Source organism: Capra hircus, chromosome 5 (genome assembly GCF_001704415.2).
Source record: "Capra hircus breed San Clemente chromosome 5, ASM170441v1, whole genome shotgun sequence".
In the NCBI taxonomy this organism is placed as follows: Eukaryota; Metazoa; Chordata; class Mammalia; order Artiodactyla; family Bovidae; genus Capra; species Capra hircus.
This window is the reverse complement of record NC_030812.1, coordinates 20224911-20296999: the sequence shown is the minus strand read 5'-3', so window position 1 is coordinate 20296999 and position 72089 is coordinate 20224911. Positions and strand designations below refer to the sequence as shown.

Genomic DNA, 72089 nt, shown 5'->3' with positions numbered 1-72089 from the left:
GAGGAAGTCTACAATGGTTAATGTTTTATATCAACTTGGCTAGGCTATGATAACCAGATATTTGGTCAAACACCAACCAAATATCTCTGTGAAGACTTTTTAAAGATGAGATTAACACTTAATTAGTAAACTTTGAATGAAGCAGTTTATCCTTTATAATATGGGTGGGCCTCATCCAATCAGTTGGTCTTACAAGAAACTGGATTGAGGTTTCCTGAGAACAAGGCAATTCTATCTCTAGGCTGCCTTCAGACTCAAGCTGTAACACACGCATACATTCACACATGCACACCCGCAGACACACAGACACACACTCACACTGCACACACACATATCCTACTGATTGTCTAGAGAACCTTAAAAGAGTCTGATTAAAAATATCTGAAAAAGGTAGTACGAAACCCGGGAAAGATTACCTTCCAAGCCACTGATGAAGTTTCAAGAAGTGTTAGGTGTTCAGCAATGCCAAATGCTACAGAAAGCCTTACATTTTGCAACAGAGAAGAGACCAATGAATAATAATCTTTCATCAATAGTAACTTGAACAAGAGGAGTTTCAGTGGCATGCAGGAACAAAACTGTAATGGGCTAAAGAGTGGGTGATCTTGAGGACTGGAAATATTAGCTTAGACAACCCTGTTAATACATTTGATAATGTCAGATATCATTATATATCTTCTCTTTCCACTCTCACTGCCAATCTCCAAGTTAAAGCCCTTCTCCCACTTTGTAGTCTACCCCCTTAACTCTTTTGCTTTAAATAACAGCTTCATTAATATATTATTCACATACCATAAAATTCACTTTTTAAATATACAAGTCAGTTGAGTTAGTATATTTACTGAGTTGTGCAACAACCCCTTAATTGTTTATCACTTTTCTGCTGAGTTTCCCTTTCTACTTTCCTCCGTTCATGGTTTCCATATTGATCTTCTTAAAGCACGGAATAATTAGGTCTCTCCTGGTGCAGAAACCTGTAGCAGTCTCTGCTTACTCAATTATCTATTATTTTTCAGTCTGGATTCAAGGCCTTCCAGACCTGAACTCTCTTCACATATTTTCCACTTCCACAAAGCTAGATGATTTTTATTTTTTTCAATTTCTGAAAAGCCACTTAGCTCTCCAGCACACACTGTTCCCTTAAACTGGAACACTCTTCTCCCACCAGTTTAGCATCACATATTATTCCTACTCATTGTTCATAATCTCATATGTCATCAATCTCAAAATGTGCCTAACAGAAATCATAGTAATGGTGCTTTGCAAAGACAAACATTTAAACCTTTCTCATAAAAGGCCCAATCTGAGCAGTCTCTAGATTGGGAATGGTGACTTTCTAGCTTCAAGTTTCACTAACAGTAGGGTGTGACCCACATCCTCAGAGACCAAAATAGACTCATTGACAGAAGGAACATCCTAAGCGGTAAGAAGGAGAAAAGAGGAGAGACAAAAGAGACATTCTGGCTCTCTTTTAAATTAATCACCTATATAAATTCTATATAATATTGCAACTTCCAACTTATTGATCAGCATGTATTTAGGGAAATGGCACCATGTAGCTGAAAGGATGTTGGTAAATGTGAACTTCCTTCTTGACCATAAACATTCTAAAAGAAGAGATTGGACACTGAAGCAGGCAGCTTGTAGTCTCTGTCACAACCCATGTTCTATGCTTTTAGACATTTTTTGTCCTGATATTGCAGCTATTTGGGTAATAACTCTGGATAACAGTATTATCCCTCTTCAGATCACAAAGTCTGTGAAGGCAGAGATTGAATTAACCTTTGTATATACTTCAGTGTTTAACTTTTTTTTCACATCAAAGTGTGTGGATGTTTAGATGACAAGTCATAACTTACTCTCCTGAATTTAGGACCAGTTATGGCAGAGACACAAGGGTAATATAAAAATAACTGGGAGAGTTGGACAAGAGTATGAAAACCTAGCTTGGACTGAAGGCCACAGTTGTTTTCCTATAAATACTTCATAATTTTACCTCAGGCAAGGAAACCACACAACTACAGCTCTACACAATTAGCTCTTGTTTCATTGCTTTGTGTGTGGGGAATAGGAAGAGAGAGGTCTTATGTTCCTTAAGGAAGACTTGTTGAAGAGATGGGTTTAGATCATGAAAGAGAGACACAGAGAACAAGTGAGATAAGACTTAACTCATTCTACAAGCCAGGTACGTTATTGATTTGTCTGTGGTATGGTCAAGTAAGGGCTGGAAGAAAGATGCAAAGGTGTTGTTTTTCAGTATTTGTTTATCTGGGTAATGGAATGAACTCTATAGAAGCAACAGTGGGTAATTAGTGCTTCTCTTAACAAAGTGTGTATTACATACACATTTATTATAGTCACTGACCTGGGAACTTCAATAACTTTATCTAATGACTTCTCACATGCTGTGCAGTAATTACAATAAGAGTTTATCATCATATGGATAATCAACTCTCCAAATTCAGGTCTGATGATCTTTTCTGCTGATTTCTTAAAGAAATTGGAAAAAGGGAGCATTAATTGCTTTTATTTAGAAGTGTTATAGCTTATCGACAACTTGTCAAAGAAAGTCAAGTATTTACTTTGCATAGTAAATACACTTTTTCTTTTGAATTTCATTGTTACTAATAGGGAGTGTTTGACTATGAATGACCAGATAGCAAAATAGAAATTTGTAGAAAGTGTAGTAGAACTATGGAATATCAGATGATATAATCAGTTCTTTCTTAACACTTTTTAAATGTTTAAGCATGTTACTTAATGTAGGGCTAATGAATTCTCTGTGTATGTGTGAGATGAAGAATATACTTCCAATGCTGAAAGTTCATAGCTTCCATCTATCTACTTGTCTATTCATAAATAAGAATGACAAGTACAGAAAAGAGAAAATAAGCCTGTTTCCATTTTAAATTTTAAATTTATTTCTGCTTTAGAGCATGTAAGTAAGGAAAAGAGTGAAGAAGTTTGAATGAAAATCATAAAATTTTAATGCCTTGAGAAATACTATTTACAGTGATAAAGAAACTTTAAGTACCATACTAAAAATATGGAGGCCAGGAGAGGCAGATACCTATGCATATTCAAGCGAGTATTGCAGCCATAAATTTTAACATAGATGCTAACATTTGATGAGTGCCTAGAAGTCCTATTATTCTAGGTTACCCCAAGCATGTTAATGGGATGTTGTTGATTTAACACATATTGCTTGAGGCTTTTTCTCTGAGCCAGTCCTTGGTTTTGAGTTGAAAAAGACAGGCTTTCATGGAGACTGTCATTAGTGATGGCATGTACAAATATGGAAAGTTACCAAGACTTGATAGATACTAAAAAAAAAAGCAAAACAAAAACACAAAACAAGAAACCAATACTTTCTAGCAAAGCTTTATTCCTTACAGAATCGACTTTTAAATTTTTTATTTTATATTAAAGTATAGTTGATTTACAAGGTTGTGTTAGTTTCAGGTGCATAGCAAAGTGATTCAGTTACACATATACATGTATGTGTGTGTGTGTGTTAGTCACTAAGTCGTGTCTGACTCTTTGCAATCCCATGGACTATAGCCCGCCAGTCTCCTCTGTCCATGGAATTCTCCAGGCAAGAATACTGGTGAGGGGTGCCATTTCCTTCTCCAGGGGATCTTCCCCACCCAGGGATCGAACCCCGGTCTCCTGCATTACAGACAGATTCTTTACCCTCTGAGCCACCAGGGAAGCCCGTAGTAGTAGTAGTAGTAGTAAGTAGTAGTGTTAGTCACTCAGTCATGACCGATTCTTTGTGACCCCATGGACTGTAGCCCACCAGGCTCCTCTGTCCATGGAATTCTTCAGGCAAGAATACTGAAGTGGATTGACATTCCCATTCAAAGGGGATCTTCCTGACCTAGGGATCGAACCCGGGTCTCTTGCATTGTTGGCAGATTCTTTACCGTCTGAGCCACCAGGGAAGGAAGCACATACATATATTTATTCTTTTCCCATATATATTATTACAGAATATTGAACAGAATCTATTTTTTTATATGAGAGTTTAAAGGCAAACTGGAAAATTATCTCGTAATTCATTAAACCCTACGAAACCTACATATACATTGCCTATAAAATAGATTTAGTTATGATTTTATAAATCATAACTCATCATGTTCCCACTCTTAATGAGATAATTCAAGAGTGTATAGGATATTTTTTATTGATTTTTCCCCTGACTTTCTAGGTTCATCATAGTGGAACTGCTCAAATCAGCCCTTACCCAATTAGACTTTCTTAATTCTTGAGTCAATTCTGAACAAGATAAAAGGAAATTAGCAACCAGATGATACAGTCTGGGATTGGTCTTTCTTCAGTAAAACTGATATCTTGGGTAAATTCTAGTTACCTACAGAGTTTCTTATTTAGCTTTGCAAATACTGAAGGAGCTTCTCTTTGTCCTTTTCTCTCTCATTCCTTCCTTCACCAATCTGTTGGACACATCTATTTGACTATTACTTTTTCTTCAGTGTTTCTACCTGATCCTTCAGTGATATGTTAGGAATAGAACTCTGTCCTAAAACCATGTAACTAGAAGAAGCTGTCACTCCCAGGAACTCAGTCATATTTCCATTATCTAGTGCCTGACTAAGGTCCTCGTTGAAAAAATCACCAGTGATTTTGAGTGTTAGCTCTAATATGAAAAGTCAACTTTAACTGATTGATTAATCTTTCTTTCATGCACCAAAACCTGCCTAGACTAGATCTGAACTTTCATCCCTTTGGACCTTGCTCATCATCATAACACCTTACCCTTAGGCAAGCCAGCTAAGGGAGGACACATTTATTCTAGATAGTAAACAAACCCAATAATCTTTCCCTTTCACCCTACTGCTCATGTTACTGGGACTTGACATATCTAAATGTGCTCACAACTATGATCATAGCTAAAGAAATCTTCCACTTTATATTGCATACCCTCTCTAAAAATACAGAATTAATGTACACAAGGAAGAATAAAAATAGTCACGCTGGTACAAAATATGTTTACTGACATTGAGCAGCAAATAGCACGACTCAGAGTTGTTATTCTTTTCAGACACACTGCGTGAGTTAAGCAAATTTCATCTAGTTCTGCAGCATTAGTCAGACCTCCAAGCTTAAAATGTTGCATTGTTTAATATTTTCCATTACTGTGACGGTAAACACAGTCATTAATCCAATATCATGGCAACAGTAATGTTTTGTTGTAAAGAAGTTGATCACCAAGACTGTCATAAATACACTAGTGCATAGGAAATTTTGATATACAGTGTTTGGGAGAATGGATAATTAATGTTCTTGAAGCATATTTGACTAGATGTTTATTTTGTAAACCACCATAACCATTTAAATAAGAAGCTTAGAATGATGGCAAAATATTTTTGAAATAGTCCCAAAACCCTTAAATATAATTCAAATTTATATTCCAGCAATCATAAGAATCAAATCATTTTCTCCAATAAAACAATATTTTATCCAGCAAAGAAAATAGTGTTATAGACTCATTTTTTAAGAGGGACATATTTAAGTATAAGCCAAATATATAAGCCAATTCTTCTTTTTATTTATTTTTTTAAATTAATTTTTTTTTTAAATTTTAAAATCTTTAATTCTTACATGCGTTCCCAAACATGAACTCCACTCCCACCTCCCTCCCACAGCATCTCTCTGGGTCATCCCCATGCACCAGCCCCACGCATGCTGCACCCTGCGTCAGACATAGACTGGCGATTCAATTCTTACATGATAGTATATATGTTAGAATGCCATTCTCCCAAATCATCCCACCATCTCCCTCTCCCTCTCCCTCTGAGTCCAAAAGTCCGTTATACACATCTGTGTCCTTTTTCCTGTCTTGCATACAGGGTCGTCATTGCCATCTTCCTAAATTCCATATATATGTGTTAGTATACTGTATTGGTGTTTTTCTTTCTGGCTTACTTCACTCTGTATAATTGGCTCCAGTTTCATCCATCTCATCAGAACTGATTCAAATGAATTCTTTTTAACGGCTGAGTAATACTCCATTGTGTATATGTACCACAGCTTTCTTATCCATTCATCTGCTGATGGACATCTAGGTTGTTTCCATGTCCTGGCTATTATAAACAGTGCTGCGATGAACATTGAGGTACATGTGTCTCTTTCAATTCTGGTTTCCTCGGTGTGTATGCCCAGCAGTGGGATTGCTGGGTCATAAGGTAGTTCTATTTGCAATTTTTTAAGGCATCTCCACACTGTTCTCCATAGTGGCTGTACTAGTTTGCATTCCCACCAACAGTGTAGGAGGGTTCCCTTTTCTCCACACCCTCTCCAGCATTTATTGCTTGCAGATTTTTGGATTGCAGCCATTCTGACTGGTGTGAAGTGGTACCTCATTGTGGTTTTGATTTGCATTTCTCTAATAATGAGTGATGTTGAGCATCTTTTCATGTGTTTGTTAGCCATCCATATGTCTTCTTTGGAGAAATGTCTATTTAGTTCTTTGGCCCATTTTTTGATTGGGTCGTTTATTTTTCTGGAATTGAGCTGCATAAGTTGCTTGTATATTTTTGAGATTAGTTGTTTGTCAGTTGCTTCATTTGCTATTATTTTCTCCCATTCAGAAGGCTGTCTTTTCACCTTGCTTATATTTTCCTTTGTTGTGCAGAAGCTTTTAACTTTAATTAGATCCCATTTGTTTATTTTTGCTTTTATTTCCAGAATTCTGGAAGGTGGATCATAGAGGATCCTGCTGTGATTTATGTCTGAGAGTGTTTTGCCTATGTTCTCCTCTAGGAGTTTTATAGTTTCTGATCTTACATTTAGATCTTTAAAAGTAAAAGAAAGCAAAAAAAAATAGTTGCTTTCTTACAAACTTCTCATAAGCTAGGTACTCTAGAAACAGTAATTATTATTAATTCTTTAAGTGATTTTATGTGGCATAAGTTCAGTTCATAATATGGTTATTTGTACTTTTGATGATTCCTAGGTTTTCCTGTTCAGTCTCTAAGTCATGTCGAATTCTTTGCAACCACATGGACTACAACATGCCAGGCTTCCCTGTCCTTCACCATCTCCTGGAACTTGCTCAAACTCATGCCCATTGAGGCAGTGATGCCATCCAACCATCTCATCCTCCATCACCCCCTTCTCTACCTTCCCTCAATCTTTCTTAGCATTTATTAAAGAATAAAAAATGAAACCGAATGATACATAATTCCACATACTAAATTTTTTATCATTGTCATTTAAAAATATATTTTGGAGGAAACACAAACATGAAACATGCCATATATATATATATATATGTATATATAATATATATTTGAAATAGCATAGAGAGATAGATGTTAAATTATGAAAGATTTGCTCTATCTGTACAAAATTTCCTTTTTTCTTGCTGTGTTGCAAAGACTTATTCACTAAAGTGAGCCAGTAGAGAATTATCTGATGAACACAGGAAGAATAAACAATTTCAGGAAACTGTTTAATGTGTCAGTTTGTCTGACTCCATAAACTGAAGAAAGAAAACAAGTTCTCAGTCCCACTTACAACTGAAATGTTTAAAAAATGTTGAATCATCCTAATGGAAACTATGAGACTGAATTGGTACACATATGACTAAAATTCTTCAATATGAAAGAAGTACTTTCTTAAGCTACATACTTTTAATAAATATCTTATTAATAAATATCAAAGTTAGACTAGAGAGCTGATTGTTTAGAATATGCAGCAGAAATTGTGGCTTAAGCCTGAGTCATCTAAGTTTCTTGGCTTTTTGATATAACTTAGATTATATGTCTTATTGTGATAGATGATTAATTTGGAGAAGCTCTTAACAATATTCACTTAAGATAACTTGTATTTAAAGCCTTAAGGCTTTGAGGAAATAAAATTTGCTATCTTCATTATATAAAATTCACTTGGTTTTTTGATACACAATGTATATATGAAAAGGCCATGCTTCCCAATCAATTATAACTGTGATAAATATTGACAATTGAAGGCAAGGAACAAACTCAAGGTAATAACAAGGAACCACTCTCCTTTCCTCACTGAATGATTTCTGGTTTGTGTCTTTGTCTCAACCCAGCTCAGAGGTCACAGACTGTGTAGCCATATGTAAATAACTTCATCCCAAACTCCTCCTAGTCCTAAAGTAAAGATTTTGTCTATGTAGCATCTAAGATCCCTTTCAATATAACACTGAATTATTATGTTATATCCTTGTGGTATCCAAAGAAATATGTCATGGGTTCCATCCCTAGGAACCATACCTATGGAATACGTTCCATACCTATTTTGGGACTTACCTGGTGGCTCAGACAGTAAAGAATCTGCCTGTAATGTGGGAGACCGGGGTTGTATCCATGAGTCGGAAAGATCCCCTGGAGAATGAAACGGCAACCCACTCCAGTATTCTTGCCTGGGAAATCCCAGGGACAGAGGAGCCTGATGGGCTACTGACCATGGGGTCACAAAGAGTTGGACACAGCTGAGCAACAAACACTTTCACTTTCACATTGAATTAGCAGCAGCAAAGAAGATTAATTTTTCAAACATGTTGTGAAATTGTGCTAAAATTAAAATGTGCTGAAAAGAGGAAAAGCAGATATAAAGGGAGAATCAAATGGGAGATATCCCTATCAAAGCAACTAGAACAAACAGAATAGAAAGCATACAATGAGCAATTTGTTGCAAAGCAAATTTTGGTTATGTGAAAGGGAAGTTTATCATCTGTTAAAAAAAGATAAAAGAAATATAGAATCCCTAAGAATAAGACATAAACTGGTATATGTTTTAAACATAAAATAATATGTAATTATCACTGTGCATCCAGCCTGTTCCAGCTCATTAAAGTACTTAGAACAAAAATCAATGTCTAAAAAATGTTCAGGGGAAAAATATTAAATACATTCTTAACAAGGATAGCTTTCACATTAAAAGAAAACAAAAAGACATTTTGAAATATAAAAGAATTTAACATATACAGTATTACTTATAAAAATCTACCTGCAAATGCAATGCAGTCAAATAAATAATGAATCAAAATTAAAAACAATGGATCAATAAATCAAGGAGTGAAAGGATTAGAAGAGAATTCTGAATCTAGGTAAATATATCATTAAATCTTAACATTTATAAAAACTGGCTGCAAATGGAATGTTTTAATTATAGAAACAAAAGTTAATACATTTGAAAAAGAGCAGGCAAAAATATGCCAGAGTGTGCCAAAAATTGGGAAACCTGGACAGACAGGGAAGGTTATTGTTGTTTGACTCTTTGCAACCCCATGGATTGCAGCCCGCCAGGCTCCTCTGTCTATGGGATTTCCCAAGCAAGAATACTGAAATGGGTTGCCATTTCCTCCTCCAGGGGTTCTTCTTTACCTAGGGATCAAACTTGCATCCCCTGAATTGGCAGTTGGATTTCTTTACCACATAGCCACCTGGGTTGGGGAAGGATATAATAGTCCTTAATCTTCCACACCAGAGAGTAAAAGGATATTTACTTTCTGTAGCTAACAACTAGAAACGCTTAGGCAATATAATTTAAAGATATAGAGATAATCACATTTAGAAAAGAACAATTCTGCTTTATTGACTATGTCAAAGCCTTTGTGTGGATCACAATAAACTGTGGAAAATTCTGAAAGAGATGGGAATACCAGACAATCTGACCTGCCTCTTGAGAAATCTGTATGCAGGTCAGGAAGCAACAGTTAGAACTGGACATGGAACAACAGACTGGTTCCAAATAGGAAAAGGAGTACGTCAAGGCTGTATATTGTCACCCTGCTTACTTAACTTCTGTGCAGAGTACATGATGAGAAACGCTGGATTGGAAGAAACACAAGCTGGAATCAAGATTGCTTGGAGAAATATCAGTAACCTCAGATATGCAGATGACACCACCCTTATGGCAGAAAGTGAAGAAGAACTAAAAAGTCTCTTGATGAAAGTAAAAGAGGAGAGTGAAAAAGTTGGCTTAAAGCTCAACATTCAGAAAACGAAGATCATGGCATCCGGTCCCATCACTTCATGAGAAATAGATGGGGAAACAGTGGAAACAGTGTCAGACTTTATTTTTTGGGCTCCAAAATCACTGCAGATGGTGATTGCAGCCATGAAATTAAAAGACGCTTACTCCTTGGAAGAAAAGTTATGACCAACCTAGATAGCATATTCAAAAGCAGAGACATTACTTTGCCGACTAAGGTCTGTCTAGTCAAGGCTATGGTTTTTCCTGTGGTCATGTATGAATGTGAGAGTAGGACTGTGAAGAAGGCTGAGCACCAAAGAATTGATGCTGTTGAACTGTGGTGTTAGAGAAGACTCTTGAGAGTCCCTTGGACTGCAAGCAGATCCAACCAGTTCATTCTGAAGGAGATCAACCCTGGGATTTCTTTGGAAGGAATGATGCTAAAGCTGAAGCTCCAGTACTTTGGCCACCTCATGCGAAGAGTTGACTCATTGGAAAAGACTCTGATGCTGGGAGGGATTGAGGGCAGGAGAAAAAGGGGATGACAGAGGATGAGATGGCTGGATGGCATCACTGACTCAATGGACATGATTCTGAGTAAACTCCAGGTGTTGGTGATGGACAGGGAGGCCTGGCATGCTGCAATTCGTGGGGCCGCAAAGAGTCGGACACGACTGAGTGACCTAACTGAACTGAACTTTGAAGTTAGCAAAGATAAAAGACAAAAGAATAGCAAACAATTAAAGGATGAGTGAGTGAGTGAGTGAGTGAGTGAAGTTGCTCTCATGTCCAACTCTTTGCAATCCCATGGACTGTAGCCTACCAGGCTTCTCTGTCCATGGGATTTTCCAGGCAAGAATACTGGAGTGGGTTGCCATTTCCTTCTCCAGGGGATCTTCCCGACCCAGGGATCAAACCCAGGTCTCCTGCAATGCAGGCAGATGCTTTACCCTCTGCGCCACCAGGGAAGCTAAATATAGGATACACACATTATCTAAAATAAAGGATACACACATTAAATCACATGAAAAAAACAGACTTAAATATTTGAAGCAAAACAAAACATCTGATAAGAATTGCAAATGAAAATTTCACCAAACTGAGACAGAGTGCATCCTGAAAACTTCTAAAGGAAATAAAATAAGCTGTAAAAGAATAATAATTAGGTCAACCACATTTTTATCAGTAAAAATGGATGCCAAAAAACTGAAATGTCTTCAAAATTTATAGGGAAGTAGTTTGTAATCGAAAATTCTATACTCTTGTGGTAGATTGTGCAGTGGCTGAAAAATGTTCACTTTCTCCTTGTATCAGGATTATACATCCTTATCAACCTACCTGTGATTTTTCTGAGCATATGTCGCCATGGCACTGACCTCAGATTTTGAACAGGTAAATGTGCTTTGGCAATTGAGATGTGAATGAACATGATATACATTTGCCATATTTGAGTTGGACTCTTTAAATATTACTGCTTGATTTGGTTTGACATCACTCTCTCATCCCTGCCCTCTCTGTGAGAATGAACATCTTAAACAGGGGCTACTCTATCAGCCTGAGGCTCTGAATGATAAGATATTGAGCTGCTGAGCCACGTTGAACACGCTGGGTCAAGCAGAGCTGAAGCTGATCTACAGCCCTCATACAATGTGAGCCAGAAATAAATTTATGCTGTTGTAAGTTACTGAGACTTCGAGACTGCTTATCACCAGAGCGAAACTGAAAATACAGACATTCAAACGACCCTTCCCCTGTGAGGGAGAAGTTTATTGTGTTCTCAGCATTCATTTCCCCTTTGTTCTAATATTACCAAAGAGACTTCCATCTGGGATCTACTCCTTTTACAAGCACCGTTCAAATGATTTGGGTGAGTCTATGCACAAGTCCCAGCTCCACGAGGTGTGGATACTGTTCTTTGTCCATACTGACTTGATCAGAAGTTGGTACATGCCCCTCTTCAGCCATGAGACATGTTTATTAACTTTTACCTATTGGCATGCTTACTGCTGAGGAAAGCTTTCTCTGCACTTAAGCCTGGACAGCTGTTAAGTCCAGATCTTTCAGTGGCCATCATGAAAAGATAGATTGTTTCTAAAAGGCTAAATATGAAAGTGAAGACTGAGCTATATGACATTATTTAGACCTTGAACACAACCATTGTATTCCTGGAATTTCCTTCAATTAATACATAGTTCTCCTTTATATTTTAGACAATTTGAGTTAATTTGAATCATAGCCAAAATAGTGTGTATTACTCTAGCTCCCATTTACCTTTTTTCTTTAAATTTGTTGAAGTTCTCAAGTAAAACAAGTAAATCAAGAAATAGCAAAGCCTTGAATTAAAAAAAAAAAAACATAAAACTCTATGAAGTTTAAGGGAACAGATGTGTATTTTATGAACTTACTGGTCACATGATAGGAAAATACTGACTTCAAGACTCCAAGAAGGATTTCTGCAAAATTGTGTCCCAAGCAACAGAGAAAATTATTAAGAAGCTGGAAGACATTAGTAACAGAGTAAAGAGTGTGCATGCTTTGTTTCTCTTCTATTCTCTCAGTAAGAAAAAAGAAAGGCAGTAAGAAATATACAGCTCTACATAAATAACTATACAAGGAAGTCATTATTTTTAGTTGATGCAAACTAGAAAAGACATCATTTGGGGAAGTTGGTGGAATACAGGACAATATTTGTGAATGTGTTTGAAAGTTAGCTAAATTTTCAACTAGCACAACAGGAAATAGATAGATAAGGTTCAAAGGCATGATAAGTCAATAAAAATAAAACTCCATCTAAAACTATCCTCCATAGGTTTGGATTCCTCATTATAACTAAAGTCATAAATGGTTAAAGGGATTGCCTCTTACAAAAATGAGAGTGATAGGAAGGAGAAGGGAAGCACTTTCATCACAGGCAATCTTGTACAAACTTGTGCAACTGGATTTCCTACTTGTTTTGTGTATTATTTTTTATAAGTAAATGAGTTAAACTTAGCAAATTGAAAGAGAAAGTTTAAACTAAAATAAAATTTAAACTACATGATGCATGCAAGAATTTACAATGAAAAGTCTACCTAGCATAAAATATAGGAACAAAAAATAAGACTCTGAACTCTAAAAATACATTAATAGGACACCCAACTTTAAAAATGTACAAAAGATTTGAAAAGACATTTAACCAAAGATATAAAAATAATAAACACATGAAAAAATGCTCATCATTATTCCTCATTCGGAAAATTGAAATTAAAACAAGATACACTGAGGGGTGGCAGTGAGGAGATACCCTTCGTCCAAGGTAAGGAGCAGCAGCTGTGCTTTGCTGGAGCAGCTGTGAAGAGATACCCCACACCCAAGGTAAGAGAAACCCAAGTAAGATGGTAGGTGTTGTGAGAGGCATCAGAGGGCAGACACACTGAAATCATAATCACAGAAAACTAGTCAATCTAATCACACTAGGACGACAGCCTTGTCTAACTCAATGAAACCAAACCATGCCCATGGGGCCAACCAAGATGAGTGGGTCATGTGGAGAGGTCTGACAGAATGTGCTCCACTGGAGAAGGGAATGGCAAACCACTTCAGTATTCTTGCCTTGAGATCCCAATGAACAGTTTGAAAAGGCAAAATGATAGGATACTGAAAGAGGAACTCCCCAGGTCGGTAGGTGCCCACTATGCTACCGGAGATCAGTGGAGAAATGACTCCAGAAAGAAGGAAAGGATGGAGCAAAAGCAAAAACAATACCCAGCTGTGGATGTGACTGGTGATAGAAGCAAGGTCTGATGCTGTAAAGAGTAATATTGCATAGGAACCTGGAATGTTAGGTTCATGAATCAAGTTAAATTGGAAGTGGTCAAACAGGAGATGGCAAGAGTGAACGTCGACATTCTAGGAATCAGTGAACTAAAATGGACTGGAATGGGTAAATCTAACTCAGATGACCATTATATCTACTACTGTGTGCAGGAATGCTTTAGAAGACATGGAATAGCCATCACGGTCAACAAAAGAGTCTGAAATGCAGTACTTGGATGCAATCTCAAAAATGACAGAATGATTTCTGTTCATTTCTAAGGCAAACCATTCAATATCACAGTAATCCAAGTCTATGTCCCAACCAGTAACGCTGAAGAAGCTGAAGTTGAACGGTTCTATGAAGACCTACAAGACCTTTTAGAACTAACACCCAAAAAAGATGTCCTTTTCATTATAGGGGACTGGAAGGCAAAAGTAGGAAGTCAAGAAGCACCTGGAGTAACAGGCAAATTTGGCCTTGGAATACGGAATTAAGCAGGGCAAAGACAATAGAGTTTGCCAAGAGAAGGCACTGGTCATAGCAAACACCCTCTTCCAACAACACAAGAGAAGACTCTACACATGGACATCACCAGATGGTCAACACCGAAATCAGATTGATTATATTCTTTGCAGCCAAAGTGGGAAAACTCTATACAGTCAACAAAAACAAGACTGGGATCTGACTGTGGCTCAGATCATGAGCTCCTTATTGCCAAATTCAGACTTAAATTGAAGAAAGCAGGGAAAACCGCTAGACCATTCAGGTATGACCTAAATCAAATCCCTCTGATTATACAGTGGAAGTGACAAATAGATTTAACGGACTAGATCTGAGGAGTGCCTGATGAACTATGGATGGAGGTTCAGGAATCAAGACCATCCCCATGGAAAAGAAATGCAAAAAAGCAAAGTGGCTGTCTGGGGAGGCCTTACAAATAGCTGTGAAAAGAAGAGAAGCAAAAAGCAAAGTAGAAAAGGAAAGATATAAGCATCTGAATGCAGAGTTTCAAAGAATAGCAAGAAGAGCTAAGAAATCCTTCCTCAGTGATCAATGCAAAAAATAGAGGAAAACAACAGAATGGGAAAGACTAGGGATCTCTTCAAGAAAATTAGAGACACCAAGGGAACATTTCATGGAAAGATGGGCTCGATAAAGGACAGAAATAGTATGGACCTAAAGAAGCAGAAGATATTAAGAGATGGCAAGAATACACAGAAGAACTGTACAAAAAAGATCTTCAAGACCAAGATAATCACTATGGTGTGATCACTCATCTAGAGCCAGACATCCTGGAATGCGAAGTCAAGTGGGCCTTAGAAAGCATCACTACGAATAAAGCTAGTGGAGGTGATGGAATTCCAGTTGAGCTGTTTCAAATCCCAAAAGATGATGCTGTGAAAGTGCTGCACTTAATATGCCAGGAAAATTGGAAAACTCAGCAGTGGCCAGAGGACTGGAAAAAGTCAGTGTTCATTACAATCCCAAAGAAAGGTAATGCCAAAGAATGCTCAAACTACCACATAATTGCACTCATCTCACATGCTAGTAAAGTAATGCTCAAAATTCTCCAAGCCAGGCTTCAGCAATACATGAACCATGCACTTCCAGATGTTCAAGATGGTTTTAGAAAAGGCAGAGGAACCAGAGATCAAATTGCCAACACCACTAGATCATGGAAAAAGCAACAGAGTTCCAGAAAAATATCTATTTCTGCTTTATTGACTATGCCAAAGCTTTAGACTGTATGGATCACAATCAACTGTGGAAAATTCTGAAAGAGATGGGAATACCAGATCACCTGACCTGCCTCTTGAGAAATCTGTATGCAGGTCAGGAAGCAACAGTTAGAACTGGACATGGAACAACAGACTGGTTCCAAATAGGAAAAGGAGTATGTCAAGGCTGTATATTGTCACCCTGCTTACTTAACTTCTATGCAGAGTACATCATGAAAAACTCTGGGCTGGAAGAAGCACAAGCTGGAATCAAAATTGCTGAGAGAAATATCAAGAACCTCAGATATGCAGATGACACCACCCTTGTGGCAGAATGTGAAGAAGAACTAAAAAGCCTCTTGATGAAAGTGAAAGTGGAGAGTGAAAAGTTGCCTTAAAGCTCAATGTTCAGAAAACTAAGATCATGGCATCCGGTCCCATCACTTCATGGGAAATAGAGTGGGAAACAGTGGGAAAAGTGTCAGACTTTATTTTTGGGGCTTCAACATCACTGCAGATGGTGATTGCAGCCATGAAATTAAAAGACGCTTACTCCTTGGAAGAAAAGTTATGACCAAACTAGATAGCATATTGAAAAGCAGAGACGTTACTTTGCCAACAAAGGTCTGTCTAGTCAAAGCTATGGTTTTTCCAGTGGTTATATATGGATGTGAGATTTGGACTGTGAAGAAAGTTTTGATTCGGTTCGGTTCAGTCGTTCAGTCGTGTCCGAATCTTTGCGACTCCATGAATCGCAGCACGCCAGGCCTCCCTGTCCATCACCATCTCCCGGAGTTCACTCAGACTCACGTCCATCGAGTCTGTGATGCCATCCAGCCATCTCATCCTGGGTCGTCCCCTTCTCCTCCTGCCCCGAATCCCTCCCAGCTTCAGAGTCTTTTCCGATGAGTCAACTCTTCGCATGAGGTGGCCAAAGTCCTGGAGTTTCACCTTTAGCATCATTCCTTCCAAAGAAATCCCAGGGTTGATCTCCTTCAGAATGGATTGATTGGATCTCCTTGCAGTCCAAGGGACTCTCAAGAGTCTTCTCCAACTCCACAGTTCAAAAGCATCAATTCCTCGGCGCTCAGCCTTTCTTACAGTCCAACTCTCATATCCATTCATGACCACAGGAAAAGCCATAGCCTTGATTAGACGGACCTTAGTCGGCAAAGTAATGTCTCTGCTTTTTAATATGCTGTCTAGGTTGGTCATAACTTTTCTTCCAAGGAGTAAACGTCTTTTAATTCATGGCTGCAGTCACCATCTGCAGTGATGTTGAAGCCCCAAAAATAAAGTCTGACACTTTTCCCACTGTTTCCCACTCTATTTCCCATGAATTGATGGGACCGGATGCCATGATCTTAGTTTTCTGAACATTGAGCTTTAAGGCAACTTTTCACTCTCCACTTTCACTTTCATCAAGAGGCTCTTTAGTTCTTCCTAACTTTCTGCCACAAGGGTGGTGTCATCTGCATATCTGAGGTTCTTGATATTTCTCCCGGCAATCTTGATTCCAGCTTGTGCTTCTTCCAGCCCAGAGTTTTTCATGATGTACTCTGCATAGAAGTTAAGTAAGCAGGGTGACAATATACAGCCTTGACGTACTCCTTTTCCTATTTGGAACCAGTCTGTTGTTCCATGTCCAGTTCTAACTGTTGCTTCCTGACATGCATACAGATTTCTCAAGAGGCAGGTCAGGTGGTCTGGTATTCCCCTCTTTTTCAGAATTTTCCAGTTTATTGTGATCCACACAATCGAAGGCTTTAGTATAGTCAATGAAGCAGAAATAGATGTTTTTCTGGAACTCTCTTGCTTTTTCCATGATCCAGCTGATGTTGGCAATTTGATCTCTGGTTCCTCTGCCTTTTCTAAAACCAGCATGAACATCAGGGAGTTCACGGTTCATGTATTGCTGAAGCCTGGCTTGGAGAATTTTGAGCATTACTTTACTAGTGTGTGAGATGAGTGCAATTGTGCAGTAGTTTGAGCATTCTTTGGCATTGCCTTTCTTTGGGATTGGAATGAAAACTGACCTTTCCCAGTCCTGTGGCCACTGCTGAGTTTTCCACATTTGCTGGCATATTGAGTGTAGCACTTTCACAGCACCATCTTTCAGTATTTGAAACAGCTCAACTGGAATTCCATCACCTCCACTAGCTTTTTTTTGTAGTGATGCTTTCTAAGGCCCACTTGACTTCACATTCCAAGATGTCTGGCTCTAGATTAGTGATCACATCATCATGATTATCTGGATCGTGAAGATCTTTTTTGTACAGTTCCTCCATGTATTCTTGCCTAGCACCAAAGAATTGATGCTTTTGAACTGTGGTGTTGGAGAAGACTCTTGAGAGTCCTTTGGACTGCAAGGAGATCCAACCAGTCCATTCAGAAGGAGATCAACCCTGGGATTTCTTTGGAAGGAATGATGCTAAAGCTGAAACTCCAGTACTTGGTCACCTCATGCGAAGAGTTGACTCATTGGAAAAGATTCTGATGCTGGGAGGGATTGGGGGCAGGAGAAAAAGGGATGACAGAGGATGAGATGGCTGGATGACATCACTGACTCGATGGACGTAATTCTGAGTGAACTCCAGGAGATGGTGATGGATAGGAAGGCCTGGCATGCTGCGATTCATGGGGTCGCATGAGTCAGACGCGACTGAGTGACTGAATTGAACTGAACTGACACTGTGGTGTTGTATCTTACGGTGGAATCTAAGGACACTGTGAGGCAGCTAGAACTCTTAAATCCGGATGAGAATGCAAAGTACTGCAAACATCTTAAACAGTTTGATAGTTTCTTAAAAAGTTAAACACTTACCTGCCTATAAGATCACTATAACCCAGTCATTCCACTTTTAGATATTTACCCAAGGGGATGAAAAAGTATATGCCCACACAAAAGACTTGTGTAATAATGTACTTACAACTTTATATGTAATAGTCAAAAACTGAAACAGGACTTGCAGAATGACAGACTTGTGAACCTTTTCCTTGGCGAAATAACTGTGATTATAAAAATGATAAAGGCCCCAAACCCTTAGTCATTTAAACTCACTGGAAACTCTCCTAAGGATATACAGCAAATATATAATTATTTATGCAATGAGCATTTGTGACACTTGAGTTATGCCCCGTTTCCTCTTTTTCCACTCCCAGCTCAGCGTAATAGAAAATTCACTCCATCAGGTGCAGCCAAGATGATGCGGCTAAGCTTGCTCCAGATCTTCATGAGAAACTATGGTGTCTCCTCAGGAAGAGAAGGCTGCAAGCATTTCTCATCCTTCCAAGTTCTGTCTTGCATCTGGCAGAAGCTGAATTCCGAACAAATGCAACCAAGAAACAGGGCTCCCTTCCCTCATTCAGTCCTCACTCTCAGCATTGAGGCTCTACCAAGGAAGGCAGACTGAGAATAATGGGACCCCATGTGTTAATAAATGTAGTCCTTTCCCCAGCTTGCTCATGGGACAGAGATTCCATGATGGTAAGAGGAAAGCTGAGAAACCAGAGGCTACCATCCTCACCCAGCACCCTACTTATAAAGTAAAGGAGTCACCACATGAGAATAGTCCACCATCATCTCTCACGGTTCTGGGAAAATGACTCAGAGATTTTGCCCATGGGGAGAGGCAGACCATAAAACCAGAAGACTCCAAAGACCTCTTCAGGTGAGCTGACTTGACTGGGAGTAGAGTAAGAGAAAATTCAAGTCTAATGGCACCTGTGAAATTAATGGGAATTTGGAATTCTAGTATGTACAGGAGATTGGAGACTCTAAGAGAGCAACCGAGTAAAACATAGGGCAGTTGATTTATCAGGAAAAGAAACAGCTAAAATGACCTCTTCTCTTTTCAGAACAAACCTCAAAACTGCCTTGAAAACCTACTCCTGAAAAGGGGCCTGTTCCTGATTGGGTCAGACCATGGAGCAATTTATACTGCAAGGCAATGTCAAAAAGTTAGAACAATCAGCTGGCAATTAGGAAGCCTAGCCAACTGAGTGTAATATCAAAAGAGGCAGATAGCTTAACACAAAGAACTGGAGAAGACTCAAAGAGAGCTCTGTTAAGACACTGTCATTTTTGACTTTGCACACATCCAAGGCAGCACTCTCTAAGAGGTGATATCAGAGGTATCACATTGCAGGGAAATGGACTTCACTAAAACAATCCAGTCCAAACACTAATCAAATGAACAAGCAAGCAAAGCAACAAGATGTCCTGAACAAGGGAGATTAGCATCCAGAGTTACTACAACATATTATCTGAACAGCCAGTTTTCAACAAAATAGTACGAGGCACACAAAGAAATGGGAAAATGAGATCCATACACAGGAGAAAAAACAAGCAAGTAACAGAAAATGTCTATAAGAGGGCCAGGTGTCTGACTTAGCGGATAGTCTTCAAGGCAACTATAAACATATTTTAAAAAAAACTAAAGGAAATCACTCCTTAAGAAGTGAAGGAAAGAGTTCCATTTCTGGTTGACAGTCTCTGAGGACATACTTCCTAGTGAAACTGATGAGAAACATGAAAGGACAAACACTTAAAGAGATTATGTTGAATGAAAAATGCCAGACAAAATTAAGTACATGCTATAACAGAAAATGTAAACATTATATTGAGAAAGTCAGATGAGTGGTTGCCTGGCTATGCAGGGGGGTGGTGGAGGAAGGGTGCTGAAACTTTTGGGGGTGATTAATGTGTAAATTCTTTTTATGGTGGTGATCCTTTCATAAATTATATATATATATAAAAGTTTACAGTTTAAATATTGATAGTGTTTTTCTTTTTTTTTTCTTTTAAATTGTTCTTTTTATTTATTTTTTTTTTCAAATGCAAAGTTTGATTTTAATCATTTTGTTAGTATTTGAAATTTAAATAAGTGATGCAAATTCCACATTTTCAGAACCATTATCTCTTAGCACACTTTCATTGGATAAATATTGATAGTGTTTTTCATGTAAATTCTTCATAAAGCTCTCTAAAAATGTTGCACAAAAGTATAATAGGAAAAAGCTAACAGAAAGAATGTGGGGAATCACAATTCCATGGAGGTTTATCCTTTAACTCAGGAAATATCTTTAAATGCTTCCTTCCCCAAAAATGCACTTCAATGTCTCATTATAAAGACTATTAATTTTTTTCAAATTATATAGAATTAACACCAAAACAACACAAAATTCACCCTGCAGGCAGACAGAAACAGGATGAAGTCCTCTACCAATCCTCATACTCCTTTGCAATTTGAAGGTTATTCTAAATGCAGAATGGTTTGATTACTTGAACATCTGCAAAGAGATAGCTTGTTCCTTTCTCAGATTACTGTTTATCAAACTTCAGTGTGTATATGAATTACTGTGCTTATTTTATATACAAAATACAATGACATATATGAAATATATTGACAATCTCGGGAGGTTGCAAGTGCAATTTGGTTAAGGTGTGATTTTTGCCTTCCAAGTATGAATGCAATCAAAATCAAAGCCAAAGGCATTCAATCAAAGCATTACTGTATCACAATGGATATATCATCAGAATTACAAGGGTACATAGTAAGGAAGCTTTATTCCCTCAGTAAGTCATCATTTATATGAAAAATAACAGCAGGAAATACAAAGAAGTAGCAGATAAATACAGAAGCGGAAGGTGTTTTTTAGTCCTTCATGACTATTTAAATCTTGAGGCATGGTCAGAGAAATTCAATGTGCAGTAAAGTAAGCGATATAACTCCTATTTTCAAAAACCTCTTTTTTGTTGTAGTACCATTAGTAATATGAAATATGTTAATCACTTAAACATATAATTTGCCATTAAACACCTTAATTTGGAAGACATGTTTGACTATACTCGAGAACTAGTCACCAGCAAAACCCATTAAAAATTTTCAGTAAATACAAATAGAATATGGGTAATAAAATAAAGTCTAACCTTTTGTTTTTTTGTGCTCCATCTAGTTTTGCATGCTCACAGGTTGCCATGGGCAGAGGTCCTGAACCAACCCTTCAGACTCGAGTTTCTGGTGGCTGCACTGATGCTTCATCTCCTGCCATGTGCAAAACTGCTGGGCACAGCACTCAATTCTGCAGACAGTGGAGCCAAGTGGGCTGTGCACAGTGGCAGTATAAACAGCAGGTCTGAGCCTTCCGTCTGACCCCAGAACACCCCTTCCCTGCCCTGCCCATCAGGAGAGTGTGTTCTAGAGCTCAGCTCAGATCTCTTACTTCTTTGACTGAAGAATATAGCTTTCCTTTGCATCCAAGCCTAACTTGGTCTTATTTTACTCGCTCCAAAAACACAGGGCAGGAAAGCCCTTGTTGGGGCCTGACCCAGTGCCAGTAACTCTACTACTTATATTAACTTATGGTGTGTGTGCATGCTCAGTTGTGTCCAACTCTTTGTCATCCCATGGACTGTAACCCACCAGGCTCCTCTGTCCATGGGATTTCCCAGGCAAGATACTGGAATGCGTTGCCATTTTTTCTCCAGGGGATCTTCCCAACCCAGGGACTGAGCCTGTGTCTCCTGCATCAGCAGGTAGATTTTTTGCCACTGTAGCATTTGCAGTCATTAACATTGATTTTTGGAATGAAGATCATATCAGACTATTAACAATCAACTACTGCTCTATAAAAAGCTCCTGTAAGCCTCAGTTGTATACCAAAAGCATAGCACTTTATTATTTTGCAGTAACATGTAAGTTGGCTGGTGGTTCCTCTGATATTTCACCCAGGTTCTCTTAAATAAAACTGCATTCAGATGGAGGGTTACCTGTGGCTAATATGAAAGATGATCTAACAATTTTTAAGCAGTCAGTGATGACTTTTGGATGGGTTACTTTTTAATTCTTCTGTATGTAGCCTTTCATCTGACAGCATTCTTAACTGGCCCCTAAATGGTGATTCTCAGGGCAGCTGAGAGTGGTAGCTGCAAACACGTTTAAGGGCTAGGTTCAGGAATCATTTTCTATTGGTCAAAGCAGGTCACGAGATTAGCTCATGTTCAAGGGTATGAAACTGCTGAGGGAAATGCCTTTAAGATCCTTAGAACAATTTTGGCAGACTGACAAGGTCTGCCAAATGAGGCATGAATTTAAATCACTAAGAGGTCTTTAAAATTGCATAGGCACAGCCTTGGTGAGATCTTTGTCTGCTGAGGTTATTTTATGTTGAAGATTTTTTACTACTGGGCAGAATGGAAACAGCCAGTTCCAACCCAGTATGCTCTCTAGGCCTTCTATATTTTTTCTAAATTTTAATCGCAAATCATTTCCTTTCTTAGCTCCTTTCCTTCCAATATCTTATATGCAGCTAAATACACACACTAAAAACCTATCTGCATTCTCAACTTTCTGTCCATAGATGTCCTCGATCATAGCCTGTTCATTATGTTGGTTTTCTATCCTCAGTTCCAGAAGTCAGTATTTTTGTTAACTGTTCTTCCATAACATCACATGGATTACCCGTTCTGTAGCCTCCAACAGTACCTTTTCCAGCCATCTTCCCTGTCTTTGCTTATATGTTTCTCATTGCTTTTCCAAGTTATCTTGTTCCCAGTCCTAAAATCAATGGCACAATTATTTCAAGATTTTTGTCATAGTAGCTCCCAACTTCCAGGTACATAACTATTAACTATTGGTATAAAACAAAGCACACCAAAACTCAGAGGCATAAGCTATAAATATTTATCATTTATTATCAGTCTCTGGGTTGGCAAGTAACCTCTATGCTGACTTACTTGGGTAACCTCGATGGATGCTGGAAGATAAACTGGCTATGTAGGGGAGAAAAAATAATTTTCCACCAATCCTTCTGAGTTATCACTGAGTCTGTAACAAAAGACAGATTAACAAGAGAAAAAATGGATATAAGATTATGAAAATGTATACATCATGAATACATGGAGGGACCCAGAAAAAAATGAATAATTTAAAGAGGTAGCTTAGAATTTAGGCTTGCAAATTTCTGCTTTATTGACTATGCCAAAGCCTTTGAGTGTGTGGATCACAATAAACTGTGGAAAATTCTGAAAGAGATGGGAATACCAGGCAACCTGACCTGCCTCCTGAGAAATCTGTATGCAGGTCAGGAAGCAACAGTTAGAACTGGACATGGAACAACAGACTAGTTCCAAATAGGAAAAGGAGGACGTCATGGTTGTATATTGTCACCCTGCTTATTTAACTTCTACACAGAGTACATCATGAGAAACGCTAGACTGAAGAAACACAAGCTGGAAACAAGATTGCCTGGAGAAATCTCAATAATCTCAGATATGCAGATGACACCACCCTTATGGCAGAAAGTGAAGAGGACCGAAAAAGCCTCTTGATGAAAGTGAAAAAGTAGAGCGAAAAAGTTGGCTTAAAGCTCAACATTCAGAAAACGAAGATCATGGCATCTGGTCCCAACATTTCATGGGAAATAGATGGGGAAACAGTAGAAACAGTGTCAGACTTTATTTTCTGGGGCTCCAAAATCATTGCAGATGGTGATTGCAGCAATGAAATTAAAAGACGCTTACTCCTTGGAAGAAAACTTATGACCAACCTAGATAGTATATTCAAAAGCAGAGACATTGCTTTGCCAACTAAGGTCCGTCTAGTCAAGGCTATGGTTTTTCCTGTGGTCATGTATGGATGTGAGAGCTGGACGGTGAAGAAGGCTGAGCGCCAAAGAATTGATGCTTTTGAACTGTGGTGTTGGAGAAGACTCTTGAGAGTCCCTTGGACTGCAGGGAGATCCAACCAGTCCATTCTGAAGGAGATCAACCCTGGGATATCTTTGGAAGGAATGATGCTAAAGCTGAAGCTCCAGTACTTTGATCACCTCATGCGAGGAGTTGACTCATTGGAAAAGACTCTGATGCTGGGAGGGATTGGGGGCAGGAGGAGAAGGGGATGACAGAGGATGAGATGGCTGGATGGCATCACTGACTTGATGGACTTGAGTCTTAGTGAACTCCGGGAGATGGTGATGGACAGGGAGGCCTGGCATGCTGCGATTCATGGGGTCGCAAAGAGTTGGACACGACTAAGTGACTGAACTGAACTGAACTGAACTGAACTGATCATTAACTCTTGTCCATGACTAAATGAACTTGAGTTACGGCCATGAGTTACATGAGTAATGGCCATGGCACCACCGACGCAATGGACATGAGTTTGAGTAGACTCCAGGAGTTAGTAATGGTCAGGGAAACCTGGTGTGCAGCAGTCCATAGGGTCACAAACAGTCAGACAAGACTGACCGACTGAATTGACTGATCATTTTAAGAGAGAAAGGAAAGGAGACAGGTAGTCCTATTCATTCAGTCAGTCATTTCAGTCACTCAGCCGTGTCTGACTCTTTGCAACCCCATGATCGCAGCACGCCAGGCCTCCCTGTCCATCACCAACTCCCGGAGTTCACTCAGACTCACATCCATCGAGTCAGTGATGCCATCCTGCCATCTCATCTTCTGTCGTCCCCTTCTTCTCCTGCCCCAAATCCCTACCAGCATCAAAGTCTTTTCCAATGAGTCAACTCTTCACATGAGGTGGCCAAAGTACTGGAGCTTCAGCTTTAGCATCATTTCTTCCAAAGAAATCCCAGGGTTGATGTCCTTCAGAATGGACTGGTTGGATCTCCTTGCAGTCCAAAGGACTCTCAAGAGTCTTCTCCAACACCACAGTTCAACAGCATCAATTCTTCGGCGCTCAGCCTTCTTCACAGTCCAACTCACACATCCATACATGACTACTGGAAAACCATAGCCTTGACTAGACGGACCTTAGTCAGCAAAGTAATGTCTCTGCTTTTGAATATGCTATCTAGGCTGGTCATAACTTGTTTTCCAAGGAGACAATGTCTTCTTCACGACCTGGATAATCACGATGGTGTGATCACTCGTCTAGAGCCAGATATCCTGAAATGTGAAGTCAAGTGGGCCTAAAAAGCGTCACTATGAACAAAGTTAGTAGAGGTGATGGAATTCCAGTTGAGCTGGTTCCAATCCTGAATGATGATGCTGTGAAAGTGCTGCACTCAATATGCCAGCAAATGTGGAAAACTCAGCAGTGGCCACAGGACTGGAAAAGGTCAGTTTTCATTCCAATCCCAAAGAAAGGCAATGCCAAAGAATGCTCAAACTACCACACAATTGCACTCATCTCACACGCTAGTAAAGTAATGCTCAAAATTCTCTGAGCCAGGCTTCAGCAATACGTGAACTGTGAACTCCCTGATGTTCAGGCTGGTTTTAGAAAAGGCAGAGGAACCAGAGATCAAATTGCCAACATCTGCTGGATCATGGAAAAAGCAAGAGAGTTCCAGAAAAACATCTATTTCTGCTTTATTGACTATGCCAAAGCTTTTGACTGTGTGGATCACAATAAACTGTGGAAAATTCTAACAGAGATGGGAATACCAGACCACCTGACCTGCCTCTTGAGAAATCTGTATGCAGGTCAGGAAACAACAGTTAGAACTGGACATGGAACAACAGACTGGTTCCAAATAGGAAAAGGAGGACGTCAAGGCTGTATATTGTCACCCTGTTTATTTAACTTCTATGCAGAGTACATCATGAGAAACACTAGACTGGAAGAAACACAAGCTGGAATCAAGATTGCCAGGAGAAATATCAATAACCTCAGATATGCAGATGACACCAGCCTTATAGCAGAAAGTGAAGAGGAACTAAAAGCCTCTTGATGGAAGTGAAAGAGGAGAGTGAAAAAGATGGCTTAAAGTTCAACATTCAGAAAACGAAGATCATGGCATCCGGTGCCATCACTTCCCTGATGGGGAAACAGTGGAAACAGTAGTTCTCTTAGGGGAGAGTAAATGACTTTTTGGAAATATAAACAGACCCTTAAAAAAACAGATGAAAGATATGATAGTTTGTGACAGTTTTCCTAGGTGTGGTGCAGACTTCTAGTCTCCGCTTATGTGATTAGGAGCAATCTCTCCTGGTTGATGAAACTCCCAGAGAGGGCATTTATGACAACTGAACTCCTTTTAAAACATGTGTTTAGACAAATAAAAGGAGTTTGGAATAAGTCTATCTCTGAATGTGCTATTTTTCAAGTGCCTGGATTTCAAATTAATCACTACACCAAAGTGTGTATTTGCAGGTGGCTTTTTTGGCTACCCTTCATTTGTAAGGTATAAGATGGCCTCACTCAGTCTAAAAGTTGGTGCTGTCTCTCATTGGTGACAACTTACTTCTCCCAGTTGTCTCTTGCTTTTCATTGGGCTAGACTATTGCCCTTACACGATGATCTTAGAACAGCAATTTAATAGAGAAAAGGCAAATACTACAAATCTTCTTGAGGCCATAGCTGCTGAATTCACACAACATAATTTCCAGCACATTTTATTGGTTAAAGGGTGCCACAAGGCCAGCCAATGATCAAGACATGAAAAACTATACTTCACCTCTTGATACTAGTTGCTACATAGAATTTATGGTCTTATTTAATCTATCATACAGATGAATAAAATAAGTGTTTAGAAGCATAACATTCTCATTGTTTAATTTTTAAATTGTAAATACTAAAAAAGAAAAGATAAGGATAATTTTGTATTTATCTATGACAAATCTAGGTAGTGTATTAAAAGGAGAAACATCACTTTCTCAACAAATGTCCATACAGTCAAAGCTATGGTTTTCCCAGTGGTCTTGCACGGATGTGAGAATTGGACCATAAAGAAGGCTAAGCACCAAAGATTTGATGCTTTTGAACTGTGGTGCTGGAGAGGACTCTTGAGAATCCCATGGACTGCAAGAAGGTCAAGCCAGTCATTCTAAAGGAAATCAACCCTGAATATTCATTGGAAGACTGATGCTGAAGCTGAAGCTCTGATACTTTGACCACCTGATGCAAAGAGCTGACTCCCTGGAAAAGACTCTGATGCTGGGAAAGACTGAAGGCCAAAGGAGAGGGAGGTGGAGGAAGATTAGACGGTTAGATACCATCACCAACTCAGTGGACATGAATTTGAGCAAAATGCATGACAGTGGAAGACAGAGCAGCCTGGTGTGCTGCAGTCAGTGGGGTTGCAAAGAGTCAGACCCAATTTACTGACTGAACAACAACAGTCTTTTGAAGAAATAAAAATGCATAGTTATCTTCTGAAAAAGAAGAAAGCAGTTTCTGCACATTAATGATGTTTTTCTTTATTTTTTGTGAATTACTTGACAATATTTGGTTTTAATCTTCTCGAACAACTGGGCATTCCAAAGATAAAAATGAAAATGGTAATTAGAAGTTTCCTGGCTTGGAGTGTTCTGCTTTTCACAACAAACCTGAGAAAGAACCAATATATATATTGGAATTCTTCATAAAAGAGCTTCCATTAGTGCTGCTGAAAACACAGTATGGATGGATGAGTTGGAGATGTCACAAAAAATACTTGGCTTATGTACATGAAATTAAATGTATTATTGTTGTTTAGTATAAGGAGACTTAAAATTCAGTTGACATTCTATTATATATATATGGCTAAAACATGTTTTTAATTTCTTCTCTGCATATAAAGTCATTATAATTTTTACATATTTTATCTTAATGTGAACTTTTTTGCAACTTGGTTTTATTTTTTTCAATATTCTGTTTGTGAAGTTTCAACAAATCTACATGGGTTGACACCAACTTGTGTAACTATTTTAAAGTGTCCCATCTTATATATTTCAAATGGTTTATACATTCTTTTACTCATGTTTAGAATTTTACTGTTTTATGCAATTCTGTTCTAAATGATTTTATATCTCCTTAGGTATATGGGCAAAATTGTGTCTAACAGTGTAAATGGAATTATGAGAGGGGAGTATAGTCAAGTATTCTAGAAATTGCCAAATTGTTCCCCAAAATGGTTGTGACAAGTTATCTCCCACTCCTCCAAAAAGTAGAGCTGTCTAATGGGATCCACATCATCTCCCAACATATAATATTGATAAGTATTTTCACTTTTAATTTAACAGGGTGAAATATGTCCAAAAAAGATGTCCTTTTCATATAGGGGACTGGAATGCAAAAGTAGGAAGTAAAGAAACACCTGGAGTAACAAGCAGATTTAGCCTTGGAGTATAGAATGAAGCAGGGCAAAGGCTAATAGAGTTTTGACAAGAGAATGCACTGGTCATAGCAAACATCCTCTTCCAACAACACAAGAGAAGACTACACATGGACATCACCAGATGGTCAACACCAAAATCAAATTGATTATATTCTTTGCAGCCAAAAATGGAGAAGCTCTGTACAGTCAGCAAAAACCAGATGGGAGCTGACTGTGGCTCAGATCATGAATGCCTTATTGCAGAATTCAGACTTAAATTGAAGAAAGTGGAGAAAACCACTAGATCATTCAGGTATGACCTAAGTCAAATTCCTTATGATTATATAGTGGAAGTGAGAGATAGATTTAAGGGACTATATCAGATAGACAAGATGCCTGATGAACTATGTAAGGTTAGTGACATTGTATAGGAGACAGGGAGCAAGAACGTCCTCAAGAAAAAGAAATGCAAAAAAGCAAAATGACTGTCTGAGGAGGCCTTACAAATAATTGTGAAATGAAGAGAAGTGAAAAGCAAAGGAAAAAAGGAAAGATATACCCATTTGAATGCAGAGTTCCAAAGAATAGCAAGGAGAGATAAGAAAGCCTTCGCAGCAATCAATGCAAAGAAATAGAGGGAAAAAATAGAATGGGAAGGACTAGAGATCTTTTCAAGAAAATTAGAGATACCAAGGGAACATTTCATGCCAAGATCAGCTCAATAAAGGACAGATTGTATGGACCTAACAGAAGCAGAAGATATTAGGAAGAGGTGGCAAGAATACACAGAAACTCTAAAATAAGATCATTATGACCCAAAAATAGTCATGATGGTGTGATCATCCACCTAGAGCCAGACATCCTGGAATGTGAAGTCAAGTGGGCCTTATGAAGCATCATTATGAACAAAGCTAATGGAGGTGATGGAATTCCAGTTGAGTTATATCAAATCCTGAAAGATGATGATGTGAAAGTGCTGCACTCAATATGTCAGAAAATTTGGAAAACTCAACAGTGGCCATGGGACTAGAAAAGGTCAGTTTTCATTCCAATCCCAAAGTAAGGCAATGCCAAAGAATGCTCAAACTACCGCACAATTGCACTCATCTCACACGTTAGTAAAGTAATGCTCAAAATTCTGCAAGCCAGGCTTCAGCAATACATGAAACATGAACGTCCAGATGTTTAAGCTGGTTTTAGAAAAGGCAGAGGAACTAGAGATCAAATTGCCAACATTTGCTGGATCATCGAAAAAGCTAGAGAGTTCCAGAAAAAAAAAAAAATCTATTTCTGCTTTATTGACTATGCCAAAGCCTTTGATGTGTGGATCACAACAAACTGTGGAAAATTTTGAAAGAGATGGGAATACCAGACCACCTGCCATGCCTCTTAAGAACCTGCATGCAGGTCAAGAAGCAACAGTTAGAACTGGACATGGAACAACAGACTGGTTCCAATAGGAAAAGGAGTATGTCAAGGCTGTATATTGTCACCTTGCTTATTTAACTTATATGGAGAGGAATAATGAGAAATGCTGGGCTGGAAGTAGCACAAGCTGGAATCAAGATTGCCGGGAGAAATGTGAATAGCCTCAGATATGTAGATGACACCTTTATGGCAGAAAGTGAAGAAGAACTAAAGAGCCTCTTTCTTGAAAGTGAAAGAGGAAAGTGAAAAAGTTGGCTTAAAGCTCAACATTCAGAAAACTAAGATCATCACATCCTGTCCCATAACTTCATGGCAAATAGATGGGGAAACAGTGGAAACAGTGGCTGATTTTATATTTTTGGGCTCCAAAATCATTGCAGGTGGTGATTGCAGCCATGAAATAAAGACGCTTGCTCTTTGGAAGGAAAGTTATGACCAACTTAGACAGCATATTAAAAAGTGGAGACACTACTTTTTTAACAAAGGTCTGTCTAGTCAAGGCTGTGGTTTTTCCAGTAATTATGTATTGATGTGAGAGTTGGACTATAAAGAAAGCTGAGCACCAAAGAATTGATGCTTTTGAACTGTGGTGTTGGAGAAGACTCTTGAGAGTCCCCTGGACTGCAAGTAGATCCAACCAGTCCATCTAAGGGATATCAGTCCTCGGTGTTCATTGGAAGGTCTGACGTTTAACTTGAAATTCCAATACTTTGGCCACCTGATGCGAACAGCTGGCTCATTGGAAAAGACCCTGATTTGGGGAAAGATTGAAGGGCAGGAAGAGAAGGGGACAACAGAGGCTGAGATGGTTGGATGGCATCACTGACTCAATGGACATGAGTTTAGGTAGGCTCCGGGAGTTGGTGTTGGACAGGGACACCTGGCGTGTTGCAACTCATGGGGTCGCAAAGAGTCGGACATGACTGAGCAAGTGAACTGAACTGAGATATCTACTGAATCCAAGTCTTTGAGTTGGATATCTGGAATGTATTTTTTAAATCTTTCATGTGATTTTGAAGACCAAATATGTTGTTGAAACACTAAGCTAGAAAGTTGAGCTGTAAATGGCATTCTTGGTATGAGAATAGGACAGGGAATATGTGGAAGTGTGACTAGTCTGAGCCTGCTTTGGATATTGCAAGCAGATCAGGATGCCCATCATAAGGAGTGTAAGTGGGAACATGGTAGGAGAAAAGACTGAAAGCAAAGTAGAAACCAGATGGGGAGTGCAACTAGTAAAGAGTAAGATATATGAGTTGTTCAATGAATACTTGTTGAATAATGGCTAAATCAATGAATGAATGAGTCACTACAACTTTATATGTCTTGGTTAGAGTTGATATCTATCTTGACGTTTATGAAGAACCAATGACAGATTTTGAGCCAGAAAGTTGAAACTGAGATTAAATTAACACAAATGAAATGTTATTCTAAAGTGACAAAGAAGCTCATGCATTTTGAAGATTTTTTGGAGCTGTGATGGTACACTCATAAGAGAGAGTTTTCTTAATTCTTATTAATCTTTTATTTAGGGTGCTTAAACTCAGTGCAACTGCTTATAAAATTTTACTAAACCCATTAATAGAAGAAACAATTCAGTCCTGACACAGAAAGAACTGACTGTCCTATTTTCCACCTATTGTGAGAAACATGACATGCACCACAGGGGGAAAATAATCACCTTAATTTTCTGTCATTGTAATGAATAATTTAAACATATAAATGATATTCTGAATACTTTATTTTATAATGGAGCATATCATCTCTTTTGATTTTGACAGCATGCTCTTTTATTTTTTCCCCAATTCAATTTTTGGAATGCTGTACCTTGGGAGAGCACTTGGCTGATTACAAAAATAGAGTAAAAATCCTTCTAGTCCTCCATGAATAACAAGTAGAATAGAAAATAGGAAGAAAAATAAAGAGAAGGAAAAATGGGAATCCCAGTCACTTTGAGCTTTAATTAATCTTTGTAATGCTCCTCCAGGGCTTTGGTGTGAAGGAGCAGCTTAAAGGCCTGGACATGTGATTTAGTTATTTGGAGTGTCTCCCCTCCCTTGGGATGGATTGCCACTTTAAGGATGCCAAAGAAAGAAGCCCAAGAGAACAGATGCCCAGGAGGAGTATGAAATTAACTCAGGATCAACAAGTAAATGAAGGACTAGGGGAACTTGGCCCTGCAAACCAACTAGGACTGAACCCAGAGGAGTAGATATTGTCATTATCAAACCCTTGATTATCTTCAAGCTAACTATTGCCTGGGAAGATAGGTTACCATTAGTATCCACCCTCTCTTTTAAAGATTAGTTCCAAACTTCTTATTAAGGTATGAAAGGGCTTACTTAATCTGGCTTCAGACTCTCTCCTTCAGACTTCACTTCATTTCTTGACTCTCTGTTCTCATAAAGCTTTACTATGTGTCCTGCTGCAACATTATCTGCCTCTAGCTCCTACGTCTTTTTATGTGCTCTTCCCTTTGCCTGGGGAACATTTTTCTCTTCATTTTCTTTCTCACTGGGACAGCAGTTACCTGTTTCTCAAAATTTATCTCAGTTTAAATTTATACCGAGATCCCTTGGATGCCCTTCTACAAGTTCCCACAGAACTCTCTGCTCTGTGCAGAAAATTTTATTCAATTTGTTTAATTAAACAAGGAATTCAAAAACAAAGACTCTCCAATCTATTCTAAACTTGGAATAATCAGTTCAATCCCTTTAGAGGGAAGACAGTGGGTACACTTAGTAGAGGTTCAGGTGTGATAAACAGAAAATAGTATAGAGTTATGGACTTAGATATGGCACATCCCTCAGGAAAAGCTTTGATATTCAGGGATTTTTTAATAGCTTTCCTTGACAAACTATATATGTGTATATATATATATATATATATATATATATATATATATATATACACCTACGGCTGATTTATGTTGATGTTTGACAGAAAACAACACAATTCTGTAAAGCAATTATCCTTAAATTAAAAACTAAATACATTTTTTAAAAAATGAAAAAAAGCAAAATATATTTATAAACCAGATGAGCTTGTTTTACAACTACAATCTTGAGATCACATATCATATTTTACTTTGAGTTACTTTTATAACATAAAACTGGCCATAAGAGAGATTTATAAATACTGACTAATTGAAAAAAATGACTGATTGAATGAATGGAATTATTCCTTATTTCTAGTAGTCCCAACTTTTTTGTCCTTCTGATAGCTGACACACTGGGAAGTGATAACAGATGAAGAAAGTAAATGAGGGGTGACTTTTAAGTATTTAGTCCCAGATAGGCATAAGTTTAGGACGTTGGATATACAAGTTACAAATCTTGAAGTTTTTAACTAGAATGAGACTTTAAAACTTTAAAACATTCCTAGCCTGAAAAAATAACATAAGATAATTTCTAGCTAAGAAATAATTAATATTGGTTAATGTAGCTTCTATTTTTTATGATACTATTCATATTTCATATACTGAAAAGTCAACATTTTGGAAAAGTCAACACAGTCTTGACACTTTGTCCAGTTCGTCTGGATCCAAACTATTTATTTGGAACGTTTTGTATAGTCAATAAAATAAACAGAAAGCTGTAACTAAAATAATTATTTTTTGAAGTATTAAATTCTAACTGTATGCTGTTGCCTGAAGGACATTCTGAGCTGAGGTCTGCTCTCATTATTATAATGGAAAATTAGCAAATATTAAAGGAGTGTTAACTTTATATTAAAAAAAAAAAACAAAAAAAAAAAACACAAGGTCTACTTCTGAGGCCAACCAAAGGATTAAGAGAATAAAAAATTGAATATTCCTCAATATGTGAGTCATTGTTATTTAATGCCATGTCTTTTGTTGTCAATTTCAGATACAGCCAAGAATATACATCTCACATTTTGAAAATACAAGGGCTAGGTGAAAACCACTGACCTGATTTAGTATAACCAAATTAGGTTCCTAAACCCAGTTTCAATGTGTGTGTGTGTGTGTGTGTGTGTGTGTGTGTGTGTGTGTGTGTGTGTGCATGTATGTAGGCTCTCCCAAACCAATATGCAATTCTTAGGCACAAGCTGCATATCCTACAGCTCAAATCAATTCTGACACTATCTCCCAGAGTTGGCATCTGGTTCTACAGGTTAAGGGTTCAGTCCTTTAAGACTGCCCCCCTCACTCCATTAGCTTCAGATGCCAGTTGCAAGACCATGTTGCTACATGTACTTCTGACCATTGCCTATAAATCAGAGGTCCTCACACCCTCTTCCTTAGGTTTGACTAATTTGCTAGAGTGGCTCATAACTCAGAGAAAGATCACCAGTTTAGAATAAAAATATATTACTCAAGAACAGTCAGGTGAAAGAAAGGCACAGGGCAAGGCACGGGAAAAGACACGGGTCTTCCATGCCCTCTGCAGGAGCCACTCTCCCAGCCCCTCTAAATGTTCACCAACCTGGAAGCTCCCTAAACCCTGTCCTCATGGGGTTTTATGGAGGTTTCATTACAGAATCACCACTGATTAAGCCATTGCCTATTGACAATTAACCTCCAGACCCTCTCCTTTCTCTAGCTATCTGGGGCTGGAACTGAAAGTTGCTTCTCCTGGGAAGGAGCCCCCTTTCAAAGGTGTTTTTCAAAAGTCACCTGGCTAACATAAAGTGCTACAGAAAAATGTGCCACAAACACCTTTATCAGGTTGACACTTCAGCAACTCCTAGGTTTGGGGAACTGTGAATGAAGACCAAATATATATTTCTTAAAAAATGATATTGCAATGCCATTTACCCTTCTGTAGTTTTATTATCTTGGCTCTAATCTTCCCTTTTCTGAGACAGGGATATCACTGTTGAGAAAGAAATAAGAGCCTGGTATCATCCAGCTGAATCTGGTGTGTTTTCCTAACTCCTTCCTAAGGAGTGTCCCTGCACACACAAGAATTGACAGGTTGAAGTAACTGCCAGTAGATGGAGAGGGAGAAGCTCTAGAAAGAGGATTTATACCTCCCTTACCCTTTCTCAATTATTTCATAATGTGGATTTTTAACTTTCAATTTAAAGTTTTTTCTCATTATTTTCTTTTGAAGCTCTACAGGTGGTCTTCTTTAAACAATCTGCTGAAAGCATGTTTGGCCTGTCCATCAGTCCACAGTCAACTGAAGTCATTTTTAAGGTGAGCAATTAAAGGACTTAATGAAATAAATAAAGCTGGCAGTTAGCTCTACAGTCAGTAATACTAGAGAACTGTGCTAGGATGCATCAGGTCCAAGGGAATGAGGTAGTTTTACCTGGAACACATTTCCCTCAGACTATTTACTGCTTTTTGGTTACTGGATTGTAGTCGGCTCTTCATGTTCTTTTTAACAATGCTTTGGAGGTAAGAAAATATTGGCAGCAAAGGGAAAATGGTGTAAATCAGATTAAGCTTGACGAAACACTTGATAGATGCAAGGTCTTATAAGCCCCATGAGGGAAAAAAGTAGTCATCAAGAAGTAACATTATTTACTCAAAGCCATTTGCCATTGTTTGTGTGCTAGTTGCTCAGTCCTGTGTGACTTTTTGGGACACCATGGACTATAACCCACAAAGCTCTTCTGTCCATGGGATTTTTCAGGCAAGAATACTGGAGTGGGCTGCCATTCCCTTCTCCAGGGGATAGAGAATTCCTGCCATTCCTGGTCAGGATGGAATTCCTGACCCAAGGATCGAACCCAGGTTTCCTGCACTGCAGGCAGATTCTTTATAGTCTGAGCCACCCAGGAAGCCCAAGTTGCCATTAGCTGACAATAATCAATTTTTCATTTTTAGATGTTTGATAGACACAGAGGGTTAGAGTAGATTTTGGCTTTGTCATTTAACCCTTACTCATAAAGCCACCATAAATGCATTGCTATCACTGCACCAAGCACTTAACACCACAGAGGTTTTTTTTTTTTTTTTCTTGCAAAGCTCTATACACAATGGATTTTTAAAGAAGGTGTGTATCTTTTAGTAACACAGACTTCTTAGCCAAGTGTTGTGAGCTCAGGCTTGGAGCTGGATACCTCAACACTGTCATCTACTAATTCTCTCATTATTCTTATAAATATTTTAGAATTTTCATGTATGTCATAAAAGATGTCATTTGTTTGCCACAATTTAGTACATCATTCTGAAAAAGTTTATTTTTTTATGTTCCCCTCAAGTTATTTCAGTGATAAGTGATTAAGAGTTCTTATACTCAGAAAGCTTTAATGCATTTTCATTACCTGAAAGTCTGGGTTAAAGTTCAGGGAGAAATTTCAAATTTGAGTTATAAGATACACTGTTTTCGGAGAAGGCAATGGCACCCCGCTCCAGTACTCTTGCTTGGAGAATCCCAGGGACAGGGGAGCAAGCCTGGCGGGCTGTAATCAATGGGGTCGCACAGAGTCAGACATGATTGAAGCAACTTAGCAGCAGCAGCAGCAGCAAACACTGTTTTTAATGAATTGCATCTTTTTTTTTTCCTTTGATATGATTTTTTTTTCATTTTGAAAAAACTATACTTTTTGCCAAATATTATTCCAAATACATGTTTTACAGGCCACTATGGGCCAGAACCAACCTATGGAAGAAGGCATTTTGACAGATACTGGAAATAATTTTAATTAAAAAAAAAAAAGCTGACATTTATCTAGATGTGGCCATGTTCCACAGGATGATTTCAGCATCCAAAGTTCAAAGACAAAATGACTATGGCTTTTCTTGCCACTCAAAATATTAACAATCTTCCCTTAGAGCCCACTGTTAATTGTTAGTTTGTGTGTCAATAGATGGTACACTGACCTTTAGAAGGACTCCAGTGGACAAGGGAGTATGGGTGTCAAGCACCAGAATTGATTCAACTTAAGAACAAACTAGCTTTGACCCCAACCAAAGCCAAAATCCAGCCAGAGGCCCATTAGAAATAAATATGAATTGTAGTATCACTTTTACAAGGTTGTGCCACTTAAGACTATTACAGCTAATAATTGAAAAAGAAATAACTGGAATAAAGTGTTTCTTTAAAAATGTATCTCATAAATATAAGCCCACATTGCCTTTTCTTTTTAAGAAGGTGGTTTCATAATCTTCTTAAAAAGAATCCTTCACTTTTGCTACATATCAGGTATTCAGTCTAAAGTTATATTTTTGATTGAGAAATTTTCTATACCTAAAGCTAAAATAATTTTATAAATTATATAAGAAATCATTTCAAAGACGCGATTCATTAAGGCAGCGGATAACACTCTATCTGATGCAAGTCTTTCTTCAAGTCCTTATATTCAAGTTTAAGAGTTTTTAAGTCTTTTAAATCCTTACTACAAATGTTCAAGAGGCCTAAGATTCCACCTTAATGCTAAAACTTTAAGGTCATATCTTACATTTCTATAATTTAAATTACATTAAAGGAGCTCAAAGTATTATATTTACCCACAATAACTGTTTTAGTACACACTCAAATCTCTCAAAGGTTACCTAGTGATTCCTTTGCACACAACATATCATGTCTGGAGGGTAGAGACAAGCTAAAGTCAGAGACCAAGAATATTTTTTCTGAAGTATATCTTTGCTCTCTCTTTACAGACAAAAGCACTGTCCAAATGAATTGCACTTAGAAATGTGTGTGTGTGTGCATGCTTGCATGTATGTATTTGAGTACATGCATGGATCTCTATTGTTTCCAAGGCGAAGCATTTCTCCTCTCTGGAGTACTTGGTTGTAGGTGTTCAAAGTATTTTCAGGAATTCTGGCTTCACTAAACTTAATATCCTCTACTGTCAACTCTGGGGAAATAAGGTTTGGCCTTAGGACTCTTAAACATACAGGAAATATAGCAAAACATAATGATTTTTGCAGTAAGTGATTACTAACTCAAGTAGAACTAACATGAATGAAAGCTAATGTTATTTATGGCACTTAAAGTATTTTTCATGTTTCTTTTCAATGTTCTGATATATGCTAAATAAATATTTAATAAATGAATGCTCAAAGTCCTTCAGGAAGCATTACAGCTTTCATTATCAAAGATGACATTATAACTCATTATCACTGAGCCTCTTTCCTAAAAGTAACTTTCAGGCAATAGGTGGCTTTTCCTTATGTGTATTATAACACAGAGTAGATGCTTTAAAACCAATATATTCTAAAAACAATCTCTAAAAGTAATTCTAAAAACCAATCTCTCCATATTATTAATGTTTATATTTCACACTGGATTTCAGCACTGAGAATAATTTGAAAATGTCTATTTAAAAGCAAGAAAAAAGCCCACATCAACCTCAAAAACTTATATGCCACAGATGTTTACAATGAGCTATTACCAGAGAAATTATAGGAGTTGATTTTTACCCAAATTTCAAGAGAGCTCAAATTATATAACACTACAGACCACATCAATATAATGGTTTTGCTTTCAGTGTTCAAGTTGTATCCTAAAAGACTGATTTGCCACTATAATTACTGCTGACATTCTGTTCATCATTGCTCTATTTCTAGATTTGGCAGTCTTACCTTATGTAGGGTTTAAACAAGGTAAGAGTCACTGTTGAACACGGATTTGTGGCTTCAAAAGAATGAATGTGTACAATGGAAGTAAGAAGTGAAGTACTTCAGAGAGAGAATAATGCAGCAGAGCTGAATATGATGCTATATATGTATTTTAGAGGTAATCTGACCATTTATTGTATTAGTGAGAGCAAAGGATCCATACAAAATATCTGACTTGCTCAAGATCACAAAGTTGGTTGTTTCAGGCAGTGTTAAAACTGAGTATCTTTTGCTAATAAGATTCCTTTCCATTAAAACAGTAAGATGACCATCTGTTTATTGCAGTCATCTACCAAAAATTGGGCTTCCCTGGAGGCTCAGTGGTAAGAATCCACCTGCTAGTGCAGGAGACACAGAAGAGCCCCTGGTACAGGAAGAGCCCCTGGAGAAGAAAATGGCAACCCATTCCAACATTCTTGCCTAGACAGACGAGCCTGGCATGCTACAGTCCACGAGGTCATAAGGAGCTAATTAAGCAATTGAACAACAGCAAGGTCACATAAAAGAAAATGTACAATATTTCTGGTTGGTCTCAGGAAGAGTTTAAGACTATGAAATTTTAGGTAGAATGTATTATTCACACAGAAGGAGGGCAAATTCATCCAGGAATTTGAAAAGAAGTAAACCTCAAAAAAACCCATCAATTTTAAATAAATAATAATTTCTTCTACTTAAATTCACATTCAATTCAAGTGGACTTATTTTTCTTTCATAAAGTATTCTTGCATTTTCCTAAATGAAATGATGTGTAGGACATAACATAGCATAATATATTATATAGCTTCAAAACAATATATTATGGGTTATATGGGGAGAGGGCAGGGGATGTAGGGAAAAATTGGTGATGGATACATGTAAACTTATTATAACATTCTCATTCATAACAACTCAAATGTCTTCAGAATAATAAGTTAAGATATATAGTACTCCATCTATTTTAATGTTATCTGGGCTGTTTCTAACCAAACACTAGAGATGGGGAATCATCTTAGCTTAAGTCATTCCATTGTTGAGCTCATAACACATCCTCCTGACTTTTTTCTCCCACAATGGATCCTTCTGCATTCATCTCTTAAAAATGCCACCTGACATAGAGACAACATAAATGTCTTCTTATTTTTGCTATTGGTGAGAGAGTCAGTTCTGAGGCAGGTTGATAAGAAGTCTGGGATCCCTGAGGAGGAGAAAGTGGCCCGGGGCTCTTGAGGAGGAGATAGGAGTCTGGAATTCTCAAGGAGGAAAGGACAAATGTCTTTTTTTTTTTTTTTTCCCTCTGCATTCCTTAGTCTTAGTCACATAAAACTTTTTATTTCTTTAAGCCTAGAGCTGATTACACAACAAAACAACTCAGCTTAAACTGTGTACTAAGAATAATATAACAATTGATCCTGCTTGATGACAGTTTCTCCTTTCTGAAAACCTGACTAATCCAGTTATCTTAAAATGTAAATTGTGGGAGTGAGTCTGGTAAGATCTTTACAACCTTGAGACATTCTTTTGATTTATTGTGATAACTAATTTAAAAAGTATATAGCTTCCTTACTAAGACTAGTAAGGGGGGCACTCTCCATCCTCCTTCTGATGTCTATGTCAAAAGCTTTCTCTGTGCCTTTTCATACTTTAAATAACTCTGCTATGCAAAAGCTTTTGAGTAATTAAGCCTGGTCCCTGGTCCCAAAGCTAAGTCTTCTTCAGAGATCACAAATCTGACACCATTCACCATAAGCTATCATTGGTTTTTTTTGTTTGTTTTGTTTTTTTTTTGTTTGTTTGTTTGTTTTTTCAGAATTTCCAACTCTAGGGAGAATAAATCACACAAGTTCTACCCACTGTAAAGACGACTGTGAGATTTGAGAGGTACTGGAGATGAAAGCACTTCCAATGTGTGAGGAGTTAAAAAATGTTACTCATCTTATGATAAAAATAGCCATAATGATGAAGATGTTGGTAACTGCTCTAATTGGTTTTCTTTTTGTTTTATCTCACGCAGACGATATGCAATTAAAGCTCTTATTAAATCAGTGTGGATGTTGACCAGTTGCTTACAGCAATGTACTAAATCAGTGGAATTCTGATAATGAATTTCATGTAAGTTATATGCAAATCTTCATTTGAACATGCTTTGTTACAGCTGGAACCAAAACTTCTTTTTTAAAAAAGAAAATACCATTTTACTAGATCTCAAGACTGAATGTGATTCATTTTTGTTTGAAAAATCTTTTATTTAGTCCTTAAATGTTTTGGGGCTTTCCTGGTAGCTCAGATAGGCTTCTTTGATATCTCAGTTGGTAAAGAATCTGCCTGCAATGCAGGAGACCTGGGTTCGATCCCTGGGTTGGGACGATCCCCTGAAGAAGGGAAAGGTTACCCACTCCAGTTTTCTGACCTAGAGAATTCCATGGACTATACATGTCTTAGATAGTATAGAACCTGCCTGCAATACAGGAGACCCAGGTTCAATCCCTGGGTCAGGAGGATCCCCTGGAGAAGGAAATGGCAACCCACTCTAGTATTCTGGCCTGGAGAATTCCACGGACAGAGGAACCTGGTGGGCTTATAACCCATGGGGTCGCAAAAGAGTTAGACACGACTGAACGGCTAACATTAACTGTTTTTGACTAATTAGAAGTTGGAGGCTGTCTATAAAGATCATCATTTATATGAATGAAAAAGGTAACATTTGTATTAATTCTATTTTCTATTACAATTTTTGTCCTCAGAAGGTAAGGAACCAGTTTGTAATGTGTTCTTCATACTTTAAGATAATTTTTCTAAACTATCAAAGGCCTATTTTCAAGGAAAGAAACAGAAAACCATTTCATGAATTTTTCAGATTTTTTTCCTAAATAACCATAATTCCTTTATGGAATCTAACTGAAATAAGAGCTATTCTACAATGATGCAGAGAGATAATTGTGACAATTCACTTTCATCACCCTCATTGTCATCTTACTTGATATAATGTAACATGAAGAAGAGCCCTAAAATGTATATTTCATAGTGGTCATTTATTTTTAAATTTTAAAACTCTGATAAATATTAAACTTAATATTTAAAACATATAAATTTACATGAGTAACAAGTGTAATTCTATTAAGGGAGATGAAGTACAGTCAAAATTGTAAGGCAGTGTCAAAGTTAGGTTACTCAACTCACAATTAGCTCCAAAATGTGAATAGGATTTTTTTTTTAAGCCTAAATTAAGTAACTGACTGATTCAGTTCACATATAATAGTTACTGCCTAAAAGTTTTTAAAAAGTTAATAGAACTTTTTAGTACTTTGCAGTCTTATATTTTTAAAATATATTTTTAAAACCATACATAAAATATTTTAGTATACAAAAAATAAAACAAACACATTAATGTATTTCATATTTGCATCTCATCTCATATTTTTTTTTTTTGCATCTCATCTTTAAAAACTAAATACAGCTAACAACAAAAGCCTCTCCAAGCATCCCATTCTTTCACCTTCTCAGAAGTAAGTATAGCCTGATATCATCGTGTACCCTTTCTGTGGACATTTTATACTGTTACCACACATCTCTATACCATGTATAATCATGTTCTGTTGTTTGTGCTTTAAACTAGTGATTTTTTATCATAAGTAGCACTTCATTTTCTCAGTTCTCCAAAATCATCAGTAAAATCACAATAAAATCAGACAACAGTGCCTAATCATGGTGTACATTTAGAGAAAAGCTCCTTTTTGTCACCTTTTCATCAAAAACATACTTGAGAATATGAAACAAGAAAGGTTAATGTAAGCATTCACCATTTGTAGTACTTACCCAAGCCAAATTTGTAGCTTTCACAATCTAGTAAGCACTCTTTGGCTCTGTCTCCTCTTAAGCAACATAAAGGTGAAAAAGATATGCATTATTGTGAAAAATTATTAGGATCCAATAGGATGCACGTAACTAAGTCAGTGACTTAGCATCATTAAATTCATTTCTTTATTTATTCTCTGAGCTGGTAAAATGACTGTTTGGGGAGATGTGGATCTGACATCTGTTTCATTCAATTTCATTATATAACTGAAAAAAGGAAAGCAGGGAAATGGGCTTACAAATTACAAATTAGTAAATGTTCTTTGGACGTCAGTTATTTGGAATTTGACAGATATATTCACATAGACACAATATTGTACATAATGTTTATTATCCATTAGGCACAGAAAAATCTATTTAATTCATATCATGAGTCCAAAGTTTAGGACTCTATTCAAATTATTGAAAGTGTTACCAGAAAGAAAATCAATGCCATATGATAGCCAATTTTAGTTTCGGGGCCCACTAAATCGGTCAAAAACTTATGTCCACAGCCTCTCAGTCGATCAAGCATGAGGTGTAAGAAGTCTCCAGGTACAAACTCTGGTAATGACTGACAACATGTGGGATTAAGAATTCAGCAGATAATTTAAGAATTAGCAGCTGGAGTGGTCAACCCTTTGATGAAAGAGGACCTGAGGAAAACCTCAAAGAAGAAAGCTTTAAGAGTAAAGGTCTAAGGAATTAGGAGTCTCAGGGACCCCTGATAACATGTGCCTCCATCTTGACATTGTTTAGCAGTCACCTCCTTTCTCTTATTTCAGTTGCTTTAGGTATTGGCCTAAGATGTTCCCTATTTAATTCTTTCACTCTTCCTTCTGACAAATGTTTCTCAATCAGTCTTTCATTGGAGGAAAGAAATCAGTCAGATTATATAGCTCATTTTCAGGGTTAAATTCAAGGGCCATTTGACAAAGTCTCCATGAATGAAAGATTTCAAATTTAGACTTCCACTTTTATCTCCAAAAAAGTTTATGCATATAGTCATGAGAACACATTGAAAGAATTGAAAGATGGTATTCATAGAATTTTGTTAAATTTAAATTTTAAATATATCATTGTATTTATAATATTGTCTTGTACTCCCTTGGTTTTTAATAAACTTGGATCTCAAAAGTAGGCTTGAAGACGAGTTCTTTCTTAACTTTGAGAAGACCTGACCACACCTCACCACTCCTAAAAACAAAAAGAATTGCTTCTTTGAGCTTTCTTTTTGCAGTAAAAATGTTCATCCTACTCACTTTATTTGTTTTGAAAGAAAAACTCCTGGTATGAATGCCATTGCTTCTCCTCCTGCAACTGGGAAACACATCCCTAACTGATGAGGATGCTCCTTCTTGCTGAGAATTATGCACTGGTCTTAAGTCTTTCTAAACATAGCCTTCCAAGGAGTCACTAACAATTTATCTGATAGCAGTAAGGTGAGCTATACTTGCGGCTTTCAATGTAATTCCTATGGGTACAATCAAATCAAGAAGTTCACTGAATTGAGTTTTTGAGTATACAAAGGACTGAAGATTAATTACATCAAAGAAGAAAAACAGGAATTCTGTCTTCCTAGGACATCACTGCAGATGGTGATTGCAGCCATGATATTAAAAGATGCTTACTCCTTGGAAGGAAAGTTATGACCAACCTAGATAGCATATTCAAAAGCAGAGACATTACTTTGTCAACAAAGGTCCGTCTAGTCAAGGCTATGGTTTTTCCTGTGGTCATGTATGGATGTGAGAGCTGGACTATAAAGAAAGCTGAGTGCTGAAGAGTTGATGCTTTTGAACTGTGGTGTTGGAGAAGACTCTTGATAGTCCCTTGGACTGCAAGGAGATCCAACCGGTCCATCCTAAAGGAGATCAGTCCTGGGTGTTCATTGGAAGGTCTGATGTTGAAGCTGAAATTCCAATACTTTGGCCACCTGATATGAAGAAGTAACTCATTTGAAAAGACCCTGATGCTGGGAAAGATTGAGGGCAGGAGGAGAAGGGGACAACAGAGGATGAGATGTTGGATGGCATCACCGACTCAATGGACATGAGTTTGGGTAAACTCCAAGTGTTGGTGATGGACAGGAAGGCCTGGAGTGCTGCAGCTCGTGGGGTCGCAAAGAGTCGGACATGACTGAGAGACTGAACTGAACTGAACTGAACTGAAGACATCAAATTAGCCAAACATGAAGGAATTCAAGATGCAGAGAAATGCTAAGGGAATATGAGTGAACTGAAAAACAGAAGGCTAGTATAGGGCACTGAAGATGCTACGCTGAGAACTTGTAAGTGGGGAGGAGAGGTGTTGCAGATATACTTTTTAGTTTCTTTTTATCCTCTCTTATATACTGTCTTCCAAATCATCCTGTTCTTCCCAAAGTAACATCCTTCAGGACCAGCCCTGTATAATATTAGGATAGTAGGGGCCACTAAGTAGTAGCAGGCAGAGGAGAAGGAAAAGAAAATCCCAAAGAGCAAAGGCAAGGAGAGAAGTGTAATCACTGTGGTCTTCAATTTTTCATAGTCATTCATACATAAATGGTACATGTTGTTGTTCAGTCACCAAGTCATGTCCAACTCTTCATGACCCCAAGAATGACAGCACTCCAGGCTTCCTTGTCCCTCAGCATCTCCCAGAATTTGCCCAAGTTCATGTCCATTGAATCAGTGATGCCATCCAATTATCTCATCCTCTGTCATCCCCTTCTCCTTCTGCCTTCAATCTTCCCCAGCATCAGGGTCATTCTCAATAAGTCAGCTGTTTGTATCAGGGGGCCAAAGTACTGGAACTTTGGCTTCAGCATCAGTCCTTCCAAAAAGTATTCAGGGTTGATTTTCTTTAATATTGCCTGGTTTGATCGCCTTGCTTTGACACATAGATGATGTGTCACTTAGATAACACGCAGAGGAGTATGAATGCTTGTAGTGCCTTGGAACCCAAATAAGTATAGTATTCTTTATTGATTTTAATAAATTTCCTAAACATAATCTACTATGTGTATATTTCTTGCTCTTTCTGAAGTTGAGGAGAGATGCCCTAGGATCATGTATCATGGTCCCTGGTGGCACGTGTTCATCTTTAAAGGACAGGACAATCCCCTGACACAGAGGGTTCTTATGGCTGCTTCAGGAATCTGAAAAGTACTCATCATATCTTATGAGCATTGAAATTCCTGGCAGTTTCCACAATTGATAAATTAGGACAATACCATAACAGACAAGTAAGTAAAGAGAGAAAAAAAAAATCTTTAAAATGTTTCTGTTATTTTAAAAAGCTAGTTAAAAAACTGAACAGCAAACTTGGGATACTAAATGTTGTTGATAGGTAAAACCCAAAGCACAGATGCTTAACACAAATGAAGTTTTATTAGTGGATAGCTTCCTACATGAGTATTCAGGAAACCTGTTTTGTCCATCTTGTGGAACCCCATGTCCATGCTCAACATAGAGTTTCCAAGGTCACTTCGTAGGTCATCTTACTTAGCCTGCCAGAGGGGAAACAATCATTATACATTCACTGGGGAGGTCTTTATGGTCTAAATCTGTAAAGTGGTTCACATTTCTTTTGAGGCATTCTTGGACTTAGTCATATGAACACAACTAACCACATGATATGCTGAGAAATGTAAGCCAGTTGCATGTCCAGAAATAAGAGGTAATAGACTTTGGTCTCTTCCACAACCTTGAGGCTGATTTCAAAATTTGGTCAATTCCAAAGATCAGTCCATGAACATTGCAATAAAATTATTTAGAGAGGCTGTTTAAATATAACTTGACAGAGACAAACCCTGGAAATTCTTATTCAGTAACTTTGGCTAAAACCCAGTGAAACATATTATTAAAATTCCCTAGATGGTTCCACTGACAGACCACTTACAGAATGTGGTCCACTGGAGAAGGGAATGGCAAACCACTTCAGTATTCTTGCTTTGAGAACCACATGAACAGTATGAAAAAGCAAAATAATAAGGCATTGAAGGAGGAACTCCCCAGGTCAGTAGGTGCCCAATATGCTACTGGAGATCAGTGGAGAAATAACTCCAGAAAGAATGAAGCAATGGAGCCAAAGCAAAAACAATACCCAGTTGTAGATCTGACTGGTGATAGAAGCAAAGTCCAATGCTGTAAAGAGCAACATTGCATAGGAACCTGGAATGTCAGGTCCATGAACCAAGGCAAATTGGAAGTGGTCAAACAGGAGATGGCAAGAGTGAACGTCGACATTCTAGGAACCAGTGAACTAAAATGGACTGGAATGGGTGAATTTAACTCAGATGACCATTCTATCTATTACTGCGGGCAGGGATCCCTTAGAAGAAATGGAGTAGCCATCATGGTCAACAGAAGAGTCTGAAATGCAGTACTTGGATGCAATCTCAAAAATGACAGACTGATCTCTGTTCGTTTCCAAGACAAACCATACAATATCATAGTAATCCACATCTATGCCCCAACCAGTAATGCTGAAGAAGCTGAAGTTGAATGGTTCTATGAAGACCTACAAGATCTTTTAGAACTAACACTCCAAAAAGATGTCTTTTTCATTCTAGGGGACTGGAATGCAAAAGTAGGAAGTCAAGAAACAACTGGGGTAACAGGAAAATTTGGCTTTGGAACACAGAATGAAGCAGGGCAAAGGCTAATAGAGTTTTGACAAGAGAACACACTGGTCATAGAAAACATTCTCTTCCAACAAAACAAGAGAAGACTCTACACATGGACATCACCCAATGGTCAACACCAAAATCAGATTGATTATATTGTTGACAGCCAAAGATGGAGAAGCTCTATACAGTCAGCAAAAACAAGACTGGGAGCAGACTGTGGCTCAGATCATGAGCTCCTTATTGCCAAATTCAAACTTAAATTGAAGAAAGTAGGGAAAACCACTAGACCATTCAGGTATGACCTAAATCAAATCCCTTATGATTATACGGTGGAAGTGAGAGATAGATTTAAGGGACTAGATCTGAGGAGTGCCTGATGAACTATGGATGGAGGTTCATGACACTGTACAGGAGACAGGGATCAAGACCAGAAAGTTGCAGAGGAAGGTAAACTTCGAAACTCATTTTATAAGGCCATTTTATAAGGCCACCATCACCCTAATACCCAAAGCTGACAAAGATGTCACAAAAAAAAAGGAAACTACAAGCCAATATCACTGATGAACATAGATGAAAAAATCCTTAACTAAATTCTAGCAATCAGAATTCAACAATACATTAAAAAGATCATACACCATGACCAAGTGGGCTTTATCCCAGGGATGCAAGGATTCTTCAATATCCACAAATCAATCAATGTAATTCACCACATTAACAAATTGAAAAATAAAAGCCATATGATTATCTCAATAGATGCAGAGAAGGCTTTTGACAAAATTCAACATCCATTTATGATAAAAACTCTCCAGAAAGCAGGAATAGAAAGAACATACCTCAACATAATAAAAGCTATATATGACAAACCCACAGCAAACATTATCCTCGATGGTGAAAAATTGAAAGCATTTCCTCTAAAGTCAGGAACAAGACAAGGGTGCACACTTTCACCACTGCTATTCAACATAGTTCTGGAAGTTTTGGCCACAGCAATCAAAGCAGAAAAAGAAATAAAAGGAATCCAAATTGGAAAAGAAGAAGTAAAACTCTCACTGTTTGCAGATGACATAAACCTCTACATAGAAAACCCTAAAGACTCCATCAGAAAATTACTAGAGCTAATCAATGAATATAGTAAAGTTGCAGGATATAAAATCAACACACAGAAATCGCTTGCATTCCTATACACTAATAATGAGAAAGTGGGAAAAGAAATTAAGGAAACAATTCCATTCACCATTGCAATGAAAAGAATAAAATACTTAGGGATATATCTACCTAAAGAAACTGAAGACCTATATATAGAAAACTATAAAACACTGGTGAAAGAAATCAAAGAGGACACTAATAGATGGAGAAATATACCATGTTCATGGATCAGAAGAATCAATATAGTGAAAATGAGTATACTACTCAAAGCAATCTTTATATTCAATGCAACCTACTAGTGGTATTTTTCACAGAGCTGGAACAAATAATTTCACAATTTGTATGGAAACACAAAAAAAACTCAAATAGCGAAAGCAATCTTGAGAAAGAAGAATGTAACTGGAGGAATCAACCTGCCTGACTTCAGGCTCTACTACAAACCCACAGTCATCAAGACAGTATGGTACTGGCACAGAGACAGAAATATAGATCAGTGGAACAAAATAGAAAGCCCAGAGATAAATCCACACACCTATGGACACCTTATCTTCGACAAAGGATGCAAGAATATATAATGGATTAAAGACAATCTCTTTAACAAGTGGTGCTGGGAAAACTGGTCAACCACTTGTAAAAGAATGAAACTAAAACACTTTCTAACACCATACACAAAAATAAACTCAAAATGGATTAAAGATCTAAATGTAGGACTAGAAAATGTAAAACTCCTAGAGGAGAACATAGGCAAAACACTCTTTGACATAAATCACAGCAGGATCCTCTATGACCCACCTCCCAGAATACGGGAAATAAAAGCAAAAATAAACAAATGGGATCTAATTAAAATTAAAAGCTTCTGCACAACAAAGGAAACTAAGCAAGGTGAAAAGACAGCCTTCTGAATGGGAGAAAATAACAGCAAATGATGCAACTGACAAACAACCAATCTCAAAAATACACAAGCAACTTATGCAGCTCAATTCCAGAAAAATAAACGACCCAATCAAAAAATGGGCCAAAGAACTAAATAGACATTTCTCCAAAGAAGACATACAGATGGCTAAAAAAACACATGAAAAGATGCTCAACATTACTCATTATCAGAGAAATGCAAATCAAAGCCACAATGAGGTACCATTTCATGCCAGTCAGAATGGCTGCGATCCAAAAGTCTACAAGCAATAAATGCTGAGAGGGTGTGGAGAAAAGGGAACCCTCTTGCACTGTTGTTGGGAATGCAAACTAGTATAGCCACTATGGAGAATAGTGTGGAAATTCCTTAAAAACCTGGAAATAGAACTGTGTTATGACCCAGTAATCCCACTGCTGGGCATACACACTGAGGAAACCAGAAGTGAAAGACACATGTCTACCCCAATGTTCATCACAGCACTGTTTATAATAGCCAGGACATGGAAGCAACCTAGATGTCCATCACCAGATGAGTGGATAAGAAAGCAGTGGTACATATACACAATGGAGTATTACTCAGCCATTAAAAATAATACATTTGAATCAGTTCTAATGAGGTGAATGAAATTGGACCCGATTATACAGAGTGAAGTAAGCCAGAAAGAAAAACACCAATAAAATATACTAACACATATATATGGAATTTAGAAAGATGGTAACAATAACCCTGTATGTGAGGCAGCAAAAGAGACACAGATGTATACAACAGTCTTTTGGACTCTGTGGGAGAGGGAGAGGGTGGGATGATTTGGGAGAATGGCATTGAAACATGTATACTATCATAAAAATAAAAAAAATAAAAAATAAAATCTGAAAAAAAAAACATTTAAAAAAAAGAAAATTAGAGATACCAAGGGAACATTTCACGCAAAGATGGGCTTGATAAATGATAAAAATGGTATGGACCTAACAGAAGCAGAAGATTTTAAGAAGAGGTGGCAAGAATACACAGAAGAACTGTACAAAAAAGATCTTCAAGACCAAGATAATCATGATGGTGTGATCACTCACCTAGAGCCAGACATCCTGGAATATGATGTCAAGTGGGCCTTAGAAAGTATCACTACAAAAAAAGCTAGTGGAGGTAATGGAATTCCAGTTGAGCTATTTCAAATCCTGAAAGATGATGCTGTGAGAGTGCTGCACTCAATATGCCAGCAAATGTGGCAAACTCAGCAGTGGCCACAGGACTGGACAAGGTCAGTTTTCATTCCAATCCCAAAGAAAGGCAATACCAAAGAATGCTCAAACTACCGCACAATTGCACTCATCTCACATGCTAGTAAAGTAATGCTCAAAATTCTCCAAGCCAGGCTTCAGCAATACGTGAACCGTGCACTTCCAGATGTTCAAGCTGGTTTTAGAAAAGGCAGAGGAACCAGAGATCAAATTGCCAGCATCCGCTGGATCATGGAAAAAGCAAGAGAGTTCCAGAAAAACATCTATTTCTGCTTTACTGGCTATGCCAAAGCTTTTGACTGTGTGGATCACAATAAACTGTGGAAAATTCTGAAAGAGATGGGAATACCAGACCACCTGACCTGCCTCTTGAGAAACCTATATGCAGGTCAGGAAGCAACAGTGAGAACTGGACATGGAACAACAGACTGGTTCCAAATAGAAAAAGGAGTATGTCAAGCTTGTATATTGTCACCCTGCTTATTTAACTTCTATGCAGAGTACATCATGAGAAACACTGGGCTGGAAGAAGCACAAGCTGGAATCAAGATTGCCAGGAGAAATATCAATAACCTCAGATATGCAGATGACACCACCCTTATGGCAGAAAGTGAAGAGGAACTAAAAAGCCTCTTGATGCAAGTGAAAGAGGAGAGTGAAAAAGTTGGCTTAAAGCTCAACATTCAGATAATGAAGATCTTGGCATCTGGTCTCATCACTTCATGGCAAATAGATGGGAAAGAGTGGAAACAGTGTCAGACTTTATTTTTTGGGCTCCAAAATTACTGCAGATGGTGATTGCAGCCATGAAATTAAAAGACGCTTACTCCTTGGAAGAAAAGTTATGACCAAACTAGATAGCATATTGAAAAGCAGAGATATTACTTTGCCAACAAAGGTCTGTCTAGTCAAGGCTATGGTTTTCCAGTGGTCATGTATGGATGTGAGATTTGGACTATAAAGAAAGCTGAGCACAGAAGAATAGATGCTTTTGAACCGTTTTGTTGGAGAAGACTGTAGAGAGTCCCTTGGACTGCAAGGAGATCCAACCAGTCCATTCTGAAGATCAGCCCTGGGATTTCTTTGAAAGGAATGATGTTAAAGCTGAAACTCCAGTACTTTGGCCACCTTATGTGAAGAGTTGACTCATTGGAAAAGACTCTGATGCTGCGAGGATTGGGGGCAGGAAAAGAAGGGGACGACAGAAGATGAGATGGCTGGATGGCATCACTAATTCGATGGACATGAGTCTGAGTGAACTCTGGGGGTTGGTGATGGACAGGGAGGCCTGGCGTGCTGCAATTAATGGGGTCGCAAGGAGTCGGACATGACTGAGCAACTGAACTGACTAACTAACTGACTGAGGTGGTTCCAGATTTGGGCCAGAGTTGAGATCAGCTGTTCTAGATTTTCCTGAAATCAACCACTAAATGGACACTCTGGGGGCATGAAAATTAGCAATAATCAGTTGCTCTCATAGGGCATAAACAAACCCTCTTTCTTTCAGTCTTTCATTCAACATGAAGAGAACACTGAAGTATTTAACAGCTTTTCAGGACAAACTGTTAGCTTCCTGATGATGTTTGAATGGTGGCAGTTGTCCATATGGGAGTGAACTGAAGGATATAGTAATTTCAAGTGACATTATTCACTGAGCAGCCCTAAAATAATAAGTTTGGTAACAACAAACAGATCATTACTCAGCTGGGTGGCATTTGAATTAGTATCCTAAAAACTCCCACTGTTTTGTTTCCAAAGCTGAGTCTCTTTCTTAAAACACCATGAAAATTAGCATGACTAGAATGGTTAGACATTTTCCTAATTTCTCCAAACTCAAAGTATACACTATACGTAGCCATCTTCCTCTAGATTTGAATGGGAGTGTTACTCATGCTGTTGTGTCTGACTCTTTGCAATCCCATGGATTGTAACCCACCAGGCTTCTCTGTCCTTGGAATTCTCCAGACAAGAATACTGGAGTGGGTAGCCATATCCTTCTCTAGGGGATCTTCCCAACCCAGGAATTGAACCTAAGGGAAATCAACCCTGAATATTCATTGGAAGGACTGATGCTGATGCTGAAGCTGAAGTTCCAATACTCTGGCCACCTGCTGCAAAGAGCTGACCTATTGGAAAAGACCTTGATGCTGGGAAAGATGGAGAGTAACAGAAGAAGTGGCTGGCAGAGGATGGGATGGTTAGATAGCATCACCAACTCTGCGGTCATGAACTTGAGCAAACTGCAAAAGGTAGTGAAGGATATGGAAGCCCGGTGTGCTGTAGTTCATGGGGTCACAAAGAGTTGGACACGACTGAGTAACTGAACGGCAACAACATATGTAATGCATATACATATATGGATGTATAGATAGACTCTAAATTGCCAAACACAAGTATATTATTGGAGAGTGCATACCCCTTGAGATTATCAGCTATTCCTTAAAATTACTTTAAATTTATTGAGCTACAAAAATGCTGGAATAGGAATAATTTACATAGTTCTCTCCATTTAATTTCAAAAGGGTTCAGCAAATTTTGAGGTTTGTTACAAGACTCACTCAGCACACACATATGTGTGAGTACATTTGGGGAATACTTAATATATGCCATTATTTGAAATTACAGATAGCTCAGTTAATAGAAATGCAAAATCTGCTGTTCTCTTTGTCTTTTAAAAATTATTTCCATGTGTTGTAATTTAGCATGGTGCAATTTGTTTGGAAAATTAAAGTAATAAAACCTTAGTTTGTTGTGTGTCTGAATGGTGGCAATGATTGTCTCAGTGGGTGGCTGCAAATGTGGGGAGAAGTCATTGTCAAGATATGCAGACAGAATAAATACTATTTACTAAGGGCTAACGTATAAGAACTAATAATAGACATATTGTTGCATGAAAAATTACCTCCCTAGGAGAGCTTGAACAGTTAGTGTCAGTGCAGTTAGCATGCATATGTTTTTCCTTCTAAACTGCTAAAATAACCTTCTGGAGAAAAGAATCCAGAGCAGTCATCTCTTTGTCATCTTTTTATGTCATGCTATCTGGGGCTATGTGGTAGACTATGAAGTTAGTAGTAATTAATAATGATTATAGTTGCTGGATATTAATATTTTAGAAGCATGAAAATGATTATTGTAATCATAGGAAGCACCATAAATACATGTAATTGTGATAATGCTGGCTATCATTTTAGTAATTTAGAAAATTAGTGCATAAAAAGTGAACAGTGAGGGACAATTTAGAGTGTGTGAATATGTATGTAAGAGGAAAATTATTACAGGGCAAAGCTAATCAGCTTGGCAAGAAATTTTTCTGGAACTGTTCATTCTCAAACTTTCTTCAGTTGGAAATTTGAATTTTCCCAATGTATGATCCCTTAAAAAGCACAATATTTTTGAAAAAGTGCTTTGGATCTATAAAGTTCTAATTACAAGGCACAGAAATTAGATCCTTAGTCAAAAGGATCTAATGCATTGAGATTTTAAAATATCAGCATGAATCAAAGACAAAGATGTACTGCTCTAAGTGTATCCCATAAATCTTTTTTTCTGTGATGAATTCTTTCAAAACTTCAAGTGAACTTGTTTTTGCTTTGAAAGAATCTTGTCAAAACTGGTTATCTTGATCCTCTTGAATGGTGAATATGTGAAAGTGTCGGACTCCTCTAATAAGCAATTTATGTTGAACTTTTTAATTAATACCACAATAACCCTATGAGATCAGTAATATTACTATATCCATTTTACCAGAGAGAGACAAAGAGATGTTGAGTAGTTTGTCCAAGGGATGCACAGTTGGCAAGTAGCAAAACTGCTATCAAACTCAGGATGACTCCAGAATTCCCAAGCCTAAGTCCACTTCTCTATATTACTGTGCATGGAATTTAAAAACAACATAGTCAGGAAAGCACATATGAGTTTTATAGGTTTGGGTTTTTTTTTTTTTTTGTCTTTTTTTTAAGGGGTGGGGTGTGTGGTTATTTTTATTTATTTTTGGCCATGTCATGGGACACAGAATCTTGGTTTTACATGTCCCTTGCAGTAGAGGCAAGAAGTCTTAACCTCTGGACCACCTGGGAAGTCCCAATTTTATATTTTTCAGCTCCTTCTTTTGCAAAGGCCATACATGGATAGTGTCCCAGATTATAGGGCTGGTTCAGATTAAGATACACAATGGATATGACATAAGAATAAGTATTAGAATATTATATTGGAGGATGATTAAGGATTAGTAGCATGATATTTGTAACATACACTAAATCTGAGAGGTTAAAAATAAGAATCCAAGACAGAAGCCAAGAACTAGAAGAACAGAGGTGTGTGTGAACAAGATGCAATGGGAGACCAGGTGAGCGGGTTTCTGAATGATTATGTATCACAGGAGCTAGTGTGAGCGAGGAGCATACTTATAAAGTGTACTCTTTAGGTGATACACAGGTGCATTAATAGCAGCGTATAATAAAATAACAGGTAGTTAAATACATGGTTAAACATTGGAATTTGTTTCTCATCATTGATATGTATTCAAAAGTTATCCCTGATATTATACATATATATATATGTGCTGCTAAGTCGCTTCAGTCATGTCCAACTCTGTTCGACCCCATAGACGGCAGCCCATATATCAGACGCTTAAATTTAAAGCACAAAATCTATGATTGTATAATTAAAAACTATGAATACTAGAAAAGCAGGACTTAGCAGTGAATTTATGTGTGTTATCAGTGGACAGCTCACAGAAATATGCAAAATCATAAATAAATCACAAAAATATAATTTTTTACTTTTATTCTTTTTACCATTAGTATACTTTTGTTATCGAAAAAAACTGCACAAGATAATGTATTTATCTTCTGCATCCTTCTTCACATTTATTTCCTTACATGAATGTTACCTTCCTTCCTCACAGAATATCTTTGTCCTTGTTGTTTCCAGTTTCCAGATCAAGTTAATACTTTTCAGGAGAATATTCCCTGGATTATCCCAATGGAGGCTAACCACTGTTTCATGTGAATTTTAAAAGTAACACCAACTTGAAACTTTAAAAATTAAATTTTTATATACTTTATCTCTTCAACTGAATTGTAGGTCTTTGGGGATTATAATTTATTAGATTTCTTTCTTTGTGTACATATATATACATATATATATATATATATATATATATATATACTGATTGAAGTAAACTTCATCAAATTACTTTAATCAACTATCATTTACATCATTTATCATACACCAGTTTTTATTTTTTTAATTTTTTTAATTTTTTTTTAATTTTTATTTTTACTTTGTTTTACTTTACAATACTGTATTGGTTTTGCCATACATTGATGTGAATCCACCACAGGTGTACACGTGTTCCCAAACATGAACACCCCTCCCACCTCCCTCCCCATATCATCTCTCTGGGTCATCCCCATGCACCAGCCCCAAGCATGCTGTATCCTGCATCAGACATAGGCTGACGATTTGATTCCTACATGATAGTATACATGTTACAATGCCATTCTCCCAAATCATCCCACCCTCTCCCTCTCCCTCTCCCTCTGAGTCCAAAAGTCTGTTATACACATCTGTGTCTTTTTTGCTGTCTTGCATACAGGGTCGTCTTTGCCATCTTTCTAAATTCCATATATATGTATTAGTATACTGTATTGGTGTTTTTCTTTCTGGCTTACTTCACTCTGTATAATCGGCTCCAGTTTCATCCATCTCATCAGAACTGATTCGAATGTATTCTTTTTAATGGCTGAGTAATACTCCATTGTGTATATGTACCACAGCTTTCTTATCCATTCATCTGCTGATGGACGTCTAGGTTGTTTCCATGTCCTGGCTATTATAAACAGTGCTGCGATGAACATTGGGGTACGTGTGTCTCTTTCAATTCTGGTTTCCTCGGTGCATACACCAGTTTTTAGATGCTTAGATTAGAAGGAATAAAGAAGTAATCATTGCACAAATACATGGTTCTTTTCTCAACCATCTCATCATTTGTTGGAAGGAGTGTAACAGTCTGCATAAGCTAAGTTTTGCTGCCACAACAAATGGCTACCAAATTCTAGCTTCTGACAAATAAAAATAGTTTGTATATCTCACGGAGTACACATCCATTGAAATTTAGCTAGTCTCTGCTTCATAATCTGCACTCCAGGATTCAAACTGACAAAACAATCTGGTCACGACACAGAGGTAAAAGAAATCACAAACCATGTTCTGGCTTTAAAGCTTCTCCCCAAATCACACACAAAACTCACTGCCACATCTTTTTGGCAAATGTTAATTACATTTCTGCTGCTACATTCTACAAAGGTGGGATATATCTTCTCAGAGTGGGGGTGGGTAACTCAGAGAATGTTTACTGAATTGTAGTTCAAGTTACCTCAAGGTGAAAGAAATAACACAGTAATGAAAACCTTTGTCAGAGAGGATATCTATTTTGCTTTTTGGAAGCTTCCCATGGTAGGTTGTCAAATCACCTGCTATCAGCATCGGAAAGAATGTTAAAAGTCATCTAATTCACCAGTCTATTCAAGGCAATCAATAACTGCATGTTGATGGAGATTAAATAAGTGTGGAAGTCAATAAATATGCAGTAATACCATAGGATCATTTCACCCAGATAAGATAAAATTTTGCGAATATGAGAAAAAAAAATATGTGAATGAATAATCTACTCCAGGAAATTGTTTCAGAATTCTACATACAATATGTATAGATAGTGGCACTGTGAACTTTTTCACCCCACGATATCTTATTGGATCAATGTTTAGATCTGAAATTTCTTAACAAAAGCACAGATGATAATTTAATAATTCTGCAAATACATAAAAGCTTTTGTAACTGAATTTTAAGGGACTTACTAGTACCTTTCTTATGCTAAAATTAATCTATCTTTCAAAGAACAGAGTGAAATCTGAGGATTTATTTTTAGTATTTTTCTATTTTATTTAAATCTTACTACCATCCATTTTATATAATAAGACAAGCCATGCTTTTTGTAAGATATATTACTCATCTGTAATCTGTTCATATTAATTTAGTGGATCTTTCCTATTAATTTGCTAATAATTTGTATATGTAATATAATATGACAAGTTTCAATATGTGTAGTAAAGATATTTCTTTTTATAATACTTATTTTAGCAATTTAGTAAGGACGATGATCAATAAGAAAACAAACAAGCAATAAACTCCACTTCTATATACCAGCTAAAGAAAATGAAATTTCTAGGAATAAACCAGTATGAGTAAGACTTCAGTACAAAATCTTTAAGGTGTTATTAAGAAAAGTCAAAGACAGAGAAAATAGTGGAATATACCATATTTATGTTTGGAAAACTGTTTTAAGTATGCCAATTCTACTCAAATATATAAAATACAATCCCAATCAAAATACAAGAAGTTTGGGAGAAAAGTGATGATCTAATTCTAAAATTTTTATAGAAATGCAAAAGCCAAAGAAGTCAAGACATTCAAAAAGATGAGCCAAGTGGAAGCACTTGTCCTGCCAGATGTTATAAAACTATAGTAATTAAGTTAAGACTGCACATAATTAGGCCAGAGATGAATACATAGACCAATAATAATAAAGAACAGTGAAAGGACTCATGCATCAACTGACTTTTTTTCTATATGAAATTAGTTGAATACTTTAGAAAGGCTCAATGAAGTTAGATTTCTAAAATATATTGATACTGATTTAGGTGGAGGTGGTGGTGTTTAGTTGCTAAATTGTGGCTGACACGTTTGTAACCCCAGGGACTGTTGCCCGCCAAGCTCCTCTGTCCATGGGATTTCCCAGGCATGGACACTGGAAGAGGTTGCCATTTCCTTCTCCAGGGGATATTCTTGACCCACAGATCAAACCCATGTCTCTTGCATTGACAGGTGGATTATTTACTACGGAGCCACCAGGGAAACCCAGGTATAGGTGAAATACATATAAAAGACATGGGAGAGGGAGAAGGTAGGATGACGTTAGAGAGTAGTATTGAAACATATATGTTACCATATGTAAAGTGGATCAGTTCAGTTCAGTCGCTCAGTCGTGTCCAACTCTGCGACGCCATGAATCGCAGCACGCCAGACCTCCCTGTCCATCACCAACTCCCGGAGTTCACTCAGACTCACATCCATCGAGTCAGTGATGCCATCCAGCCATCTCATCCTCTGTTGTCCCCTTCTCCTCCTGCCCCCAATTCCTCCCAGCATCAGAGTCTTTTCCAATGAGTCAACTCTTCGCATGAGGTGGCCAAAGTACTGGAGTTTCAGCTTTAGCATCAGTCCTTCCAAAGAAATCTCAGGGCTGATCTTCAGAATGGACTGGTTGGATCTCCTTGCAGTCCAAGGGACTCTCAAGAGTCTTCTCCAACACCACAGTTCAAAAGCATCAATTCTTCGGTGCTCAGCCTTCTTCACAGTCCAACTCTCACATCCATACATGACCACTGGAAAAACCATAGATAGCCAGTGGGAATTTGCTATGTGATGCAGGGAACCAAAGTGGGTGCTCAGTGATAACCTTGATGATGAGATGGAGAGGGACATGGGAGGGAGGTTTAAGAGGGAGAGGACATATGTATACCTATGGCTGATTCATGCTGATGTATGGCAGAAGCCATCACAATATTTTGTAGTAATTTTCTTCCAATTAAAAATAAAATTTTTTTAAGATATGGAAAAAATAGTTAAAATCTGGGAGAAGTCTCTCCTAAGATTATTTCTTGTCTCTTTACATTCTGGCTTCTTTTGAGGAAAACCCACACTGCAAATTATACAGAATGGATTATGGGTTTATAATTGAAAACAAAACAAAAAACCTGATGTAGAGCTTTTGTCAGAAAATTCATACATACTTATATTCATTCATATTACTTTGGCAGGTCAAAATTTTGGACAATAAATATGTAATTATATACTATAAATTAAGTTTATAGTGTTACTATTTTTTCTGCTTTATTGTTATTTTTTATTAACTAACTTCCAGCACTGAATGTAAGGTATCAAAATGTTTCTACTGTGCTTCTTATCATGTATTTTTATGCTTATCATAAAGAAAAGTTTACAAAGAATAAATTCAGTGGGTTTCTTTGGGGACATCTACAGTTTTGTACTTTGGACTGCATATTAAGCATAAAAAATTCTATTTCTTTCAGGACAGGAAAATTGGTGTGGAGAAAAATATTTCCTTTGAGTTCAGTTCAGTTCAGTCCCTTAATTGTGTTCAACTCTGCGACCCCATGGACTGCAGCATGCCAGGCTTCCCTATCCATCACCAACTCTCAGAGCCTACTCAAACTCATATCCATTGAGTCAGTGAGTGGTAGTTTTCAGTAAGACATGGGTAAGATGTGATTCAGTTTTCAATATAACAGTACTTTCTTGTAACTAAGAACTCTAAACACACATACTTAAAGTGTCAACTAATAAGAATTGCTATTACAAAACCATTTTACTTCTCATAAAATAGCATAATCTCACGCTTCCTTTACCACAGTCCCCCTGCCTCCTTATATTTTATCTTATTTAGTTATATCTTCTGTTTATTAAAAAGTGATTTTTTAAAATAACTTTTTTTCTAATTGCTTAAGAACTTATTTTTCTTATAAATGTTGAGGAGTTTTTACCAGAGGGATCTCATTTTTTCTCAATTCTTTTTAAATGAAATAAAATTTATCCTATATTTCATTAAAATAATGTCGGTATATGGCATATGTATATAACTTGAAAAATTAAAATGTTCAGAAGACTATATTATGCCTGGTTCTATGGCTTGAAGGGAGTACTCACGCCAGTACTCTTGCCTGGAGAATCCCATGGACAGAGGAGCCTGGCTGGCCATGGTCCCTGGGGCTGCAGAGGGTTGGATACAACTGAGTGACTAAGCATGCACACATGGCTCAAAGACAACCACTTAATACTTGCTGCAAATAATTTTATTTTTACATACATTTTAAAATGTAACAACCTTTGTCATTCATGTGACATTTTATCATAAATGGTTTACTTATAAATTTAAACAGAGAAAGATAATTTTACTTTTAATATTTCAAAATAAGTTTATCCTAGGAGAGCTTAAAAAAATTGTGCATTGAAACATAAAGATTTTTGTAATTTAAGCACAATGTTACCTTGAAAGTGAGAAATTACTATAAAATGAGAAATTTTTCTACCAAAGAATAAAGCCTTCTTGATTGAAAAATGGATATGTATCCTTTTCAATCTTGATTAGAAAATTATGCTTCTTCTGCACAACCCCTGTGCGGAAGAATATAAACATATTACATAGGTTTTGTCAGTTGAATGCTCCACTGCTTATGGCAAAAGCCATAAAAACGAGGACAGTTTATGGCTTATTCCAGTGGAGAAATCTAGCATATTTGGTCAAGAGTAATGGTGGTAGTGGAACTGGGAGTCAAAACACAAAGATAAAAGTGTCTGACATGAGTAAAACCTGCTAAACAGTCTAACTAGCTCTGACACTCTCTGGGGTAGTATAAGTCTATGTTTTTGGCTCACTGGAGTCATTTTCCCCAAAGTCATTTCCTTAGCTCTGTTACACAGCTATTTTTGTTAAATCTGTGAGCTACCCCATTATAAATATTTTTATACTGAATCTAAGCAGCTTTAGTTTCTGTTTTGCAACCAGGAACCCTGACTGGTACAGAATTACAGGGCACTAAAGTTAGACTCTGTCACTGGCAAGTCATCCTCAAACTGACAAAATAAATAAGCAATCTTCAACTTGAAATAGTTATTCTCTGGCAACTGAATGTCTTATTTCCCTTTATAAATGATAAAATAATCTCTAGGATGGCTTCAATCTGTGTTTTAAAATGTTTAAATTACACAGTGTGGGTAGGAAAATGATTACAGTTGATATAACAACTAAGCTTCATTCCTCCCCATACCTCCTAAGTTATGAAAAGTGACTATTACATTTGGAGTTTCCAAAATAACCATTTTAACTGTACTGATGTCAAATTGTATATCTCTATATTAGCTTCACCAATGTTTTTATTTAATTAACCTGATACATACAACCATTATCTATCATGTTTTACAAATTAAGGGTGTCATGTGTTTTGAATCTTGTAAAGATTATTTTTATTGTTCCTTATTTGTGGCTTATCATGCTCTAAGACCATTACTAGTTATCTTTCAATTAGATTTTTGACATTGAGAAAAGTATTTAATTCCTACGTGCTGATATTATCAGGGTAAAATCATGATGATACTTTTAATCTAATTCATTAGGAATTTGTCTATCATACAAATAGTCCTTAGATCTATAGGGAAAGAAAAGATAAATAATACTTAGATTACGTCTCAAAAGATGTAGAAGAAGAGATGGTCAAAAAGTTAAGATGAAAGGCATGTAAACACATGCTTTTATAGAGTTCCTAAATAAGGCAAACTTCCTAGAAGAAGTATTATTTGAGCTGGGCTTCAAAGGGTAAGATTTAAATAGAGACAGAAAAAGGGTGTTCTTAGAATTGGGGATTACATTTAGAAGGTGAAGATAAGAAGAGAAAACATTTTATGAGCTGTATAGTGTTTGCAAAAGGATATAACAAATATAGAGAAATTGAAAAGAGATTAAAAAAAAAAACTTGATGTTCCACTAACCAAATGTATCCAGTTAATTGTTAAAAGTCTTCATCTCTCAAAGCATTTGTTTTACATAATTAGAATTACAGGATACCTGGTATTTATTAAGCTTTTTTTTTTCTCAGCAGTATATCATGGATTTTTATAACACCAATAAATGTATATCTGTTATCAAAACTTTAATAACTGCACAGTTTTTTAATTTATTTATTTTAATTGGAGGCTAACTACTTTACAATGTTGTATTGGTTTTGCCATACATCAACATGAATCCACCACGGGTGTACACGTGTTCCCAATCCTGAACCCCCCTCCCACCTCCCTCCCCATACCATATTCTGGGTCATCCATAGTTTTCAATTTTAAGTGTGGATAATACTAGTTTACCAGTCCTTTTGGTTTCTAATTAATTAATATTAAAAATGCTGCTATGATGAAACCTTGGCATATCTTTTATCTTTCTAAATACTAGCTCCTAAGTAGGATGGCTGGATGGCATCACTGACTCGATGGACGTGAGTCTGAGTGAACTCCAGGAGTTGGTGAAGGACAGGGAGGCCTGGCGTGCTGCGATTCATGGGGTCGCAAAGAGTCTGACACAACTAAGCGGCTGAACTGAACTGAACTGAACTGAACTGAACTGAAGTTTAACTAGAAGTTGGAATGCTACAATATACATAGTATACATTTTGTTTCATATTACCAAATTATCTAGTAATAAAGGCCTTTAGAATAGACAATTTCACCAAAAATGAATGAAAGAATACGTTGAAGGGCAGTTGATACTTCGAAGAAAAATTTGTGCCGTGTTTTGTAAGCTCTGGCTTAAGGACAAGTTATGGGGGTGGTGTATGGTGACTGAAGTTCCAAGGAAATTCTGCTATATTTCTGGCCTGAGAAACCATAGGACAAAGAACGGGTATTAGTCACTAGAGAGTGAGGGTCAATGCTGGGCATAAAACAGCCAGAATAGGAGCATCAGTGTAAAGTCAACCAACTCTCTAGTTGAATCCTGAACTAGACATATTCAGAGCACAATCAGAGGGATTCAGCTAAAGACAAAAGACCTAAACCAAGTTTGAAGTTGATTCTCTAAACATCAGTTTCACAATTTGCATACAGAGGAACCTGGTGGGCTACAATCCATGGGGTCACAAAGAGCCAGACATGACTGAGCGACTAAGTACAGCACAAGTTAATTACCTAGCAAAATAAAAACACAAGTAACCTTCAGAAAAATGCAGTGGAATGCAAAGTTTTAACAACATCATGCTCAGAATACAGTTTCTTCAAATATGAAGAAGGAAAATGTGGCTCATTATTTTTTTTATTGTTGTTCCCTGACCAGGAACTGAACCCAGACCCTTGGCAGTGAGAGTGCAGAGTCCTAACTACTGGACCATCAGGGAATTTCCTGACTCATTTTACATATCAAATATAATCAAAAGAAGGGAACACCAAGGATACCCATATGTTGGATAAAGTCTTTATCATACAAGGACTTTAAAAGACTTTTTATAGCTAAGAAAAGGAAAATAAGTTTGAGATGAATGCAAAAGTCATAAATTTGAGCAGAAAAAAAAAGGTTCATCGGATGAACTTAAAAGCAAAATGGAGATAACAAAAGAAAAAAAATCAGTGAAATTAAAAAAGAGTCAATGGAGACTATACAATGTGAACAACAGAGAAAAAATTTATAATAGAAACAGTATTTCAGAAACGTGAAAGACAATCTCAAAAGGTTTAATAAAACTACATGGAGTCAAAGGTGGAGTGGGCCAAAAATATATGGAACAAATACTAGAAAAATTTATGCTCAAAAATTTCTCAAATTTAGTGAAATAAAATTATCTATTCAAACAAAACATCAAATTTTGAACTAGAAAAATACAAAGAAAACTAAGCTAATTGTATAGATCAGTTAACATATAAAAAGAAAATATTGATGACAAATGACAAGAGAAAGGGTAAATAAGACCAGTTACAAAATGCTCACATTTTTAAGACATTGCCCAAAATTAATATTGAGTAGACCGAGAAGTTTAAGAGGCATACTCTAGCCTCTAGAGCAATTACAGCAGTAGTAATGCAGAGATGTATAAAAAAAAAAGAAATCCTTAAAATGTATTGTGATTAACTGCAATGTGCTAGCACAGTGGGTAAAACTATAAAGAGTTAAACAGAAATATCAATAACCAAAAACCATTTTTTTTGTTACAGATGTAGGAGTAACAGGTTATATGAAAGCAATAACTCCTAAATCCTGTCTTTTTCACTTATTAGTCACCTATATATACAGAGACAGCTCAGAGAAATTAGATTTGGAGAGTTAAAATAAAACATACATTACCATGGTGTTAGGAGTGGTAAGGGAATTTACTTTTTTTTTTCATTCATTTTGGAGATACATACATGTAAGTTTACATTTACATGTATAATGTTCTGTATATACCATTTCAAAAATTAAGATGAGTGATAAGTGTCACATAAAAGACTGAGTAATAATTACATGATGAAATATACAACAATGCAATTTAATTGATTAACTGCTGGGTCATACTTTTAAAGAATAAGGTCAAATGGGTCAAAGGCCTAAATGTAAGACCAGAAACCATGAAACTCCTAGGAGAAAACATAGACAGGGCATTCTTTGACATAAACCATAGAAATTTTTTTTTTTTGATCTTTCAGGAAATAAAAGCAAAAATAAACAAGTGGGACTTTAAAAGATTTTGCACAGCAAAGGAAACCATAGATAAAATGAGAACACAACCTCCTGAATGGAAGAAAATATTCATAAATTACTTGATCCATAAGGGGTTAATCTTCAAGATAGGTAAACAGCTCATACAACCCAATATAAAAAACAACCTAGTTTAAAAAAATGGGCAGAGGAATTGTTTAAACATTTTTCCAAAGAGGACTTGCTGATGGCTAACAGGCACATGAAAACATGTTCAACGTAGCTAATCAGAGAAATGCAAATCAAAACCACAATGAGAGATCACCTCACACCTGCCAGAATCACTCTCATCAAAAAGAACACAAATAACAAATGTTGGTAAGTATATGGAGAAAACGGAACCTTCCCACACTGTTGGTGGGAATGTAAATTCGTATAGTCACTATGGAAAACAGTATGGAGGTTTCTGAAAAACTGATATAGAACTACCATACAACACAAAAATTTCACTCCTGGGTATATAACCAAAAAAAAAAAAAAAAAAACCCAAACCAAGAAACACTAATCTGAAAAGATACATACATCCAATGTTCACAGGAGCATTACTAACAATGCCAACATATGGAAACAACCTGTGTCTATCAAGAGATGAATGGATAAAGATGTATACACACACACACACACACACACACACACACACACACACACCCCTAATGGAATACCACTCAACCACAAGAGTAAATGAAGTTTTGCCATTAGTAGCAACATGGATGGACTTGGAGGATATTATGCCAAATGAAGTAAGTCAGAAAGAAAAAAAAAACTGCTGTATAAAGTGTGAAAGTCGCTTAATCACCTCCGACTCTTTGCAACCCCACGGACTGTGGCCTGCCAGGCTCCTCTGTCCATGGGATTCTTCAGGCCAGAATACTGGAGTGGGTAGCTGTTCCTTTCTCCAGGAATTCTCTTCTCCAGGTGATTTTCCCAACCCAGGGATCGAATCCAGGTCCCTTGAATTGCTGGGGGATTCTTTACTGTCTGAGCCACCAGGGAAGCCCAAGAATACTGGAGTGGGTAGCCTAACCCTTCTCCAGGGGATCTTCCTGACCCAGGAATGGAAATGGAGTCTTCTGCATTGCAGGTGGATTTTTTTACTAGCAGAGCTACCAGGAAACCCCAAAATGTTGTATGATATCACTTATACATGGCATCTATAAAACACAACAAATTAATGAATATAACAACAAGAAAACAGGCTTCTTGAATTAAGACTCTGTGAAGGCACATATATTAATAGGATGGCACATATATTAATAGAACTTCTAGAAAGGAGGAGACCCCAATCTGGATTCTTCTAGAGAGGGAATAACCACAGATATTTAAGAAAATTGGCATCTTACATGTGACTAAAGTATTTAGCACTTTGTGTAACTAACTATTCTACTTCAAGAAATTGCTGCCTTTGGAGAAGAAACTTGTTCTCATGTTTTCATTATCAAAAGAGAACTAAGACACATGTTTACCTATGGCTGATTCATGTTGATATGTGGCAGAAACCAGCACAATATTGTAAAGCAATTATCCTCCAATTAAAAATAAATAATTAAAAAAATAAAAATAAATTAATTAATTTTTTAAAAAAATTAAGAAATGGGAAAATTGTATGCTATATGAATCACACCACCAAAAGGCTATTAAAAATACAAATGAGAACCAAGATATCTAGAATAACTCACAGATCCAATTACAAGACATTCCAAAATAAACAAGGATTGCTGCTGCTGCTGCTAAGTCTCTTCAGTCCAGGCCAACACTGTGCGACCCCACAGATGGCAGCCCACCAGGCTCCCCCTTCCCTGGGATTCTCCAGGCAAGAACACTGGAGTGGGGTGCCATTTCCTTCTCCAACGCATGAAAGTGAAAAGTGAAAGTGAACTCTCTCAGTTATGTCCGAATCTTAGCTACACCATGGACTGCAGCCTATCAGGCTCCTTCATAAGAAGCATCAAATGATAGGTAAGTTACAACAGCAAATTCTTCCTAGTATCCATGAAAATACTGGGAAGGATGGTTGAATTCCCATAGTTTTAAGTGGGAGACTTCCCGTTATTTTACCCAAATATTAAAAGGAATGATAGCTCTACAATGCTAAAATATTGAAGATAAAACAGTTATTTTGGATGACCACAAAAATTAAAACTTTTAGTAGTATATAAATGGTATAATACTACTTGATTGGTAAACTTTCCTTGGGACACAATACATATTTTTAGGGTTTTTTAGGCACATAGGTTTTCAGAGGAGAAAACTTCATAAAAATAGATAACAGCTGTGCTAACACTAAGTAAATAAATAAGCAAAAATATATTAATTGAATTCTGGTTTTAAGTTTCTATATATTCACCTAAATATGTTAGCAGAATATGAATTTACAAAGTTGTTAAGTGATTACTAAAGCTTTTCTTAGACTGAAATCTTTTTTGAGTTTGAAGAGAAAAAATTCAGATCATGAGTAAACATAACAAAACAACAGAGCAAAATTAGCTGTCTTCAATACTTTACAGAATTCTCTGGAGAATGAGTGAAAGAATGAATGAATGACTAAATTAAAGGGAAGTAATGAATTTTCAGTAGGTCAAAAGGCTGTGTGAAATTTCTGTTATACCTTATCAAGTGCTGATTAGGTTATAAATTCAGGATTTCCATATGACTAAAAATTGAGGAGCTATTTATAAGCAAATTTGGAAAACTCAGCAGTGGCCACAGGACTGGAAAAGGTCAGTTTTCATTCCAATCCCAAAGAAAGGCAATGCCAAAGAATGCTCAAACTACCACACAATTGCACTCATCTCACAGGCTAGTAAAGTAATGCTCAAAATTCTCCAAGCCAGACTTCAGCAATACGTGAACCTTGCCCTTCCAGATGTTCAAGCTGGATTTAGAAAAGGCAGAGGAACCAGAGATCAAATTGCCAGCATCCGCTGGATCATGGAAAAAGCAAGAGAGTTCCAGAAAAACATCTATTTCTGCTTTATTGACTCTGCCAAAGCTTTTGACTGTGCAGATCACAATCAACTGTGGAAAATTCTGAAAGAGCTGGGAATACCAGACCAACTGACCTGCCTCTTGAGAAACCTATATGCAGGTCAGGAAGCAACAGTTAGAAGTGGACATGGAACAACAGACTGGTTCCAAATAGGAAGAGGAGTACGTCAAGGCTGTATATTGTCACCCTGCTTATTTAACTTCTATGCAGAGTACATCATGAGGAATACTGAGCTGGAGGAAGCACAAGCTGGAATCAAGATTGCTGGGAGAAATATCAATAACCTCAGATATGCAGATGACACCACCCTTATGGCAGAAAATGAAGAAAACTAAAGAGGCTCTTGATGAAAGTGAAAGCGGACAGTGAAAGAGTTGCCTTAAAGCCCAACATTCAGAAAGCGAATATCATGACATCTGGTCCCATCACTTCATGGGAAATAGATGGGGAAACAGTGGAAACCTGTCCATCACCAACTCCCAGAGTTTACCCAAACTCATGTCCATTGAGTTGGTGATGCCATCCAACCATCTCATTCTCTGTCATCCTCTTCTTCTTCTGCCCTCAATATTTGCCAGCATCAGAGTCTTTTCAAATGAAACAGCTCTTTGTATCAAGTGGCCAAAGTATTGGAGTTTCAGCTTCATCATCAGTCCTTCCAATGAACAGCCAGGACTGATGTCCCTTAGGAAGGACTGGTTGCATCTCCTTGCAGCCCAAGGAACTCTCAAGAGTCTTCTCCAACACCACAGTTCAAAAGCATCAATTCTTTGGCGCTCAGCTTTCTTTATAGTCCAACTCTCACATCCATACCTGACCACTGGAAAAACCATAGCCTTGACTAGATGGACCTTTGTTGGCAAAGTAATGTCTCTGCTTTTTAATATCCTGTCTAGGTTGTCATAGCTTTTCTTCCAAAGAGCAAGTATCTTTTAATTTCATGGCTGCAGTTACCATCTGCAGTGATTTTGGAGCCCCCAAAATAAAGTCAGCAATTGTTTCCCCATCTATTTGCCATGAAGTGATGGTTCAGATGCCATGATCTTAGTTTTCTGAATGTTGAGCTTTAAGCCAACTTTTTCACTCTCCTCTTTCACTTTCAATCAAGAGGCTCTTTAGCTGTTCTTCACTTTCTGCTATAGGGAAGTGTCATCTGCATATCTGAAGTTATTGACATTTCTCCCGACAATCTTGATTCCAGCTTGCACTTCCTCCAGCCCAGCGTTTCTCATGATGTACTCTGTATATAAGTTAAACTAGCAGAGTGACAATATACAGCCTTGACGTACTCCTTTTCCCTATTTGGAACCAGTCTGTTGTTCCATGTCCAGTTGTAACTAGTGCTTCCTGAGGGAATTACTTACTGAAAATTTCCATAGAGAAATTTCTTTCAGCATGTTTATTTTTCCTACATATTGTGGCTCAGCTGGTAAAGAATCTGCCTGCAATGTGAGAGATCTGGGTTTGATCTCTGAATTGGGAAGATCCCAGGGAGAAGGGAAAGGCTACCCACTTCAGTATTCTAGCCTGGAGAATTCCATGGACCTTATACTCCACGGAGTGGCAAAGAGCTGGACACGACTGAACAACTTTCACTTTCACTTATGTTCTATCTCTGAATGGAGACTGAAACAAGGCTAGAAATAAAAAAATTATATGGAACATTAAATAATGACCCAATATCACAGCTGTCCAACAGATCTAGTACTCTGAGGTATACTGATTTAAAGCTTTATTGTGAAATTATTCTTTTCTAAGACATAACAGAAGAGTTTATTGGCATATAACATTACTTCATTTAAGACCTGCTAATATTTAAAGACTGTAGTAGCAGGATTTTAATTATGACCAATATTTATTATTTTAAAGGTGCCAAAAACACATATCTAATTTTTAAAAGTCTTTTATATTAAAGCAAATAGAGCTTGTTCTCCTTTCCATAAGATGTTAATGAGATGCTAACAAATGCTTGGCATTTTTAACATAATTAACAGTAGGTTATTTTGAATCTTTCAAGGTATTTTGCAATGTGCCTTTTGTTTTTTAATCTCCTCATAAGCAGACATAATAGAACAGTTTAAAATATGAACAAAAATAAAAGCTTTTGAATTTTGATGGATTTTGAAGATATCCTATTGTCCAATGCCATAACTCTCCCAGAAAACGTAGAATGTCATGATCACGTCACAGTAACAAAGAAAGTTCCGTGGTTACAAAACTTGAATAAGGCATCTGAAGACAATGATTTTAATCAATTAAAGTTAGAGAATATAGTCAGAATATGAAGAAAACCAAAGTAAATCAAAATATTAAATAGCTAATTTAAAACTTGGGGGTTTGACAGTAATTCACATACATAACTTGACCAACTCAGATGGGAAGACCAGGGATTACAGGGTCAGGATCCCAGGAGTCTCAGCTTATTCCCTACTTTTCTGACCTCATTTCCACATCTATTAAGAAAAGGGTTTTGGGCTGAATCTTCAGTGACTCTTCCTCCCTAGATTTTATGGTTAAATTATTACAACCAAAACATACATTCCCTCCTAGAGGTTTTTATTTCCTTACATTACAAAAATTACATAGATCTTGGATATTTATGTTACTGGGATCCTGACATTTGCTGACTTACTTTTAATCAGAACACCTCTGAAGAACACTGGATTTATACACAATTGTCTTATAATCCAATTAATGAAAGTTTATTGAATATTTACACATTGAAAAAATGAGTACAATGGTATAAATATGAAAACATTACATTTCGGGCCAATATTGGGAGATAAAGTATTACATGGATCAAGTGCCATCCATGTTGCTGTGCATCGTGTTGTATCTATAATACAACTGAAAAATGAGCACTCTCTTCTGTCTCATGGGCAGTTAAAGGAAGATGTGCAGAAAATACCTTTGTGAGCCTTATGTTGTTTAAATTTAAAAAAAAAGATTTTTGAGAGGTATAAATTGGAATGCAATAGAAGAAGCTACAGATTTGCAGATGAATGGTTATAAACTTGCAGAGTTCAGTTTATGGTGAATTGTAAATCACACAGATTATATTACAAATCAACCTGATGGTTTTTCCCAATCTATGGTCTGACTTTGAATGGAAGGTTATCTTTCTTTTGTTTTCCTTTACAACTAATGGTCATTAATCCATCCATATTCTTCCTAGGATTCACTGTAACCAGCAATATGCATTTCAAGACAGGAAACAGGATGAATCTTCAATGATTAAAGAATTATTTATATCACAATTAATTGCATTTAAAGGACTTGCCCTTGGTCCATCTACCTCCTGTGACATTCTATTGTAACTGCTTGGATTTCTCAGAGAAAATTAAGATGTCTTTTTTGTTTTGACCATTGGTTCCCTATTTGTTTGTTCACTTAATAAATACTCAAAGAGTAACAACTAAATGTCAGACTTGTTTTAAGCAATAGACACACATTGATGTACAGAGCACAAAGCAGAGGCCTCCCTTATCTGGATCAATGGATGATGCTGATAGCAGTGAACAAAATAGGTCTTACTGTGCAGAGCTTATAGTCTAGTGGTAGAGACTAGCATCAGTGTACTCTGTCATGAGTAGTATAGTTGAAAGACCCAGAAAAATGCTTCTCTATAACCCTTGCTCTACATCCTTGAGAAAAAGGCAACTGCATCCTAGGACTGTGATGATGTATGGATTGCATTTTTACCTTCATGAGTAAAAGACATTGCTTTGGAATATGGGAAAATTTGAGTGATGAAAATCTCTGGGTAGAGATTGATTAACTCATAATTAATCATATTTATTAACTCAAAATTCTTCCTCTGAAATTACAGGAATGCAATACATTTTTACACAAAATGAAGTATCATTTTACTGAAGTGTTGACTATTCTTGTGTCTTTCTCTTCTAATTTACAATTCCAGGGGTACTCAAGAATTAATGCGATGTTTCAATAGTTGCATATGGTGCTTGAGGACTATTTTACAATATTAAACAATTCATGTTACTCTTAAAATCTATGTGGTTCCAGATTTAACATGCATGAAACATGATATCTATACTTACATTGGTTTTTATATCTTGATGTTGCTTCACAAGGCTGTAAAAATTGTTATATAAATGGTAATAGTTTATGTGATAAAATTACCATTTTTATAACATATGCTATGATAAAAATAATTTACTTTATGCAACCTCATTTTAATGTTTAAAAACTCTATGTAAAAACTCTGGTTCATTTCCAAGTTTTATTTAAGAATTTTGTTCATAATTCTATTTGCCTCTACTCTAGTAGTCCAAAGTTTCTCTAAATTAAGTTTTAAAAATTATCAGAGAATTACAAAGTCAAGGAAGACTAATTTGACATTATTATCAATAGAACACAGATTATGTGAAAATCTTGATAATAAGCATATGATTGATTTTGCTATAATGGAGCAAGAAAATTAGAATAAATATGTAATAACATGAATTATATATTCATCAATCAAAGATTTCTGGCTCAACCATGCAACACCAAGATATATATATATATATATATA

The 72089-nt window shown here is 37.1% G+C and overlaps 1 long non-coding RNA gene across 1 annotated transcript; it reads left to right on the top strand.

Annotated features, from left to right (window-relative positions):
* On the top strand, nucleotides 21481-40514 carry LOC102175273. Its single transcript, XR_309986.1, has 3 exons — nucleotides 21481-21619; nucleotides 35031-35116; nucleotides 40281-40514. It is a non-coding gene; the product is annotated as an uncharacterized LOC102175273 (long non-coding RNA).